The 72089-nt window shown below is 38.1% G+C and overlaps 1 protein-coding gene and 2 long non-coding RNA genes across 3 annotated transcripts; 2 read left to right on the top strand and 1 right to left on the bottom strand.

Annotated features, from left to right (window-relative positions):
* Positions 1-23695: 23695 nt before the first annotated feature.
* On the top strand, positions 23696-26313 carry LOC133816712 (uncharacterized). Its single transcript, XR_009885427.1, has 3 exons — positions 23696-24174; positions 24710-24809; positions 25963-26313. It is a non-coding gene; the product is annotated as an uncharacterized LOC133816712 (long non-coding RNA).
* Positions 26314-27041: 728 nt separating this feature from the next.
* On the top strand, positions 27042-54110 carry LOC133819502 (uncharacterized). The gene is made up of 4 exons (XR_009886364.1): positions 27042-27154; positions 28300-30714; positions 31230-31277; positions 54039-54110. It is a non-coding gene; the product is annotated as an uncharacterized LOC133819502 (long non-coding RNA).
* LOC133816825 (secreted RxLR effector protein 161-like) lies at positions 32796-36792 on the bottom strand. The gene is made up of 2 exons (XM_062249126.1): positions 36342-36792; positions 32796-32815 (listed from the first exon to the last, which is right to left on the bottom strand). Exons 1-2 carry the CDS (start codon positions 36790-36792, stop codon positions 32796-32798), a joined length of 471 nt encoding a protein of 156 aa, XP_062105110.1.
* Positions 54111-72089: the final 17979 nt, after the last annotated feature.

The following is a 72089-nucleotide window of genomic DNA, read 5'->3' as shown; positions in this document are numbered from 1 at the left end:
TCTCCTCCTTTGGTTTTCATACATTAGTAAAGCGTATGCACTAATATCTTTAATATGGGACTATATCATGTATTTGATCAAAACTTTGAGACAATATTTGCTTTCCCTTCTTATTAACAATTTTCCTAGAAAATATAATTAAGTTTGATATATGTCGTATAAATAAAAATCAATATTTTTAGTTATAATTGTATTTAAATTTTTAAGTTCGACAGGTTTTCCGTTACTTCCTTCTTAAATAAAAAAGAAAAAAAAAAGTGTATTTGTAGAATATGTATATAAATATACATTGATTCTTTAAGTATGTGCATGGCACATTCTTTCTGAACTAGTTCACTTGACTATCTTTTCCTTGTGTTACTAATGGAACTCCAACAACAATAATAATTCAATAGTATAAGTCACCATAAAGTGCCCAATATCTCTATACACGAGAGTGGAAATTTTTTGTGTAGTTCTTGAATTTAAAGTAAGATCTCGTTTACTACAAAAATAGCATTTAACTTCGGCTTTTAGGCTAATAGACTTCGGTTCTCACTGAAATAGGAACCGAAGCCTATCTATGCGAAGTTAAAAACCTTACAAAAACCAAAGTTAAAAATTAAGAATAGGACTTTAGTTATTACATAAAAACCGAAGTTTATTCATACCCTTTAACTTCTGTTTTTATGTAATAACCGAAGTAAAATAGTTTCAACATGAATATTTAAACCTGTAAAATATGGTGAATGAATTGTATATTTATTCAATAGAATAGTATGTATTTATTTACAAAATTAGAGTGACTAAATAGGAAACTAACTAAATACAATTAACTCTAATTTCTACAATAATATACAGCTAATATATTCTAACACTCCCCCTCAAGCTGGAGCATAAATGTTAATCATGCCCAGCTTGTTACAAAGATAATCAACCTGCACCCCATTCAAAGCCTTTGTAAAAATATCTCCTAATTGCTCTCCAGTCTTCACATATCCTGTGGAGATAAGGCCTTGCTGAATTTTCTCACAAACAAAATGACAATCAATCTCAATGTGCTTAGTTCGCTCGTGGAACACAGGATTTGAGGCAATATGAAGAGCAGCTTGATTATCACACCACAATTTTGCCGGAATTGAAGTCTTAAACCCGAATTCAGTCAAAAGTTGATAAATCCATACTATCTCACACACAGACTGTGTCATAGCCCTATATTCTAATTCTGCACTGGATCTAAACACAACATTTTTCTTCTTACTCTTCCAAGAGATTAGATTTCCCCCAACAAAGACACAATAACCTGAAGTGGATCGTCTATCTACCTTGGAGCCTGCCCAATCTGCATTAGAGAAACACTCAATCTGGGTGTGTCCATGATCCTTGTAAACAATACCTCGTCCTGGTGCTCCTTTCAAGTAACACAAAATTTGCTCTAATGCTGCCCAATGATGAATTGTTGGAGAAGACATAAAATGACTAACAACACTAACGGAGAATCCAATATCTAGACGAGTCACAGTTAGATAATTCTACTTTCCAACCAATCTGCGATATTTCTCAGGATCTTCAAATGGTTCCCCATCACGTGTAAGATGCACAATTGGATTCATTCGAGTACTACAAGGTTTTGCTCCCAATTTTCCTGTCTCCACTAACAAATCAAGTACATACTTTCTTTGAGACAGAAAAATACCTTGTTTACTCCGAGTAACTTCAACTCCTAAGAAATACTTGAGCACCCCTAAATCCTTTGTGTGAAACTGGGTATGAATGACAGATTTAAGGGATGAGATGCCTCCAGTATCATTTCCAGTAATAACGATGTCATCCACATACACAACTAACAAAATGATACCAGCAGTTGATCTTTTATAGAACACAGAATGATCTGACTTACTTTTCAACAAACCAAATTTCTCAATAGCCTGACTAAATTTACCAAACCAAGTACGAGGACTTTGTTTCAACCCATATAAATATTTGCGAAGACGACAAACTCACCCTAACTTCCCCTAAGCAACAAACCCAGGAGGTTGCTCCATATACACTTCTTCCTCAAGATCCCCATGAAGAAAAGCATTTTTAATATCAAGTTGATGCAAAGGCCAATGATGACTAGCTGCTGTAATGACCCGAATTTGCTAATCGGGCTTAGGGCCTTGATTAGTGTGCCTGGAGGGCAACAAATGATTTAATATGCTTATATGTGGATTTATGTGAATATATGATAATGATTCATGTTTAGTTGAGTTAAATGTGCATGTGGGTCCCGTTTGGGTATTAGGGGCATAAACGTGATAAATGCGATACATATGTCATATGTCTGTGCAGCACGATCCGAGACAACCCTGGAGAGCAATTAATCAAAAAGTCACAACGGGGTTGAGATTCGGACTCGGGGCAAGTCGAGGGTAATTTGGGTACTAGGTGTTATGGGATTCTCGGGACATGAAAATAAATATTTGGAGATATATTTGAGGATAGAATGTCTAGGCGGGAATATTGGGGAAACTTACTATTTTACCCTCGGGGTGGTACCCCGAGCCTTGAGGTAACCACATAGAATTAAGCTGAATAAAACAAAAAGGAAGAATTAATTAGAAGCTTTGGGAACCGACTTACACCTTTCTTCTGAACTAAGGATAGCTTCTCAACATTCCTATCTCTCTCTCCTTCATTCTCTAAGAAACAACTCAAGGAAATTTTGGTGTAAGCTAGCTTAAGCAAGGAATTGGGCTGAGAAAACTTAGGAGCTTGAAGCTTGGGGATTGAGGATCAACTTCAATGATTGAATTCATCAAGGGGTAAGCTTTAATTAAAAGATTGTGCTCAGATTTGCTGCTGGTTTGTAAGAATTTTCATGTTGGTTAAGTTTGCTCTGTCTTAAGTGTTTTAATTGAGCCTTGGAGAAGGATTCAATGGAGTTTTGATGTGGATATTGGGTTGGAATGTGTGTGGTAATTATCTGGGTTTGTTAGATAAGTTTTGAGTGGGTTAGCTTGAGGAAAATGCAAGGGAAGTGATGGAAATTCTAGGTTCGGTGGTGAAGGCCGCGGCCCTAGGAGGGGCACACCGCGGGCCGTGTACGCGCACGGCCGAGTGTGGTCGAAGAGTTCATGCGCGCCGCGACACTTGGTGCATGCGCTGCGGCCCGTGTGTGTTGCAGGGATGTGCTAGCCTCTATTTTGAGGCTAGCCGCGACTCTTGAGGGTGGGGTCGCGACTCTTAGTTCCAGTTTGTGTTTTTAAGGGTGTTTAGGCTTGGGAATTCAATAGTTAAGGCTCGGGATGGATTTTATCACCCAGATTGATAGAATTCAAGGTCCCGAGGTTAGGGTTATGGCTCGAAGTTATTTATTGGATTAGAATTTGATGGATGGATATTGTTAATAAGGTGTGACTAGGGTTTCAGAGAGGCTCAAGTTAAAGGACTGTGCTAAGGGACATCAGTGCTCGGAGAGCTCGGGACTCAGGTAAGAAAACCCTTGTTCCCATAGAGCTTGTATGCAAGGCTGAGCCCAATGTGTCTGAATAGAACTGGTATGCAGGGCTGAGCCCAAGGTGTTTAAGTTGCAGGGCGTAGCCCTTTGAATGAATTAGCTAGAATTCTGTATTTGCTTGTTATGCTATGAATGTTGTTGTGTGAATGATCGGCAAGAGCCGAGAACGGTGTAGGCCGAGGACGGCAGAGGCCGGGAATGGCGAGGGGCACGCTGAGTGTAAGGCCAAGAACGACAAGGGGTCGGGAGCAGTGTTGAGCACGTGGAGTGCGAGTTGCCAGGGCGAGTCCCTAAAAGGATACCTATGATATCCTCATGACGTGGTCCGCGAACCCAGGGCTTAGTAAACGCCTGGGACGGTTAGGCTATATGTGTTTAGCCCATTGGTGGCCTGCTTATATGTTTGATATATGTGTTGCATATGTTATCTGTTTGTGGGTTTTCTTGCTGGGCTTCGGCTCACAGATGCTCTGTGGTGCAGGTAAGGGTAAAGAGAAGGCCAACCAACCATGACTGTAGCAGGCGTGAGGCAGGGTGTACATGTTTGGCTAGCTTGGCTGTCATAGCTAGGGAATTTTGGGAGATGCTTGTAAATAAACTTAGATTTTGTCGTTTAGTCGAGTTGGTTCAATTTTTATGCTGTAAATATTTCCAAACTGTATTTTGGGATCCCAGGTGTCAAACTTTTATGATTTTCAATGCTATGGTGTTATTTCTAAAGTTTTTCCTTTCTTTATGGCTTAATTACACTATTTGATCTAAAACCTCGATTAGCGAGTCGAAAGCACGTTTTTTTTTTAAACTCACTTAATAACGGCTCTAAGGAGGTAGGGCGTTACAACTTGGTATCAGAGCGAGCGAAGGTTATTGGTTTTGGAGATTGACCGAACAAGTACACACATTGTTAGTGTCAGGCTCAACTCAGGGTTGGTTGGTAAGATTGGCTAATATGTCTGAAAATGTGTTTGAATGCCTGTTTGCCTACTTATCTTGTATAGAGCATGATGAATGAGTTAACATATGCATGATGATAGGGAATGGCCCGTTGTGTGTTGTATGCTAAATGAGATATTATTGTGGATGACTGATGTGTTTGGGAGGTGGTTTTTGGATATTGTTATCATGCCTAATGAGCGGCGCCGTTGGTTGCATGCATATTTGTTGAGATGTGTAGTGCACCAAATTTTATTTTTTTTTATTATTAAAATTTTTGTGATTTATTTTATTTAAATGTTAAGTGTGATGAATTGTTTTATTTAAGTGTTGTTATTTTTATTTGGATAATTATTTGTTTTATTTGATTGTTTATTATTTTATTTAATTGTTAGAATTGTTTGGTTAATTAATTTAATAAGTGAATAATTGTGTAATATGTTTATTTTACTATAAGTGTTACATTTTATTTAAGTGTGACAATTGAGGTAATTATGTGAGCTATGGTGGAATGCACTAAGGTGCATGATAGATAGTAATGCACCCTAGTGATTTAGTGTGTGCTAGTGCATGGTAGCAGGTGCACATGTGTAGATTTTTCTACACATTTTATACTCCCTTATTTTAGATTTTAATTGGGTTAATTTATTTATAAAAAAAAAAAGAAAAGAAAAGGAAAGAAGAGTGTTGGGCGTGTGACCTAGTGGGAAAGGAAGGATTTCCTTAAAATGATAAAAATAAAAAATTGAAGACCATAATTATTTTGGGGATAGGCATGATCATTTTGTTCCTTTATATCTTTTTAAAATAAAGAGGAATTAAGAGAAAATAAATGGGAAATGGAAACTTACCTTATTGTGTTAGGGGAGACTTTATGGGAGGATTTTTGATAAAAGGGTTATGAAAGGAGAGAAGATCCATTGCTCTTGTGTGTGGCTGCCGTGACCTAGAGAGAGAGAGAGAGAGAGAGAGAGAGTGGCGTGTAGAGAGAGAGAGAGAGAGAGGAAGAAAGAAAGAAAGGAAGAAGGAAGGAGAAGGTGAGGAGGAGCCCCTCCTAGAGTATGTCTTCTTGTTTTCTCTTTTGCATAATCTCTTTATTTGATAATATGATATTGATTTGTGTTATTTTTTTTTGTGTGTGTTTGGGTTCTTCCTTCTCCTCATGGTGGTTTTCCAATAAAAAACCCTAGGCTTGAACAAGGGTGTGGAGTTTGGATATTGATCTTTTGTGTTCTTGATTTTACAATCAAGAGAGGTAATGGTCTTTTCTTAGCCCTTATATTGGTTTTGGTGGGTTGTCTATGAGGTTTTGTTAATAATGCTAATGGTTAATTTTGGTAGGATTGATGTATAGGTTTTGGATATTGTGAGAGTATGATTTGTGTTAAAGGGTTGTGATGTTTGTTTTGCTATGCATAAAAAAATTGTGATAATCTATGAGTGCATGTTTGGTGATTTCGGCCTAGGTACACCCAAGGGTGTTCATGATATGTTGTGTGATTTACAATATATTAAATCCATGTTTTAGGACCTATGTTATATGTGTAAGAGAATGAGTGGCAATCGTGATATCTTGATCATGAAATTTTGTTAGATGCATGTTATATTTTGAATGATTAAATTATAAGATGCATGAAATAATGATAGAAACATGTTAGGTTAATATAAGGCATATGTGAATATGGTGCTTATAATTACTATATGTTATTTTATTGATAGTGTTTTGTTGGTTTTCATGGAATTGCAACAAATGGTTTTTAAAAGGATTCATGTGAATATGTTAGTGATATTAGAATCATGCATATTATAAGAGTATAATGAGATTTTAAGCATGTATGATTTTATGTAATTTTTGAGACAAAAGTTGAGTTTTATAAAGAATTAAGCTTGCTGTTTTTTTTGTAAATAATTGGGTAAAAGTTGATAAAAAGATGAGTTGCATGCATAAATAATGTTCTTGATGAATATGTTAATTTTTATAAAATTAAAAGAGGATTTTAAGTCTCATGTTATGATATTTTACTCAATTAATTTCCTACAGAATTTTTATTGAGTTTTGGGAAAATATGGGTTTATAAACTTGAATATGGTGATTTTTAATGATAATAATAGTTGCTGGAATTTTGTAATAAAATATGAAGTAAGTTTCACTAAAAATGAATTTGATTAATTTTTTGGAATAAATTATTTTTCCTAAGTTATGGTAATATTGAAAAATGATATTTTTAATGGTATGAATGCATATTTTGATAAGTAATGATTTTTCATTTATTTTGATTAAGAAAAATATTTAGACTCTATTTATTTGTGATTTTTGAATAAAATAATTGGTGGCTGAAAGTTGTTTTAAAAATGTTAACAATTGTTATTAAATTGTCACATATGGATTTGTGCTACTTAAAAACTAAGTCTTAAGTAATTTAAATCAAAATGTATTATTCCACACTTAAAATATATTTTTCACATCATTTTTGTAACACAATGATAAAATATATTTTTCTAAAGAAACATATTAAAATAGGTATTTTAATTAAATCCAAGCTTGTTGGGTAATTCTTGGTAAATTAGTATTTATTTAATGAAAATGTCACATATTTTATTTTGAGCTAAAATAAAATAAATTTATAAAAATAAAATAAAATAAAGTTTTTGAGAAATTTAATCAACTTAGAAGTTTTAAGAAAATAAAGCGTGTAATATGTCTATGAATTTTAAAATAATAAAAGAAATGTAGAATTATCGTTTTTGAAAACGTCTTTATTACGCAATGTTCCCACGTATGCATGTTACATGCAAATCAACTTTTACGTCCAAAATCATGATTATTATTCAACTATGAGATTTTTATAAAACAATCATGTTAGTAAAATGGGTAGAACGAGCATTATTCTTTTTGGCGATAATTGCATGTTTAGTGTAACTGTTATCATGAGTGCATGGCCCATGCACACATGAGTTGTATGGAAGGGCAAAATAGTAATTTTATGAACCTAAGAAACGTTATTTTGATTATGATATAGGCTCGTTGAAAGATTGTGAAATTCTTAGCTTGGACCTGAGGTAAGGAAGTTAGATAGATTCTATGATTTTATGCTATGAATGGTAAGACTGTTGTATGAATAAATTGTTATGAATTATGAATGTCATAACGTGATGATATGTTGAATGTGATATGTGTATGGTTGTTAGATACATCAAACCAGTTACGATGTCAGATACATCAAACAGATTACGATGTTAGATACATCAAACAGATTTCGATGTCAGATACATCGAACGAGTTACTAAGGACATTGAGACGTGACTCCTAGGGCGGACGCGCCGAGGTTATTCAAGGACCAGTGATCTCCTGTTTACCTCATAGGGTGACATGGACAACTAGCGTTCCATGCTCATCATGTATGCTGTATGTTTGTGATATGATGATATGTCACATTTATGTTATGATATGATGATATGTTACGTTATGATATGATGATATGTACGATTATGTTATAATATGATGATATGTTACTATTACGTTATGATGTACCATGATGTCTTAGATGAATGTTAGTGTTTTGTTTTTTGTTGTTTTTCTTACTTGCTTATTTGTTTGTACTTCCTTGCTGGGCTTTTAGCTCACCCCCTTACTTTCCTTCCAGGTAGCAAATAGGATTTCTCTATGGCACGCGTGGTGACGTGAGGAGTTCTTTCATCATGGGGTGTATGGCGTGGGGAAATCCTATGGACGATAAAACGATCAACGTAGAACGCCATTTAAATTATGTTTTGTTTTTAAGAGACTTTCCTAAATTATCAGCGGGACTCTGTTATTTAAATTATTTGGTTTTCTTTGAACTTTGCATAAAAACCAATGTTTTATTTTAAACTCATGGCGCCAAATTGCATGATTTTAAATAAGTCCCCCTAAGACTTTAATAATGGATGGTATTCTTTTATAAATTATGTTATGCGAATGTTTTGTAAGTATTAGTCTAGGGCGTTCTTTACAAGATGCCTCGACAATCAGCTAGACTTCGAGGCAGTAGGGCCGAGGATGACAACCAGGGTCAGGACCCTCCACTTGCCCCACAGAATTGGCAAGAGATGTTTGCTGAAATGGAAGCAAGACTACAACGAACAGAGGAAGAGTTGCGGCAGTTGAGGCAGTAGGCCCCGCCTCAGGTTACTGGGCTGCCAGTGCAGCAGGTTGCAGCGCTAGTGCCAGTGCATCCTGCCATGGAGAATAAGTGGGAACCTTTGTATGAGAGGTTCAGGAAGCAGCATCCTCCCACCTTCGAGGGTGGATCAGACCTACTGCGGGTAGAGCAGTGGATGAATATGATTGCCTCAATTTTGGATTTTATGAGAGTTCAAGGGAATGAGAGGGTAGCTTGTGCTAGCAACATGTTTAGAGAGGATGCCCGCATTTGGTGGGATGTGGTGGTTCAGAGAAGGGATGTATCAGTTATGACCTGGGAAGAATTAAAAAATTTGTTTAATGAAAAGTACTACAGTGTGGCAGTGCGGTTGCAAAGGTTGGTGAGTTTATCAACGTGACTCAGAATCGATCCACAGTGACAGAGTATAAGATAAAGTTTGATAGATTGGCAAAGTTTGCACCAGATCTAGTGCCGACTGATGCGGCAAGGAGGGATAGGTTTCTGCAGGGGTTGAATGTCATGATCGCCCGCGACGTGAACATTACCTTGGATCCAGAGACTACTACTTATGGCCAAGCTGTGGATAAGGCCCTTACTGCTGAGAGGGCTGAGGATCAGATCTGGAAGGATAGCCCTCTTAGGCGCGATGCGAGGAGGACAGTGCCTCCCTTTGTTGGGTTCAGTCGTGGTGGTGGCTTTAGTGAGCAGAAGAGGAAGGCCCTAGATTCCTTTGTTCCTCCCAGTTCAGATAGGAGAATGCGGGGTGCTTCCACTTCCCGTCAGGGTGGCAGTGATAACTAGAGGAGTTTTTCTATGTGTCCACGGTGCAGGCGTCGACACCAGGGTGAGTGCAGGATCAGGGCCTGCTTTGTTTGTGGGAGTGCCAGCCATCTGAAGAGGGACTGCCCTCAAGTTAAGAAGGAGGAGCTGAAGCAGAGTGGCAGTTTTTCTCTTGCTATGGTATTCACTTTGACACAGACTGAGGCGGAGGCTATCCCCACAGTGATGACAGGTTAGATCTCTAGTGCTGGTTCTTTGTATACTGCATTGTTTGAATCAGGGGCTACTCATTCATTTGTATCTGCTAGGGTGATAGATCAGCTGTGTAAACCTAGTGGTGTGTATGCTAGGAGATTTCAGACTTTGTTGTCAACAGGGGAATTGGTAGTCTCTAGGAAGTGGATTAGAGCATTGCAAGTAGAGGTAGATGGTAGGGAGCTATTTGTTGATTTGATTGAGTTAGAGATGGATGACTTCGATATGATTCTGGGGATGGATTGGCTATCCAAGTATGGGGCAACGATTAACTGCAAGCGCAGAATGGTGACTTTTGAACCAGAAAAGGAGGTACCCTTTGTGTTTGTGGGGTCAGTTAGTGGACCACGTGTACCAATGATTTCAGCCTTAAGGGCTAGGGACCTAATGCAGGAAGGTTGCATAGGATTCCTAGTAAGCGTTGTGGATACTTCTAGGGTGGTGTCAGTTGGAACGGGTTAGACCAGATTGGTATGTGAGTTTCCGGATTTGTTTCCAGTGGATTTGCCGGGGTTGCTGCTGCAGCGGGAGATTGACTTTGTTATAGAGTTGGTACCAGGAGCGGAGCCAGTATCTAGGACACCTTATAGAATGGCTCCAGCAGAGTTAAAGGAGTTGAAGATTCAATTGCAGGAGTTACTTGATTTGGGATTTATTAGGCCGAGTTTCTCGCCATGGGGGGCTCAAGTGTTGTTCGTTGAGAAGAAGGATGGGTCCCTTAGGATGTGTATTGATTACAGGGAGTTGAACAAGTTAACCATTAAGAACAAGTATCCACTGCCTATGATCGATGATTTGTTTGATCAGCTACAGGGAAGGACAGTGTTCTCCAAGAAAGTTCTTCGGTCAGGTTACCATCAGTTAAGGATTAAAGAGGAGGACATACCAAAGACTGCTTTCCAAATGAGGTATGGACATTATGAATTCCTAGTCATGTCCATTGGATTAACCAATGCCCCAGCAGCCTTCATGGACATGATGAATAGGGTTTTCAAGGATTATCTGGACTAGTTTGTGATAGTATTCATCGACGACATTCTAGTGTACTCCCAGTCAGAGGCAGAGCACGAGCAGCATCTGCGGTTGGTTTTACAGCGGTTGAGGGAGGATAAGTTATATGCTAAGTTCAGTAAGTGTGAGTTTTGGTTGCCACAAGTTACATTTCTGGGCCATATTGTCAGTAAGGAGGGGATTCTGGTTGACCCAAGTAAGATTGAGGCGGTCAGAGATTGGCCTAGACCGAGCAGTGTTCCTGAAGTGAGAAGCTTTCTGGGTTTAGCAGGGTATTATCAGCGGTTTGTTGAGGGGTTCTCCATAATAGCTACGCCATTGACAGAACTGACAAAGAAGAAGACAAGGTATGTCTAGACGGATAGGTGTGAGAATAGTTTTAAGGAACTGAAGCGGCGATTGATTACTGCGCCAGTGCTTAGCTTGCCGACGGAGAATGAAAATTTTGTGGTTTACTGTGATGCATCCAGATAGGGTTTGGGGTGCGTGTTGATGCAAGCTGGTAAAGTGATAGCCTATGCATCGAGACAGTTAAAGGAATATGAGCAGAGATATCCTACGAATGATCTGGAGTTAGGAGCGGTGGTGTTTGCACTTAAGATTTGGAGGCATTATTTGTATGGTGAGAAGTGCGAGATACACACCGACCATAAGAGCCTAAAGTATTTCTTTACACAGAAGGACCTGAATATACGCCAGAGGCGGTGGCTAGAGTTGGTTAAGGATTATGATTGTGATATCCTATACTATCCTAGGAAGGCTAATGTAGTGGCTAAGGCATTGAGTCGGAAGGGCCCAGGACAGTTTTTTAGCTTGAGGCAGATATCTGATAAGTTAGCTGAGGAGATGACCAGAGCAGGTATAGAGTTGGTGGTTGGCTAGTTGGCCAACATCACTCTTCAGTCTACACTCCTTGAGAGGATCAAGGAAGCGCAAGGGAAAGATTCCCAACTACGAGGTCATAGGGAGAGTGCCTTAGTCGGAGCGACAAAGGACTTCTCCATCTCAGAGATGGGGTTATTGAAGTACAAGGGTCGGATCTGTGTTCCGATGGCTTCTGATATTCGATGGGAGATCTTAGATGAATCGCATACCACTCCCTATTCTTTGCACCAGGGTACAACGAAGATGTACCAGGACTTGAGAGCTCTATATTGGTGGCCGGGCATGAAGAGGGATGTGGTGGATTATGTGGCTAAGTGCTTAACTTGCCAACAGGTTAAGGCTGAGCACCAGAGGCTAGCAAGATTGTTGCAGCCTCTGGGGATCCCAAAATGGAAGTGGGAAGATGTTATTATGGACTTTGTGGTTGGCTTACCGAGAACTGTGGGACAGCATGACTCAGTGTGGGTGATTGTGGATAGGTATACCAAGTTCGCCTACTTTTTGCCTGTTAGGACAACTTATACTATGGAGCAGTACGCTGAGTTGTATGTGAAGGAGATTATTCGACATCATGGGGCTCCGAGGTCGATAGTATTCGGCAGAGACCCCACCTTCACTTCCAAGTTTTGGGAGAGTCTGCAGAAGGCTATGGGCACGTAGTTACGATTTAGTACCGCTTATCATCCTCTGACGGATGGGCAGTCTGAGAGGACGATTCAGATATTGGAGGATCTGCTGCGAGCCTGTGTGCATGATTTTGGGGGGATCGTGGAGTAAGTATCTCCCTTTGATCGAGTTCTCGTACAACAACAGTTATCAGGCCACCATTGGTGTGGCTCCGTACGAGATGCTTTATGGAAGGAAGTGTAGATCACCTATGCATTGGGATAAGACATGTGAGAGGAGGTATTTGGGTCCAGAGATGGTTCAGAGGACCAATGAGGTGATTGAGAAGATTAGAGCGTGTATGCTCACCTCCCAGAGTCGACAGAAAAGTTATTCAGACCTGAAACGCAGGAGCGTGGAATTTCGGGTTGGTGATCATGTGTTCCTTAGGGTTTCACCCATGAGGGGTGTGAAACGGTTTGGTGCTCGGGGCAAGTTGAGCCCTAGGTTTGTTGGCCCCTTCGAGATTCTGGAACGAGTTGGAGAGGTAGCTTACAGACTAGCGATGCCTCCATCTTTATTGAGAGTTCATGATGTTTTCCATGTATCCATGCTCCAGAAGTATATGTCGCATTCAACGCATGTTCTAAGTTTTGAGAATCTGGAGCTTGATCAGGATTTGTCCTATGAGGAGAAGTTGGTTCAGATTCTTGACCGAAAAGATAAAGTCTTGAGGAACAAGACCTTCGCCTTGGTGAAAGTGCTGTGGAGAAACAGCAAGGTTGAGGAGGCGACGTGGCAACTTGAGTCAGAGAAGAGGGTGCGGTACCCCGAGTTGTTCAGGTAATTTCGAGGATGAAATTTCTATAAGGAGGGGATAGTTGTAACGATCCGAATTTGCTAATCGGGCTTAGGGCCTTGATTAGTGTATCTGGAAGGCAATAAATGATTTAATATGCTTATATGTGGATTTATGTGAATATATGATAATGATGCATGTTTAGTTGAGTTAAAAGTGCATGTGGGCCCCGTCTGGGTATTAGGGGCATAAACGTGATAAATGCGATACATATGTGATATGTCTGTGCAGCACCATCCGAGACAGTCCTGAGGAGCAGTTAATCGGAAAGTAACAACGGTGTTGAGATTCGAACTCAGGGCGAGTCGAGGGGTAATTTGGGTACTAGGTGTTATGGGATTATCGGGACATGAAAATAAATATTTGGAAGTATATTTGAGGATAGAATGTCTAGGTGGGAATATTGGGGAAATTTACCATTTTTCCCTCGGAGACGTTTTGGTACCCCGAGCCTTGAGGTAACCACAGAGACTTAAGTTGAATAAAACAAAAAGGAAGAATTAATTAGAAGCTTTGTGAACCGACTTACACCTTTCTTCTGAACTAAGGATAGCTTCTCACCATTCCTATCTCTCTCTCATTCATTCTCTAAGAAACAACTCAAGGAAATTTTGGTGTAAGCTAGCTTAAGCAAGGAATTGGGCTAAGAAAACTTAGGAGCTTGAAGCTTGGGGATTGAGGATCAACTTCAAGGATTGAATTCAGCAAGGGGTAAGCTTTAATTATAAGATTGTGCTCAGATTTGCGGCTGGTTTGTAAGAATTTGCATGTTGATTAAGATTGCTCTGTCTTAAGTGTTTTAGTTGAGCTTTGGAGAAGGATTCAATGGAGTTTTGATGTGGATATTGCGTTGGAATGTTTTTGGTAATTATCTGGGTTTGTTAGATAAGTTTTGAGTGGGTTAGCTTGAGGAAAATGCAAGGGAAGTAATGGAAATTCTGGGTTTGGTGGTGAGGGCCGCGGCCCTAGGAGGGGTACGCCTCGGCCCGTGTGCCCGCACGGCCGTGTGTGGCCGAAGAGTTCATGCGCGTCGCGACGCATGGTGCGCGCGCTGCGGCCCGTGTGTGTTGCAGGGATGTGCTAGCCTCTGTTTTGAGGCTAGCTGCGACTCTTGAGGGTGGGGTCGCGGCTCTTAGTTCCAGTTTGTGTTTTTAAGGTTGTTTAGGCTTGGGAATTCAATAGTTAAGGCTCAGGATGGATTTTATCACCCGGATTGATAGAATTCAAGGTCTCGAAGTTATTTATTGGATTAGAATTTGATGGATTGATATTGTTAATATGTTGTGACTAAGGTTTCGGAGAGGCTCAAGTTAGAGGACTGTGCTCGGGACATCGGTGCTCGGAGCGCTCGGGACTCAGGTAAGAAAACCCTTGTTCCCATAGAGCTTGTATGCAAGGCTGAGCCCAATGTGTCTGAATAGAACTGGTATGCAGGGCTGAGCCCAAGGTGTTTAAGTTGCAGGGCGTAGCCCTTTGATTGAATTAGCTAGAATTCTGTATTTGCTTGTTATGCTATGAATGTTGTTGTGTGAATGATCGGCAAGAGTCGGGAACGGTGTAGGCCTAGGACGGTAGAGGCCGGGAATGGCGAGGGGCACGCTGAGTGTAAGGCCAAGAACGACAAGGGGCCGGGAGCAGTGTTCCGCAACGTGGTCCGTGAACCCAGGGCTTGGTAAACACCTGGGACGGCTAGGCTATATGTGTTTAGCCCATTGGTGGCCTGCTTATATGTTTGATATATGTGTTGCATATGTTATCTGTTTATGGGTTTTCTTGCTGGGCTTCGGCTCACAGATACTCTGTGGTGCAGGTAAGGGTAAAGAGAAGGCCAACCAACCATGAGTGTTGCAGGCGTGATTCGACGTGTACATGTTTGTCCAGCTTGGCTGTGACAGCCAGGGAATTTTGGGAGATCCTTGTAAATAAACTTAGATTTTGTCGTTTAGTCGAGTTGGTTCAATTTTTATGTTGTAAATATTTCTAAACTGTATTTTGGGATCCCAGGTGTCAAACTTTTATGATTTTCAATGCTATGGTGTTATTTCTAAAGTTTGTCCTCGGTTTATGGCTTAATTACACTATTTGATCTAAAACCTCGATTAGCGAGTCGAAAGCACGTTTTTTTTAAACTCACTTAGTAACGGCTCTAAGGAGGTAGGGCGTTACTGCTGCCATGGAAATGAATAGTCGAACAGATGTGAGTTTAGCAACAGGAGAAAAAGTATCACAATAGTCCATTCCATGGGTTTGAGCATACCCCTTGGCAACAAGACGGGCCTTTAAGCGAGCAATTGTTCCATCTGGATTGACTTTAACCGTAAATACCCATTTGCACCCTATGCCCGTTTGCCAGAAGGTAAATTAACAAATCCCAAGTACCATTCGCAACTAAAGCATTCATCTCTTCTATCATTGCAGCAAGCCAACCAGGATGAGACATGGCTTCACGAATAATTTTAGGAATAGTGATAGAATCAAGAGAAGCAATAAAAGAGCAAGAAGAACGGGACAGATGGTTATAAGAAACAAAAGAAGAAATAGGATATGTACATTGACGTTTACCTTTACGTAGTGCAATGGGAAGATCGTCGTTGAGTTCCGAATCTGATGACGAAGATGCAGGTGCAGGACATGAAACGGGAGGTGGACGAGGTGGACGCCTGGAGTACTCTATAATAGGAGGCTTAGGAGGTGGTGGAGGTGTAGGAATTGCAGGAGCTATGACCGAGGCAGGTGAAGGAACAAGAGACTCCTCAGAACATGTATCAGGCGCAGAGGATGTGACAGAATATACCAACAAATCATCATCCTCCCCCTGATGAGTAGGAGTAGGTGAAGATGAAAAATAAGGTGTATTTTCCACAAAAGTAACATCTATAGACACAAGATATTTGTTAAGATTAGGACAATAACACCTATACCCTTTCTGAAGACGAGAATAACCAAGAAATACACACTTTAATGACTTAGGATCTAATTTGGTGACATGTGGACGGACATCTCGAGCAAAACAAACACTGCCAAATACCCGAGGAGCAACTGGAAACAATGACTTACTAGGAAAAGGAATTTTAAATGGGATCTCACCATTAAGTACTGAGGATGGCATGCGATTAATAAGAAAGCAATCTGTGGAAACTGCATCGGGCCAAAAAGGTTTAGGAACTTTCATTTGAAACAAGAGGGCACGTGCAGTTTCAAGAAGATGTCTGTTTTTACGTTCTGCTACACCATTTTGGGGTGCAGTATCAACGCATGAAGTTTCATGAAGCATCCCATTAGAGATCATATAAGATTGAAATTGAGCAGGTGTGTATTCCTTGGCATTATCACTTCGCAAAGTACGAACAGGCACATTAAATTGATTTTGAATTTCAGCACAAAAAGCACAAAATATAGAAAACAACTCAGAACGATTTTTCATTAAATATAACCAAGTTACACGAGAATAATCATCCACAAAAGTAACAAAATACCTGAATCCAAGTTTAGAAAAAATAGGAGAAGGACCCCAAACATCAGAATGAACTAATTCTAAAGGAACACTAGCACGTTTATTGACTCTAGGACTCAAACTAACACGAGGATGTTTGGCAAACTGACATGACTCACAATTTAACGAAGACACCTTACTATATTGGGGACAAAGCTTCTTGAGCAAAGGAAGGGATGGATGGCCCAAACGACAATGAGCCTCAAAAGCAGAAGCGACACTCGGACAAGCAATAGGAGTTGAGGACAGTGGATCAAGAACATACAGGCCGCTAGATTCATGTCCTTTACCAATAATCTTCTTCGTCATAAGATCCTAAAATAAATAATGATCGGGAAAGAAAGAGATGCAACAATTCAAATTACGAGTGAGTTGACTAACAGAAAGAAAATTAAAGGATAAATTAGGTAAATGTAAGACTGATGACAAAGTAAGCAAAGGTGTAGGAGTAACAGTGCCAGATCCAAGAACAGAAGATGGTGATCCATTAGCTAAGTTAACAGAAGAAGTGGAACTATAAGACTGAAGAGTGGAAAAGAGACTGGAATTACCTGTCATGTGATCTATGGCACCAGAATCAATGACCCATTTCAAGGATGTGGAAAGAAGGCATGCATTAGATTTACCTGAATCAGCAATTGCAGTGATAGAAGGAGATGAAGAATGGAGTGATTCTTGGTACCTTGAGAACTTGGAAAATTCATCTGCATAAATAATGACCGATTTGTCAGGTGTATCACTAGTGCTTGCAACATTAGCATAGTGTTTTTGCTGATTTTTAAACTGTAGCTTTTTACACTCGAACTTGGTATGGCCTGGTTTCTTACAATAGTTGCACATAATGCTCCCGGATTCCGGTGTTCGATTGTCAGGCCTTTGGGAATTGCCTCCTTTGGAACCACTTGGAGTGGAGTTTCTCCATGGTGCATGATTATTATGACCAACCAAAGCACTATTAAGAGACACAGATGGAGTAGTTTCTGTACGAAGAACACAGCTAAAGACATCTTGTAAAGAGGAGACATCAGACCCAGAAATAACCTGTGACTTTGCAGAGTCATAGTCAGATGAGAGTCCTGCTAGAAAGATCATGATAGCCATCTGCTCTCGCTGGCGCTGTTGAACCTTCACATCAGGACTAAATGGCAACAACACATTAAGCTCTTCGTATGTCCTCTTAAATGTCATAAAGTAGTTCATAAGAGACTGATCTTGTTTCTCCGTGCGATAAAAGGCTTTGCAAACATCATACATATGCGATAGATTGCCTTTTCCAGAATACAAAAACTCCAAGTAATCCATTAGTTTTTTAACCAATTCACAATGACTAATTAAACTTATTACCTCATTATCAATAGAATTTCGAATTTGAAGAAACAAGCAAGCATCCTCACATAGCCATACTTTTCTTGAATCGTCTTTTTCTTTGGGAGGATCATCAGTCAAGTGATCATCTTTGTCAATACTCCTTAGATAAAGTCGAATCGTCTTACTCCATTCCAAATAATTTGAACCAATCAATTTATGGTCTGTGATTTTAGACATTACAGGAACCACATCAGAAATAACTAGTACTTTTGGATCTGATTTCATCTCTGCCATAACCTCAAAAAAAAATATCGGAAGAGACAAGACAAAATCGAACAACGAAGAACAAGTAAAGAACACCCAGATACGAAGAAGTGAGAAATACTAAACTACAACCTGAGACAGATGCGAGTAGGCTGAAGAGTAGCCAAGAAATGAATCGGAGATGATTCGCCGTCGAAATCCCCATCACCCGCGCCTCCAGGCGCCAGCACGTGGGGTAGTTGGCAGAAGGAACAAGCGGCGGGTGAGCCACACGCGCGAGGAATCCGGCGACCGAACTTTGGGGTTTGGCAGATCGGCGGCTGGGCAATCTTTCTGAGTAGGCGGTGAGAATAAATGATCACTCTAAAGATGGTTTCCGAAAAAGAACCCTAATTGAAAAACCCAAATTTATGATGAACCCTAATTGAAAATCCCTAATTTGTAATGAACCCTAATTTCCAATTTTGAATTCCCAATCCCAAAATCAGCTCTGATACCATGTAAAATATAGTGAATGAATTGCATATTTATTCAATAGAGTAGTATGTATTTATATACAAAATTAGAGAGACTAAATAGGAAACTAACTAAATACAATTAACTCTAGTTTCTACAACTAATATACAGCTAATATAACTAATATATTCTAACAAAACCCTTTAACTTTGGTTATTACATAAAAACTGAAGTTAAAAGGGTAACCTTAGACTTCAGTTTTTATGTAATAACCGAATTTAAAGAATTATTTAAAATAATTATTTATTTTGTTTTGTAATAAGTGAATTATATATATATATTTGTTTTGTAATAACTGAATTATATATATATATTTGTTTTATATTATATCACCGAATTTTTACCAGGAGCACTCCCACTACGTTGCCTGACATGAAAATACGTACAGCATGCCCTGATAGTACCAGGAGCATGTTCCCCATAAAGTGATTACCTTACTGTAGTGGGCCCCGCAAATCTTGCTTGGGCCGTGATCTTTATTCCATGCGTCCCAATGCATTGAAAGTATTAATCCCTCGTTTACAGGAAGAATTTGTATTAATGACTTATGATTAACATTAATGGTCCCAACCTCTATAAATAGGGTTGGGAATCTCATTGTCAAGGGTTAAGATTTTTTGTTGAGAAAAATACTTGTACTCACAGCAATCTAAACGCTGCATGAGAAGATATTATAGAAGTTTACAACTACAAGCTTACAACCTCCCTAATATAGAAAGACTCATGGACTAGGGTTCTTTTATAACCTGAACCACGTAAAAACCTGTGTTCATATAGCTATTTCTTCAACCATTTTTATAATCGTTGATAGCGAAAAAGGCAATCAACATTTTGGTGCTTTCATTGAGAGCTTGAAGAAAGCATTTGAAACGCCCACAATCATGGTGACTACGCGAAGGAACATTACAAATGAAGTGCCCCCTTCCACCGAAGTTGACGAGGGAGAATCACGTAGGCAACCACTGCAAGATATACCTGAGATGGCGGAAGAGTACGATGAGTATGCTGAGTTTGACGACGAGGGTAATGACATTGACCAGGAGTATTATGAGGATGAATCCTCAACCCATGAAGGCAGAAAAGATGCCAGAAGTGGTGATGCTCCGTGAGCAGGTGGCTAATCGCTGTTCTTCAGGAGATGGTACTCGCCATGAAGGTCACTCTTAAAGCCCAAGGGTTACGAGTAGACCCCCATGGCAACGCACCAGCTAGGCACCCAAAAGGTGTGACACTTGTGCACCCTGTTGGAGTGTCGCTTGTCGACACAGCTGAGGTGCCTCCTGAGCACCCCGCTGCTGGGGCGTAGGATCCACCAGCTGGGGTGCCTGACGGGCGCCCAACAAGAGTTGGAGTCTCAGTGAAACCGCATTACTGTGCTAAAGGGAGGGCCAGTGACGATCTTGCTTCGAAGCATTAGAGGGCTGGTCAAGAGCGCGAGAGCCACCCGGCAGTGCAGAAGACTAATAAGGGTAATGAGACATGGGCCTGAGGACACCGCCAAGCAGACAGCACCCGTGGAGGTCGGGGCCCTATGCCTAGACGCGCCCACATGGAACGTGTGAGGCCCAGAGCTAGTATCCCTTTGGGACCTAACCAACCCAACATAAATAATCACCCGAGAAATGCTCCACATAATTGAAAATGGGGCATTAGCATTTCGGTAAACGAAAACGAGTTCGACGGAGAAACAGAGGTGGTCGCCTAGAAGATAACGACGCACTCCGAGGAGAAGCTGATCTACGAGAGAACCTCCATGCTCGGAGGTGTAGTACAGTCGGAGTACATGAGCCTGCTGGTAGAGCCCTGTCAAATTTCTGAGATAACTCAATGTTTGGAGACGGGATTTCCAGTCTCAGAGCATCAATAGGGATCACGACCCTCTCTGAGTCGAATTAGAGAGTCTGAAGCGTATAATGATTTGAATGGCTAGGAAACAAGGCCATGAGTCTGACTTGGAAGATGAGGAAGTGGAGCCATGTGCCCCTCACCTCATCGAGGCCCCACTACCTCTGGGATTCAAGATGCCATCCATACCATCTTATGATGGTGGTTGGGATCCGATAGACCATTTGTCCAAATTAAATAGGCTAATGTCAGTACATCGTGTCTCCGATGATGCAAAATGCCACGTGTTACCCCTCACCCTGACAGGACCAACAGATGAATAGTTTAAGAAACTCCAACCTGGGTCCATTCAGATGTGGCAACAGTTGTCATCCGCCATCCGAAGACAGTTTATAGGAGTTTGAAAGGTGTGCTTTGAGGTCAACGCCCTAGCCAATATCAAGCAAGGGCCGTTCGAAACCCTCAAGGCATACATCAAACACTTCAAAGAAGAAGCGACAAGAACTAAGAGGATTGATGATGGCCAACAACTGATGGCGTTGCAGGCTGGCATCCATGTGGGATCCCCACTCTTGGATGATCTCCAGCGAATGGGATGATGGCATTTCGACGACTTCATTCGTCGGGTTCAAGAGTACATCAATTGGGAAGACGCCCAGATCGGTATGTTCAGAGCGCCCGCCCTTTTCATGGCCTCGGCCGCTCCTGGTCCCATGGCCTCGGGGGTCCAATACTCCCCCTGTGTTCTCAATCGCTCCTGGATTTGGTATGTCTTCGGAAAGGTTTGGGGTAGCGCCCATTGGAAACAGTGCTTTTCAGCCTGCATTCAGTGCTGGAGTTGTCACCTCATCCCATCTAGCTGAATCTAGTCGAGCTCCAAGTGGCACAAGGCACAGAGGGAAAGGTAAGGGTCGGAAACCCAGGGGCAGTTGGATCACACAACCCGAGAAAGGAGTCGTGTCAGGTGAGAAGTACGTCTCGTAGTATTCCAAATATACTAACCTGTCAGACTCTCAAGAGAACATCTTCGTGGCCACGACGTAGCACGTACATTACCGGAAAATACAACCCATTAGAAGAGACAGGATAGACGGGACCCTGGCAAATTTTGTCATTTCCACAATGACATAGGGCATCATACTAACGAATGTCGCCAGCACAAGGATGAGATTGAAAACCTCATCAAGTCGGGACACCTACATGAGTATGCTATCACATCAAACACAGCCACCTGTGGTTGGATAGGTGGCCCCATCGGCTACCCCTCAGGTCTTGACAACAACTCCCATAGGTCCTCAACATGCAACATCCTAGGGGCCTCCTCCAGTAAATGGGCAGGTTGGGACCATATCAGGCGGACCTCAATTGGGGGGCACCTCACGAAGCTCGCAAAACAAGTATGTGCGAGCTTTGAACCATGATGATGAGGTAATGGCTTTGACCCAGTTACCTGCTCAAATGTCGCGAATGACTGACCAAGTCATAACATTTTCTGAAGACGATGCTCGGAGAGTGCATTTCCCACATCACGATTTGTTGGTAATTGAGAACCAAATCTCTAACAAAATGGTGGCTCAGATTCTGGTAGACAACAGGATTTCGGTGAATATTCTATTTAAATCAGCCTTCGAGGATATATGGCTGACTATGGCTGACAAATCCCTGTGCGCCTTGACACTTTATGGGTTCTCGGGAGAAGCCCTCATCCCAATGAGGCCGGTAAAACTCTCAGTAATGCTCGAAGAGGTACCTCACTAGGCTTTTAAGTACTGCACCTTCGTGGTGGTGGAGTGTCTCTTGGCATACAATTCCATTTTGGGACGACCAACACTAGTAGAGTTCAGGGCAGTCACTTCCATCCGTTAACTGTGCATTAAATTCCCTATGGATACAGGAATCGGTACTATCTGCGAGGACCAGAAAGAGGCGAGACAATGCTACTATGTCTCCCTCAAGGCTCCCGTAATGGTAGTGACGGAGGAGGTCCCCGAAAGCATCGAGACCTCAGAGGAACGAACTGTGCAGAACTTGGGGCGACGAGTTAGATCCTAGGGTTCAAGAGGAGAGGTCCATCAAACCAGTGGAAGAGATGGAGGAGGTAATTGTGGATACCTCCACCCCCGAAAAAAAGGTGATTGTTAGGGGGGTAGCTTGAAAACAAAAGTCTGAGAAGCGTTAGTGGTCTTCCTTAGAGAAAACCAAGATGTGTTTGCATGGACTCATTCCGACATGACCGGCCTTGATCCAAATGTCATATGCCATGTTGCTCTTTAACGAGTTGACAAGCTCCTCTCTAATGGGTTTATCCAAGAAGCCCAATATCCCAAGTGGCTATCCAATGTTGCCCTTGTGCCTAAGCCAAATGGCACTTGGAGGACTTGCATCGATTTTTCGGACCTTAACAAGGCCTGTTTGAATGACTGTTTTCCACTCCCCAGGATAGATTAGATGGTCGATGCCACCTCTGGTTACGAGTTTCTGTCATTTATGGACGCGTACTCAGGATATAACCAAATATCCATGCATGTCGCCGACAAGGGTCTCTATTGTAACATCATGATGTCTTTCTGGTTAAAGAACGCCAGTGCCACATACCAAAGGCTAGTTAATAGAATGTTCAAGAACCAGTTAGGGCGGAACATGGAGGTTTATGTGGATGATATGTTGGTTAAGTCTTGGACCACCCCAAATCATGTAGGTGACCTGGCTGAGGTATTCGGGGTGCTCCGCCGGTTTGGGATGAAGCTCAACCCCCAGAAATGCACATTTGGAGTAGCCTCTTGCAAGTTTTTAGGCTTCATCGTGAGCGCTCAAGGGATTGAGGCAAACCATGAAAAGATAAAGGTCTTAATTGAAATGCCTTCTCCCCGGAAACATAAAGATGTTTAGAGCCTGACAAGGAGGATCGCAGACTTGAGCCATTTTGTCTCAAAGGAAACGAATAAGTGCGTCCCTTTCTTCAATATTCTCTGGGGGAATCAGAGATTTGCATGGACGGAAGAGTGTGAGAGAACAATCCAACAACTCAAGGCACACATGGCGAACCCTCTGATATTGTCCAAGCTAGAAGATAGAGAACCCCTCCTACTCTACATGGTTGTATCGGAGGATGCCGTTAGCACTGCACTGGTTAGGGACGAAAGCCACACTACACCAAACACCCATTACCATAACACATGATTATAATAGAATTTAAAAAGAGTTATTGTAAGTGAAAAGAATTTCAGGCGGCAATTTAAAATAAGGTACCGCCAAATGACTTAACTTTTTTTGACTTAACATTTTTCAACCTGTGTACCCATTTCCCCTATACCCATTTCCTCAATCATTCTTCGGTCTTCCCCTTCCGGGTCTCTCGGACCCTTCAATCTTCAATCATTCTTCGTCTTTCCGTTCGTGGTCCGTTCGTGGTCTATCTCTCTCGGTTTCCCGTAGACCTATCCCTCTCGGTCGGGAAATGAGAAAATAAGCAGAAATTTTTAATATTTCACTAACTCTCTATTCCCCAATTTCTATTTCTACCATTTACCACACAAAGACAACCCTAATCATTCTCTCTTCTGTCTTTTCCCCATGGATGGCTTGTTCTATCCTCTGTATCGTTTCCCACTGATGGTACACAGATAGTCATAGCCATTCTTCTTTTCTTTCACTAAATTTTTTTTGCTCCAGTGCCTCCTCTTAGCCATGGCTAGGGCTACCATAAAGGTTTATTTCTTCATAATGGAGAGGGGTTAGTCCTCTTCAAAATCTCCGTTCCAGAAGTTTCTTCATCGCCAGCAAAGATTTTAAGGTCACTATATCATCTTCCTCTTCTCTAATTTTTATGTCTATTAGTATTATTATTATTATTATTATTATTATTTGTGGCTTCCAAATGGAAATTTCCACGATTATCCTTGAGGTTCGTAAATCTGGGATTGCAAACCAGAAATTGGACATTAATAGCCTTCTCTTTAATATATAAAAAAATCATTTTGGGTCCTTTGAAGGACTAAATGGGATTAGAATTTTTTGTGTGCCTATCACTACTAGGTATCCATTTGTTCCTGTACTTTCTTTTAAATCTATTATGTATATATATATACATATATAAGCAACAATTAATAATTAGCAAGTGTTCTATGTATATGTCTATCTTTATGATGGAATATCTTAAGTGCTTAGATTGATAGTGTTAAATGGCTTTACGTTATTCTGCTGGTAATTATAAGGGGTCTAGAGCCTAGACCACTTGCATCCATAAAAAAAATTATTAAAAAAATTGCTGAGTCAATATATCAATGATGAAATTTTGTTTTTAATGTAAAAATTATTTCTATTTCTAGGGTGGTGATTTATGGCTTGTTTGGATATTCAGATGGATGTAAAGAATCAATATCATGCAACTATATGGGTGCTCAAGATATGCATTTTCGAGAAAATGAGGTTTGTTTTCTAAATATCTAATTTCTCTCTTAGAGAATTATTTTGCTATAGGACCTAATTGTTTTGGGCATATAAAATAATATCAATAATGCTATTTTCCCCTAATATATAAATGTATATATGTATAAATATATATATTTATATATAAAAGAAAGTTTAATTGAGTTCAACTATATCAATGAGAATTTTGTTGCTGTCGATGGGAATGTTTGAAAAAATGTGGCTTGCAAATGATAGCAATTATGGAGAGTTTAGACGGTTTACAACTTGGAAACAAAGGGACCAAATTGTTGACTTTTAATTGCCGTATGAGATTTTTAGGGCTATGCAACAAAAGTGAGTACTATTCTGTTATGCCTTCATTCAATTTCTAGATGCGTAAATACAAACTTAATCCAATATGTTGAAGAAGTAATTTCTTTGGCTCTTACTATAAAATTTGACTGTGAGATTGGATTTTTAGCTGACTATTGCTCATTTTAGATTGAAACTTTTTGAAGTTAAAGATTAAGTTTTATGTAACAATGCTCATGGATTAAGAAAATAAAAAAAACTGCACTCCATATGTTTGGTAAAATGCCTTAGAAACATAATATAGTGTATAGATGTTTTATATAGACTATTCCATAGAGAATATAATATAGCTATGCTTGATCATAGATAAATCAATATAGTCATAGCTTAAGATTTCCTTGGTAATATTAATGTTACACTTTAATTAAAAAGTTCAAACTTTTTTTCATTCTTTCTATTATGTATACTTTATATAGTTTTCTTCATGACTGTACAATTTGGAATTCATTTATATACTGTCATGGTTTTCTATCATATTGAGTTGTTAAGAAACTGAACCGAGTACTTATTAAGCTCAATTTTGTCAGTTTACAGCATTGTGAATATCTTGGTTTTTTTTGTATACCTACAGTGTGTGAACATGCTTATTCTTTGGCTCAAAATATAGATCCTGACAGTGAAGGAAGAGGAGTTCTACAATTTAAAACTGGATTGATGTCTTTCATTACGGTGTGTGCTTAGTTTGAAATGGATAAACTTGACTTCCAGATTTTTAGTCTGTTTTTTTTGCATTCTATACACTTCGACACAAAAATTGTATTTGCCATATATTTACTTTTTCTTGTTTAAAATTTTTTAGCAAAAACTTGCAAAAAAAGGAGGGAGGAGTTATAGATAGAAGCCAAGACATTGCTCTTTTGCAAGATTTCTACAAACTCTATCGAGAGCAGAATGACGTGGAAATGTTACGAGAAGAAGAGTTGAATTTAAGGGAGACTGGGGCTTTCAGTGGAGACTTGGGTGAGTAAGTATTTCACCCATTTGAACTCAAATAGATGGCACTTTTATTTATTTGCTTTTGTTCTGTTTATGCTAATACTGTAGTTTTATTTTCTAATCTACCTATAAGGAGAAAAACATAATTATGTGAATGTGACTTTCAATTTTCTCCTTTTGTTTATTTTTGTCCCTTGGTTTATTATTAATTTTAAAACCTTCCTTTAACTATTAGGAAAAGTTTGATTTGTATATTCCTCTGTTTTTTTGGCCAGCCCTTTATCTTTGGTGTTAAAGGTATTTTCTCAGTTTTTCTTTCATGGCCATTATATTGATCTATTTATTGATTACTTTTTCCAGGTTGGAGAGAAAGACAGTTAAGAGGAAAAGAGTTTTTGCTACTTTAAAAGTTCTAGGCACAGTCCTTCGCTGACTGAGGAAATTCCTGATGAGGTTGGTTGTATGACTTTGTGATCAGTCGTAATGATTTACTATAACTATTTTTTAACATCCAAAATCTTGTGAAGCATTTATGTTGAGCCCCTAAAAAAAATTCATGTGAAGAATTAGTGACTAAATATTTGGAAAAAAATTGCATGATATGTATCTACAAAGGAGGGATATGTTCCTGCTTGAGCTTCTTCATTGAAAGTTGAAACTAACATAAATGGGACACATTCTATTTAATCTTGCATCTCTCAATTGGTTTGTTTTATGCAGCTGAGACGTGTGATGGAAACTGATGCAGCTATGACGGATGACTTAATTGCTTATAATATTATTCCACTTGATGCTCCTAGCCCAACAAATCGTATTGGGTTTTTCCCCAAGGTAATTATTTTAACAGTTTATGTTTCAAGTCCAAAATTTTGTTGTTTGTACCACCTTTTGGAATAAAAAATTTATGAATAGAACAAGAAATTTATGAACAGGTTCAAGCAATAATCTCAGTGTTAAAGTATAGGGGACTGCCAAAATTGCCAGAGGATTTTCCCATCCCTGCTACAAGAAAAGCTGATGTTCTTGATTTTCTGCACTACATTTTTGGATTTCAGGTTTGTACGTCTAGATCAAGCGGTATATTGGATTTGGATTTAGTGTATTTTCTTTTATTTGTGCTATAAGTTGCATGTGGTTGCTATGAGTTTTAGGCAAGTAGTTCAGACACTGTTATATTTTTTCCTCTGAAAAATTTATTGTTCAGTTGTTCTTGCTTTATTTATATGGCGAGGAAATGTCCGAATCCTTCTATATGTTTTTCACATTGATGAACCTTGATATATGCAATCATACTCGTTCTGATATATATGCTTAAACATTCTGATTGTGTTATTTTTCTTCATAAGAACCTCATCATTTGTTAAAAATATTGTACTTTAGGGGAAATGAGTTGATTCTTATTTCTCTTTTGAAACAAAAATTGCTTGTATTAATATGATCAATGAATGCAAGGGGTGTGGAATAGTCCATCATTATCACAGAGTTTATTCTTGTTTTGCCTTTGTTTCTTCCAATGATTGTCCATTTTAAGATTCTCATGAAGTGAGTAGGTGGGAAAAATTGCTTGGCTCATAAATTTTGGATTATGGTATTTGTCTTTATATCATAATACATGACTAAATGTTTTGTTGTTTACGAACTCTAAAATCAAACTCATTTTATGCATTTCATTTTATGGTTTGTTTCTTAAATTTAATATTCTTAAATTTTGTGCTTGAGTTGGGCTAGTGGCCCATGATAATTTGGGCCAAGTGTCCACAGTGTGCTATTCTCAGCGAGCTCGCTGTGTACTATGTTATGAAGAGTTGAACCAAGATCTTTAAACAACACTAACCATGACTATAAAAAATAAACATTTTTTAAGTAAGCACATTAATATTTTGGATGGCTTTTGTATTTCTTTAATGCTATTCTGGTTCCTCTTACTTTTTCGATTAAGTTGATTTGTATTGTCTAAAGTTATTGCTTCATTTATTGAATTAGTCTTAGATGTGTACACTTAAATATAGAGCTCACCACAAGATTAAGTAGATCTTATTTGAATGTATGACCTTATGAAATATTTTTGAGATTTAATGGTTAATTGGCCTTGTTAAAGCTCTGTTATATGCTGTTGCATGTTGGTGGGTAATTAACTTATATGGGTTTAGAAGCTATTTGCACTACATATTGGAGCTTACTGAATTTATTTTGCTCACAGAGATGACTCTCTAGTCACTGAAGTGGAGCCTTATATTCCTTTTAATATCAACCCAGCAGGAATGCAGCCTGTTCTTACCACTAATTATCTGTTGGCCGTCCCCAGCATTCTTGCTTTACAGATGACGTTATAGTCACTGGGGTCTTAACTGCAAGGTGGTCGCCTGACTTAAAAGATGTTCGCTGCGACCTTGATCCTGTGTTGATTGCTAATCATGTGAGGTAAATGTAACAGCTCTGTTTGAAAGAAGAAACATTTTTCGTTGTTGAGATGGTTGTTGTTCCATTGGAGTCATACATGGTACTAAAGAGAGGTAGTTCTTTTAATTTCATAAACTCTGCTTAGCCTTGGTGAACCTTGATCCCATCTTTCTTATGATGCATGGGATTTCACTTATGCAGCTAGTTGATGTTTCGAAGGGATAGAAAATGATTTGGTGGTAACTCTTTTAAGGGATGCTAAAGTAGTATAAGATAGATTGAAATAACTACCGATACTGAAAAGAGGCTCAAAACTTGTTACAAACTTACAAATATATTTCTATATTAAAATAATGCGAATAGGTTTTTGGAAAAAACCATAAAGTAGAAAACAATTTTGTATTTCAACTTATCTAAGTATCAAAATTGGTTAGAAATTTTTCTCTTTCTTTCTTTCTTTTTTTTGGAGTGAAGCTTTGGTCACTATATGCACTTGACATACTTTTTATACACATATTTAGGAGAACAAATGAGCAGAAATCGGATATTACTATTCCTCATGATGTCATTATGAAATTCAATCAATTTTAGAACGAGTTTAAGGATACCCCTTTGAAAGGTAAGGCATCGTTGATTAATATATATCATTTTATAAATGAGTGTTCTTCTATCAATTCTTCAGCATCAATCAATTAGAGATCTTCATTAAAAAAAAAAGTATTGGAAACTAGGCCCCCTTATATGTAAGACTGTTATGACTTCAATTTTTTTTAATGAAAATTATTCAGGGAGAAATGCAATATTACAAGGTGTTTGTCCACAAATTTCATGATTTTTTTATCTTAAGTTAAAGATTTTGAATGACCGTTAAACATTCACTACCAGCACCTTCTCTTTTTTCAACTTAGTTGCATTAACACTTATTGGAGGTGTGCAACATGTTGATGCTTCTGGAACCAAGGTACGAGGAGAGTCTCATTTACTTTTGGTTGGAGACCCAGGTACCTTTTCGATTTTCATTGCATACTTATAGGGTTCATTACTTAAATAAAATTCTATCAATTCAAGACTACTGCATTTATGCTATGCTTCAGTTGAAGAAGCTTTCTTTTCTTCAAAATTCTGATAGGAAATTAACAATCACTTAAATCTAGAAAAATAAGAACACCATTGTATTTTGTCTAACTGATTCATGATATTTTATGAGTGTCTAAAGCCTGTAACCTATATGAATTTTCTTGTACAATACAATTAGGGTTATTACAAACAAGTTATCCATAGTATTGTATCGAGTGGTCCTTTAATGCAAATAATAGGTAGGGTAACTAATGTAAATAGTCTAAGGGTGGGAAAATATAAATTTTAGAGAGAAATTTTGAGAGCAAGAAAGTATAGAAGAAAGCTCCAGGACTGGACTTAAATAGTTCAAAACTTCAGGGTTTTATTTTCTCAATAGAAGACATTTCTTTGCAGGTTGGATCCATGGACAAATGCAATATTTGCCAAACCATGTTAGATATTGGTATTGATGCTTTTGATATGTTCTAGTGCTCTTGATGTGTGTTGTTGGGTGTTATTCTAAAGGTTATTAGTATAAGAGGTATTTTCTCCCTTATAACAATTGAGATATGGATTGCACGCCATTTTATAACCTGTCTTTTCGGGTAACACATGCATTAGCTACATTAATTATAACTACAGAAAATTAGAATTATTGAAATTTTCCTTGAAAAATAGAAAACTGCCCAACCATTATTAATTTTTCCAATAAAAATAGTTTTTCAAAGCTGAAAATTCTTCTCTAGTCCTTGTTAATTTATTCTTGTTTGGCTTGAGTAATGCAGCTCAGTTTAATTGTTTGTTGCTTTACCCTTCCCTTGGGGTTTCTGGACCTTTTATTTTGCTCATTATATAGGTGGGAGTTATCTTATTATTTCAATATACCCAAATATATGTATTTATATTACTATCATTGGTGAACAACTACTAATGAGTTCAGATTCTTTTTTTGAATCTTTATGTAATCATTAAAGCATTATAGGGAAAAAGTTACATGTATATGTATATATGTAGTAAATTTTTTTAAGGCTTTTCTCAGGTACCGAGAAATCTCAGTTCTTGAAATTTGCTGCAAAGTTAAGTAGCAGCTCTGTTGTCACTACTCGCTTAGGAAGCACTAGTGCTGGACTCACTGTCACTGCAGTCAAGGATGGAGGTATGTTTCTCATTTCTCCATCCTAAACTTGTATCCATGGAGTAAGGAATCTGACAGAAGTTGTGATTAGTTTGCGTTAACTTTTTGCATGGTTTGCCACCACCTTGCACATCCTAGTCCTGTTCCCCATCTCATTGTCTCTGCTCTTACTTTTCTCTCTGTATCTCCCTTTTTGCTCACACTTCAAGTTAGTAACTCTCTCAATGACTGAGAACATCTTTGTTATGATAACCAAATCTTTCATCATAAAACTCCAATTCTTGCTTCCATGGGGCTAAATAATCTGATCAGATGGTTTTTATATGAAAGTAGTGATTTTCTATCTTCATCTTTAAACCCATCCACTGAACAGTTAAGCCTTATTCTGATTGGTCATATTCCAACTTTTATTTTTGGTTGTTTGAGCTTGCTTGCCATGTTGTTTAGTTTGTTAGTTTATCATACATGCTTGTTTAATATCTATTGACAAATTTTAATTTTTTATTAATCTTTTAAGTATTGATTATATTCTTTAGGTTGGGGATCGAATTGGCAAGGAGCATTGCAAAGGTAATTTGCAAGAGGTAAGGAATTTGTTCTTTCAACTCTTATTATTAATATCTTTAAAATGTTAAAGGAGTTTGAATATCTTAAATATTCATCCATAGACACTACTACAAAAAAGGCTTTTCACTGCGGTTTTTTTACTCAATACACTGCGGTTTTCGAGAGTATTGAAAAGCGCAGTGTATTCGACCGCAGAGAAAAGTGGTATGCCAACCGCGGAGAAAATAGTCTTTTCTTTGGATAGATCTCGAAAAAATATCAAAGTTAAAAAAAAAAAACAATCAAAATGGACAACCGAGCACAAAGTTATGCTTGGTAAAAGTTTTGAAAAATTACACTACTTTTCTCTGCGGTTTTTTCAATAAAACCGCGGAGAAAAGTCTTTATTTCTCTGCGGTTTTCTTAAGAAAACCGCGGAGAAAAGTAGTGCAACTTTTCTCTGCGTTTTTCTCCCACTTTTCCTACTTTACATTGCGTTTTTAAAAAAAACCGCAGTAACAAAGTTCCTAAGTGTCCTTCAATCCTTTTCTCTGCGCTTTTTATTTTAGATTGAAAGAAAAGCGCAGAGAAACCCTATATTTGTAGTAGTGAGAGAAGTAGGTTTTGAGATTAAAATTGTGTGCTGCAGTGATAACGGAAGGTTGAAAACTTGTGTGTATTAGAGAAGTAGGTTCTGGAAAATTTGTTTGTGTACTGCGGTGATATAAGGAAGAAAACTTATTGTGTGTTGTTTGAATTTTTTGACTTGGTATTGATAGATGGTCAGGTAAGCTTTTATATGTATAGATTAGATTTTTCATTATATGTATGGATTAAATTTTTCATTTAGTCATATTGTTTTCATTATTTCCATATGTATAGATTAGATTTAATTGCCACAACCCAAGCTAAAATCTTGTCTTTGATCCAAACCCAATTAGTTAGTGGCTACCATTTTAGAATCTGATTTTTAAATTAAAAAAAACACTAGAATCTCTTGAACTAGCCTTTTATGCACACTTAACAGAAGTAAGTTAAGAAAACAGAAGTAACAAGACCTTTTATTTGGTAACTGATTTCAACAAGCTTCCTTCGAAGTGTTCAATTCTAATGATCTTGCATAAATAGTTCCACTCTTAGAGTCTCAGTATACATAAAGCTTGTCAAAACAAAGTGAGCCATATTAACCATAATAAACCATACACATTAACACCATTTTGCAAAAGAAAAAAATTCGGCTGAGTTCAATTTATAATTTATCATGTGTAATTATTTTAATTAAGAATTCTGTTACTCCTTCTACAACTAATACATCAATGACTCATAGCTGGTAAATTATCTCTATTAATTTTTTAAAGCTTAACACTAAATCCATTAAACCAGATTACTTATTTCAGTTATTTTAGGTTAATTTATAAAGTACAAACTCTTAGATTATAGAATGCTTAAAATCACTTCTTTCATGTTGTGGAAATTATGTGTGTAAATACATAAGAATTTACAAAAAATACTCTCATTGATACAAATAATGTAGGCTTATAATTTCGCAAACATACTTAGATATACATAATACAGTCTGTCAAAACAAAGTGAGCAATGAATAAGAATATCAACCATAACAAACCATAGATAGTAAAAAAACATTATAATTCTGTTAAGAGGTGATAATTATCTGATTGAGATAATATTTCTCAAATTAAAAGACAAACTATACATATACCAAAACCCTTTTCCTTAAAAAAGTAAAATGTCTACATGTGCTGAAGCTTTAATGAAAAAATCACACCTACTTTTGAAAATATAGGCACTCTAAATAAATTTTCTCTTAAATAAAACAGTGAGTTACTAAAATATTACCCCTTTAATATCTAATTAATCTTAATAATCATTTGGTGTGCTAAAGTAAATTTTACCATTACCAATATAAATTTGTAGCTTTCTTAGTTAAATACTTAGAAAAGTCCTCATATGTTTCTCTAAGTATAAACTTTATAAGTCCTAAGTTATAAGTGGATTAGTTTGAAAATTATAATTGGAAAACTACATCTCCAAAAATTCTCAAACTTCACAGAAATAACCTTGGCTATATCAAGAAGTTTCTTGTAAAATTTTACACAAAAATAATTATTTTTACTTAGTGACATTTATTTTCAAAAATCTTACTTTAAGGCTGTCTAGGAATAGGTCAATCTTTTTAACAAATTTTGAGACTTTATAAAATCTATTTGGTTTATTAACTTGGTCCAAAAAAATTTAGGACCATAATAGGCTGTGTAAAAAACACTCACACCAAAAATAAAATCATTTTAGGCATTTTTACTTGGTAAAACTGATACTCAAAGTTGGCTATCCAGAAACTATGGTAAATTCTCATTAATTTTTTTTCAAATTTTGAAAATTCATAACTCACAGCTCTTTTAAAATTCTCCTTTGAAATTTGGCCATTTGATTCTTAAATATTAAAATAATGTATTCTCCAAAAATCATCCAAAAATGCAATGATTTTTCCACCGAAATAATTGTCCAAAATCAGCCATTTACCTCATTTTTTAAATGCTTATCCCAGACTACACAAAAATTTTGCAAAGGCTATCGCTTGGTCAATTCAAAACCTTCTTGCACGTTTTTACACATTATGGACATCTATACATCCTAAAATGCAAGATAAAATACAAGAAAATTCATAATTAGTTTGACCCATAACTCGTTTAACCCACTAGAAGTCAGCTCCAAACCATTTTCTTAAAAATCAAGATTTTTACATAAGGAATGTTGGATTCCATTATTAACAATCATGTAAATTCTTATGCATGTACAATCAGCCATTAATTTAACATCAACACAGTTTCAATGATCAATTAAAGCACAACTAATAATTAAAACATGGCAGCTTGAACTAGAATGCAATTAGCATATTAATCTTCAATCTTGCTATTGAAGAGTTATCCCTTCCAATTTGGGTGGCTAGACGTTGAACTTATGATCCTATTGTTGGAAAAACTTATACAGGATCTTTATTTATTTTCATGTATATCTGATATTAAACAAATTAATACGAGATAGCCTAAAACATGTTTCTAAATTGAATTCAAAGAGAAACAAACAATATAATACTTACAGTATACGCAGCGGAATTAAGAGTCATTCCTTTAGTTTCTCTAACTCTTGTATCCTTTCTGTCGCAGAGTATTATCAAGAAACTGAACCGATCTTCTATTTTCTTCACGATCTTCCAATGTATCCTTAGAACCACCTAGACTAGTGTGGGCAATTCTCAACACATGAGATAGATATAGAGAGAAGAAGAGAAAATACAAAGAGGCTTAGAAAAAGACTTGTGTTTAGAGAAAATATAAAACTATCAGAAAATCTGACTTATCAAAAACCCTTTTTTTTTACTTCTCTATAAGCACTCCTTTTATAGACTCAATTAAGCCATTTAATTTAATTAAAAAATCAATAAAATAACAGCCATTTTGAAGCCCTAGGTCGAAATTATCATGGGTTATAGGCCCGTGAAATTTCCCATTTGATTATAAGCCCATTGGACTTAAAATCAAGGCCTGTATTATTTTCTATTGATTTAATTAATTAAATAATTATTTAAATCCTTTATCAAATTAATTATTTATAATTTGAACCTTGATTTAAATTTATTTATTAATTTAGATACCAATTTATCTTAATTAATAAATCTGCCATAATTTCTCTTTTCTTCTCAAAATTACACAACTCTGTGAAACTATCCAAAATTGACATGGTCAACTTTGATAATTCTAATTGATGATTAAATCAATTAATTGAGACTATCTAGATGATTTTATCCAAGGTACAATGGAGACCATGGGCCTATGAAATCAAGCTCCAATAAGTTATCATAAATCTAACAAATAAATTTACTAACTTATTAATTCCTCGTGACTCCACACTAGACTTGGAATTGCACTCTTGAATTCATAGAACGCTCTATAACAAATATAGATACGCTATTAATTATCCATTGTTACAACCATAATTGTCACTCAATCCTCTATCGACGGTCTACAAGGAGATATGACTAAAATACCGTTTTACCCCTCATTGTATTTTATCCTTAAAACACTTAGTTCCTTGTAAATGATATTTCAGTAAACTAATTTAATTACTGAAATGAGATCTCTATCATTTAACACCTTGGACCAAACTAAAAGGAAACCATCGTTTCACTTCTTCATCAGAAGCTATAGATGTTCATATCTATGATTAACACTCCCACTCAATTATACTACCGAGTTCCCAAGATGTAAGTATGGGCTAGTCCGTAGGGTAAGCTGGTAACGAACAAGTCAAAGAACTCAAATAATACAATCAGTTTGAATACTAACCACTCAGAATTGAGATTGAATTGACCTATGGTCAACTATATGATATGACTAGAATAGATAATAACGGTATGTTTACTTATCTTATCAACTGTCAATATCGGTCCTGTCCGATGTAACAAATACATCCGATCTTATCTACTTTGCTAATGTTCTGGAAAGAACATAACACTGTAATGTGTAAGTAGATCATATCGTAGATTGGCAAGTCAGTGTAAATCCGGTGCACTGACTAATCTTAGGACTAACTTATTTTTGAACATATAATCATATTTATATTCCACTGTGATTACGTCACTATAAATAAGATTAGCTATATGCTCGGGATTTAATAGAAGTTTATATTAAATAAATAATCATGAAAATAAAACATGTGAGAAAAGTGATTGACCAAGTCAAAAAATGATTTATATTCTATTATTGATAATAAAATGAGATTACAAAGAATTTTGGTTTTTAATTAGGGCATAAAACCCCAACAAACTCCCACTTGCACTAATTGAAACTAATGCCTTAATTCTACTAATCCCATCTCCTTGATATGCTTATCAAATGTAGCTTCTGGTAGTGTCTTTGTAAACGGATCCGCAAGATTGTCTTCAGTTGCAATCTTCATAACCTTCACATCTCCCCTAGCCACATATTCTCGAATAATGTGACACTTCCTTTCTATATGCTTACTCCTCTTGTGACATCGAGGTTCTTTTGAGTTGGCTATCGCTCCTGTATTGTCACAAAACAACACAAGCGGTTTATCCATTTCTGGAATAACACCAAGATCCGAATAGAACTTCTTTAGCCAGACTATTTCCTTAGCTGCTTCTGACGCGGCTATGTACTCAGCCTCCATGGTGGAATCTGAGATTGCAGACTGCTTTACGCTTCTCCAAATCACAGCTCCGCCCCCAAGAGTAAACACCATTCCAGAAGTAGACTTCCTGTCATCGACATCAGTCTGAAAATCTGAATCGGTGTAGCCTACAGGGTTCAGAACACCACCCTTATAGACTAACATATAATCCCTAGTCCGTCTCAAATACTTCAGGATATGCTTAACTGCTATCCAATGTTCCGGTCCTGGGTTTGACTGATACCTGCTCACTACTCCCACTGCATAGCAGATATCTGGTCTAGTACACAACATGGCATACATCAGACTTCCAACTGCAGATGCGTATGGAACTTTTCTCATTGCATCTTCCTCTTCAGGAGTCTGGGGAGACTGCTTCTTTGAAAGATGAATTCCATGGCGGGATGGTAGACGCCCTTTCTTGGAATTTGTCATTGAGAAACGTTCAAGCACTTTATCTATGTAAGCTGCTTGAGATAGAGCTAAGAGTCTGTTCTTTCTATCCCTGATGATCTGGATACCTAGAACATAACTTGCTTCACCCAAATCCTTCATCTGGAATTGAGTGCTTAGCCAATTCTTCACATCTGATAATTTCTTAACATTGTTTCCAATGAGTAAGATATCATCTACATAAAGAACCAAGAATACCACTATTTGATTTGCATTCAGTTGGTAAACACAGGTCTCATCAATATTTTGTTCAAAGCCATAGGTTTTGATTATTTCATCAAACCTAAGATTCCAGGAACGAGAAGCTTGCTTAAGTCCATAGATGGACCTATTTAACTTACAAACTTTTCCTTCTTGTCCAGATACTTTAAATCCTTCCGGCTGATCCATATAAATGACCTCATCAAGCTTTCCATTAAGAAAAGCTGTTTTGACGTCCATTTGCCAAATCTCATAGTCGAGAGCGGCTGCTATGGATAGGAGGATGCGAATGGATTTGAGCATGGCTACCGGACTAAAAGTTTCCTCATAGTCCACGCCTTCTCTTTGGGTATAACCCTTTGCCACTAATCGAGCTTTATAAGTCTCGATATTTCCATCAACACCTCGTTTCTTCTTGTAGATCCACTTGCACCCAATGGCCCTAAAGTCACTAGGTGCTTCCACAAGATCCCAGACGGAATTTGAGTACATAGGCTCCATTTCATGTTTCATGGCTTCAAGCCATAGTTCCTTTTCAGGGCTAGCCATTGCCTGTTTGAAAGACAATGGATCATCATCACTAGTGTCACCAACAACCATATTGGTTTCACCATCCAAACCATAGCGAACTGGGTTTCTAGAAACCCTCTCACTACGACGAGGCTCCGTGACTGTTTGCTCAGGAACAATGGTACTTTCTTCATTTAAATCGACTTGCGTCGGTTGTACATGAAGAGTGGGAATTTCATCATCAACACGCGTTGATGACGATGGAACATTGGTTGGAGTCAATTCTTTAACCATCTCCTCTAAAACTACTTTGCTGCGAGGTTTAAAGTTATGGACATAGTCATTTTCCAGAAGCATTTGTAGAAGTAAACACTTTCTTTTCTGAATGACTGTAGAAAAGTCCACCCCGAGTACCTTTAGGATTCTGTTATATTTTTATGCTGCGATAAGAGCACCCGCTTTCGAAAAAGTGATCGCAGACCAGTCTCTGATCACTTGGGGGGCATGGGTTGAGGGTTGCACTGCACCTCGCAAGGGACGACCTAGTAATCTAAACTTATATCTATCCAATAGGAGTAAGCCTAGTGTTGCCATCCCAAAAATAGAAAGTCTCAGGAAACTAACCAAGTTTAGCCTATAAGGCAGCTTGTTCCAGGAAGAACTAAGCTTAGCACCTAAGAGCTAGATAACCCAAGTAGCACGAGCATATACTAGTCATCTTCCGCACAAACTGAGCCTTAGGATCTCTGGCCATGTCTATTGATCTCGAGATGCGAATGGAAGGTCGAGTTCCTTATACTTGGCCTCAAGAATTCCGTGATATAGGGAGCTTGGCTAGTCGATGAGCAAAGCACCCTTAATATCACTATATCCCATATTTGAAAAGCCAAAGGTAACATAGTTAAGAATTTAGCTTACCTCCTAAGGACAACGCGCTCCCAGAGAGTAATAACCAAATCTTAATCTGTGCAACGCGAATGAACTCCCAGGCAGCCTATGCCTAGGTGTCTCGTTAGCATCACCTCTCGAAAAGGTACCCCAGAAAATAGGCATGCTCTCAGGGAGCAGCATCGAAATCCCTAAGCTCTCGAGTATTGCATGCTTAGGGCAGGTGTTTCCACGTGCCAGACCCCCCTTGAAAGCTCGAATCTTTGTGTTGTAGGGGCATGAGGAAACGAGTAAAGACCTACGGTAAACTTCATGTCAAAGTCACTTCTAGGACTGTGGGCCTACAAGAGACCAAATGCAAAAACCAGGTATTTGAAATAGCTATGAGTTCTTGTTCACATAGCATTCGTGTTATGGTGAATTTATAGAACCAAAACTGAGTTCTTGTTCACATAACATTCGTGTTACGTTGAATTTATAGAACCAAAACTGAGTTCTTGTTCACATAGCATTCATGTTATGTTGAATTTATAGAACGAAAACTGAGTTCTTGTTCACAGAGCATTCGTGTTATGTTGAATTTGTAGAACCAAAATTGAGTTCTTATTCTCGTGACATTCGTGTTTCGTTGGAATTTATAGAACCATGTTTAAAATAATTTGAGTTCTTGTTCTCGTGAAATTCGTGTTACATTTGAATTTATAGAACCATGTTTAAAATAACTTAAGTTCTTGTTCTCGTGACATTCGTGTTACGTTTGAATTTATAGAACCATGTTTAAAATGTTTTGAGTTCTTATTCTCATGACATTCATGTTACGTTGAATTTGTGGAACAATGTGTTTAAACCGATTTGAGTGCTTGGTCGCGTGCCAGATTAGGTTATGCTGAATTCTAAGAACCAAGATCAAGTTGAAAAAAAAAAGATACGTGGTTAAATAGAAAAGATACAAGAGTGCTTGGGGGCTCAATCATTAACGTGTATGTTTGTACCCCTATGGAGTTGTGGCACACAGGCTTGATCGTACTCAGGTTACCGGGGGCCTTCACCTAATGGCACCTTAGTTGTCAACTCGACCACAGGGTTGTCTTTGGTAATGCCAAGGCCTCTGTCTCTTGAGCCTCGTGGGCAGTGTCCGCCTCTAGATGCGATTCAAGTTTTGTCCTCATATCGGGATCCTCCGTGAAGGACAGGTCCATGTCTTTGTTGTTTTGCCAAGCGATATTGAGCATGTGCTCAGCCATTACATCGAGGTCCTCGGACAGGTTTTCGTTGAATCTTTCCAACTTGCCAATGCGGGATTCAAGTGTCATCCGACTTATATGAAACTCCTCATGGATTCGGGCCAGCTCCTCTTCGTCACTCCGTGCTCGGGACGCGACATCTTCTAACAGTTTGGCAGATGACTCCTCCAAAACAGACATTTTTGACCTCTCCATGACCAACTGATCCTCCACCTTGCGAAAGTAGCCCCTCGTGTCCTCCACCTCTTTCTAGAGCCGTGAATGTTCCTCCAGAGGGACTGCTGTCTCTTTGGTTTGAGAAAGTTTCGCCTGGACGCGAGCCAACTCCTCCCGAGTCTTCTTCAACACAAAAGACTACGTCAGCACCAGGTCCTCAAGTCACTAGTTTAAGGCGGCAACCTATGAATTCAAAGTAATGGATTAGCGAAAGTAATAAAAAACAAGACATTCATCGAGATCAAAAAGAAACCAAAGACTTACCCTAGTGGCGGCGTGTCGACTAGTTGCCACAAGAGCCACCTCTTTGTCACCACCGCAACGGGCAAAGCTGCCTGTAGTCATTTCACACAGGGACATTGCTAATCCCTGCAGGAGCTCTATGCCGAGTGGCATGGCTCTTTCTCCTATTTTCCCCGCGATGAGAGGTTCAAGTTCTTCACGACGGGGACTGGAGATGGGTTTCTTTGGCCAGTCCTCGTGCAAATACTCAGTTCGTAGTCGAATTCTTTCATTGCCCTCACTAATGCGAGCATTGTAATATTCATTGACCACTTTGTGCAGACCACATCCATCGTCATCATAGTACTCTGGGAAGATAACTAGGCGAGGATCTTTGGCTGGAGGGGAAATGGGAGGAGTCTCTTTTCATTTCCTCAAGAACCCCTCATCTCAGGGGGAGGAGCCCTCTAGTTATATGACCTCTCCGCCGACTACTGCGCCTGAGGCAGGGGCTGGCGGAGCAGTGATGGAGGGTGCCGGAGCAGACGAAGGAGGTGGTGGCATCGTTGTCAGAGCAATCTGGAGATCGATCTTAAAGGTCCCTATAACGCCCTACTACCCAGGGACCGTTACGTAGTGCATTTTAAACAGTGCTTAACTCGTTAACCGATTCATTTGGCCATAATCGTGCAACTAAATGTGATTAATAGTTTACGGTTAAAATTTTTGGTTAAAGATACAATGTTTACTGTATACATTAGATCCCAAAATATATTTTTAAGGTTAATTACAATAAAATATTTACAACCAGCCGACCTAAGTGGAAAAATAGGGTTTAACCCTAGTTCCTCTTTAAACCCTCGACCATGGTGGTCGAGCAGCCGCATATGTACACATCGTCACCTAAGCTCTCAAACTCAAGGATGGCATAGCTTTCTTTAGCCTTTACCTGCACCACATAGCACCTGTGAGCCGAGGCTCAGCAAGAAAACTCAATATGCTCATGAACACATAATGAGATGTCACTGAATCATAATAGCATGCCTAGCAATAATAGCCCTATTCATGCATGCAAGTAAGTTCAAGTAATTGATTGTGGGCCCTGCCCTCGTGTATGGATGACTATCAAGTCAATCCTAAGTGAATATAACTAATGATTCAGGTACCCATTTAGGTAAGTGACAAAGGAGTCTGGAACTTGAACCAGATAAGTGACTATGGAGTTACGAACATGAACCAGATAAGTGACTATGGAGTCATGAACTTGAACCAGATAAGTGACTATGGAGTCACGAACTTGAACAAGATAAGTGACTATGGAGTCACGAACTTAAACTAGATAAGTGACAATGGAGTCACGAACTTAAACCAGATAAGTGACTATGGAGTCACTAGATAAGTGACTATGGAGTCACAAACTTACACCATATAAGTGACTATGGAGTCACGAAATTGGGCTCCGCACCCTAAGCCATGTCACGTTATAGTCACTTGAGCCATTTGGCCCTGGCTCTAAGTAACTAGCCTTTAGACTAGACAAGCACTTTTGTTTTCATCGAACTTAAGGTCAGTCAAGCATTTAATACTTATGTTGATAATGCTTGTGTCGATTTGATCTAATCGTATCAGTTTGCGTTAAACACGCTAATACCATTCTTGACTCAAAGGTCAATGCACCTAGGCATGTATTATATGTCAAATACCCAAATAGAAGGCATTCAACATGCTTACTCAACATTTGCTAGCATAATTATGATCATGCACATTTACGGAGACTCAAGCTCTGATCAATCTCATATTCAACATTCATGCCATGCCCTAATCACATGTATCTTATGCATCACATAATGGGTACAGTTTTCTTACCTTTGCTCCAAGCATAGGTTGCCAATAAATGAGCCATAAGCACGATCCTGTTTCCAAGCCGCTAGTGATAACCTAGTGACAACCATAATATAAAACCTCAGAAATATGAGTAAATAAATACTTCCAAACCCAGCCCAAGCCTCCGAGATGTCGAATCCTACTGAACTGGGTAGTAGAATCGATCCTAGGACCTCAGAGTTAACTTTCCATGATTAAAAACCAAATCTAGGCAAAAATGCCCAAGCCGGCCACGATTTGGCCTAGAGAGTCGAGATTTGCCCCAAGTCTGGGCACTCGGGCGGGCCGTGACTTGACCTGTCTTGGGTGGCAGTGCGCCCCCCAGGCTTCCTCCTCATAACATCTAGCTTCTGGCTTAATCCAAGTTGCGACTTGCTCGAACAAGGTCACAACTTGACCACGAAACCAGCCATATCCTTCGATTTTCCCCACTTAAATCCTTCCAAAAACCTAACCAAACATATCCAAATTAAAAAAATAAAAGTTCCTTGACATTCTAATTATCCAATACCAATAAAACCCAAGCTTCAATTCATCCAAAAATTCATCAAAACATAAAATCCAATCAAAGCTTAAAATCTTTAAAAGCTTAGAACTTAAAACATGGATTACCTCTGATTAATTTATTTTCCAACTAAATCCTCCGGCTAATAAACTTCTAATCTTCCCTAGAATCGCTATGCCTCGATCCTTGCTTGAATCCGAGTTCTAAAACTCAAGTTTCCTTGGAAAATGTTATAGGGTGTCGAAAAGGGAACGAGCGGGACAAAAAACATTATTTTATTATTTTAACAAGTTACTTCGAGCTTAAGTAACCTAAAGAAAATACTAACGCTCGGGGTCACGAAAATGCCCATAGGGGTAAAATAGTCAAAATTTCCATAATTTCCTCCTGATCTCACTATCTCCCAATTTATCATCGATTATTTATTCCCATTACCTAATACCCCTTGACTTACTCTGAGTCAAGTATGGGTCCCATTGTGACTTTCCCACTAGCTTGCATCCTAGGATCGTCTTGTAATGAGTAACCTTAGCATAACCAAATAATAATGAGGCACCATGCACATACCACGTATATGCCAAATATACCTAAAACAGGCCAAATTATGAAAATGACTCAATTAAACAAAAATGGGTCCACATAATCACATAACGATACACATAAATATCACCTAATCATATAATTCCAAAATTTTCCATCCTAGCCCCCTAATGAAGGCCCTAAGTTTTATTAGGAAATTTGGGTCATTATAACTATCCCCTCCTTACAGAAATTTCGTTCTCGAAATTTTATGTGAGTAGCCTGGAATATCAATCCCGCATATCTGATTCTAATTTCTAGGTCGCTCCCTCGACCCTACTGTTTCCTTACAATACCTTAACCCAAGGTATAACTTTGTCTCTCAGAACCTTGTTCTTTCTGTCTCCTATCTGAGCTGGCTACCCTTTACATGATAACTGAACCTCTAATAGCAAATTCTCATAACTCAACACATGCATCTCATCAAACACGGGTTTCCTCAACATGAAAATACGAAATACACTTTATACTGCTAACAGTGCTAAAGATAAGGCCAATCCAAATGCGACTTGACTGATCCTATCCAGGATTTCAAATGGTCCTACTAATCTAGGGCTCAACCTGCCCTTATTTCCTCACCCCTTTCCATGGTGATAATCTAAGGAAGATACAGTCTTCCACTTGGATGTCCATGTTCCTGCATTTCAAATTAACATAACATTTCCAATTACTCTGAGAAGCAAGCATCTGAGCTCTAACCTTTTCAATAGCCTCAATGATTCTTTGAACTAGCTCAGAATCCAGTTATAACATCTCACCCATCTTATTCCAATGAATGGGCGATATACATTCCCTACCATACAACATTTCATAAAGTGCCCTTCCAATAACTGGATAACTCTTTCTCTGATTTACCATCAGTCTGAGGATAATGAACTATACTAAACTCCAACTATATACTCATCGCCTTCTACAATCTTCAAAAAGACTTGGAAGTAATAACAATGTCCTCATCTGATAAGGTAGACCTCGAATTCCATGAAGGCGTACTACCTCTCTCACGCATAGAGACCTACATACCGATCAATTGTGTTACTTGTCCTTACTAGTAGGAGTAAGCTCATTTTAAATACTGGTCCATAATGACCCAAAACAAATCATGCTGACCCACTATCTTGGGCAGCCCCACCGCGAAACCTATCACGATGTTTCCTTACTTCCACTATGAAATACATAAATGCTGCAAGGGCCCTACTGGTTCTTAATACTCTATCTTGACCTTCTAACAGGTTAAGAACTTTGTCATATATTCCGTTACGTCCCTCTCCTTCCCAGGCCATCAATATAAAGCTTTCAAATCCTGGTACATCTTTCGTGATGCCTAAATGAAGAAAATAAGAGGTAGAATGAGATTCATCCAGAATCCCTTGTTTAATTCCCAATGTCCGTCGGACCCCGAGTCCAATTCCTATACCACAATAAACTCATACGTGACACTGCATAGTCCTTACCACAATAAACTCATACGTGACACTAAGACTTTCCCCTCAATTTTCCCATCTGTGGTTCACTTACTATTTTCCTTTATTCCTCTCTGAAATAGTAACTTAAGTGTAATGTTGGCCACCTGGCCCACCAGTAACTCTACTCTAGTTCTGGTCACACCCTTCAACTAACATGTTGCTTGCGCAATCACCCTTTTCTGTTAATGAGGTGTCATAATAACCTACAAACTGGTTCTGATCTGTAAGAAGACTCATAACTTTTTCCCAAAACACATGTAATATCCTGGTCGTCCAAGGAAACTCTTGCCCTCTGAGGCGTTCCTTGACCTCGGCAAATCTCCAACTGAGAGTATACCACAATACCATCGATCAAGACGATCACAAATCCAATTCAGATAATCTTTAAATACTTGGTTCCTCTTATTCATTAAGACAACTCGGCATTAATCAAATCCACAAGACAGAACTCAGTACTCCTAGTGCCCTTATCTGATATCAAAGCAGTCTTCTGCATATTCTTCTCCTTGATCTTCAGTTGATAATAACTAGATCAAATATCCACCTTGGAGAATAACATCTTACTCAATAACTGAGCCTTTAGTTTTCGCTATTCTGCTGAAGCCATTCAATACAGTACCCTAGACCTGATTCCTTCCCTTGTACAAACCTAATCACCATTCTATCTCTTTATGTAAATAATATCCTAACAAGTCCCTTGGAAACACATCCAAAAAATCACAGACTAATCCAATCTGTCCTGATCCTTCTGGCACAACCTAAGTGGTATTCACCACACTAGCTAAAAGTCCTAAGCATCCTCCTGCAATAGGTCTCTAGCTCTAAATACAGATGTCATAAGCACAGTGCAAACTACTACAAAAGCTTCTCACTCTCAAGCCCAAGATCATACTGAAGTCAATCATAACCAACATTATCCCATACTTGTCTAACCAATCCATATTCAGGATCATACTGAAGTCAGTCATAACCAACCCTATCAAATCAACTAATGAGTCCCTTTTCACAATAATCTAACTCATCTCTTAAAATTACCAATAGAGTCTCACATTCTCATCACCACATAATCATGCAATCTGCATAACAAGTCTATGACTCTCTAGATGCAATAAGCAAAGAACAATATGGCACCAAAACTAGTCAGCACAATAAAAAAAATCAGATTTAGAAAGCTGACCTACCACCACTGAGGAACCAGTCTCAGTCTCAATCTTTGACTCAGACTGCATCAGAGCGATGCTAAAAACATGCCCATGACATTCATTCATCAATTCATAACCCCTTCTCTTCCAACATACACACCATGCCTCCAACTCCAACATGCAAATGACACATTTATATATTCACTGAGCATGTAATCATATAATCATTTCAATAATCAAGAGCTAGGCTCTATCATAATCTCATGCTCCCTAATACAATATGTAGGTAAAGAATTTAATTATGTTTAAGAAGTTAAGCATATAACTATAGAAATAGTTACCATACCTTGAGTGAAGCTGTCTTTAGTGACGAGTGTACATGCCCAACTTGTCTACAGGAACCCTTAACCTTGGCTCGCTCTGATACCAAGTTGTAATGCCCTACTACCCAGGGACCGTTACGTTGTGCATTTTAAATAGTACTTAACTCGCTAACCGAGTCATTTGGCCATAATCGTGTAACGAAATTTTATTAATGGTTTAGGGTTAAATTTTTTGGTTAAAGAAACAACGTTTCACTAAAACGTTTACTGTATACATTGGGATCCCAAATTATATTTCAAAGGTTAATTACAATAAAATATTTACAACCAACTGACCTAAGTGGCAAAATAGGGTTTAACCCTAGTTCCTCTGTAAACCCCTTGGCCGCGGTGGTCGAGCAGCCGCATATGTACACAATGTCACCTAAGCTCTCCAACTCAAGGATGGTCCAGCTTTCTTTTGCCTTTACCTGCACCACCTAGCACCCACGAGCCGAGGCTCAATAACAAAACTCAATACGCTCATGAACAGGTAATAACATGTCACTGAATCATAATAGCATGCCTAACAATAATAACCCTATTCATGCAAGCAAGTAAGTTCATGTAAATGATTGTGGGCCCTGCCATCCTATATGGATGACTATCAAGTCAATCCTAAGGGAATATCACTAATGATTATGATAATCATACTAGGGCTTGCATTCCATTTAGATAAGTGACTAAGGAGTCACGAACATGAACCAGATAAGTGACTATGGAGTCACAAATTTGAACCAGATAAGTCACTATCCATTGATGAACTTGAACCAGATAAGTGACTATGGAGTCACGAACTTGAACAAGATAAGTGACTATATGGAGTTACGAACTTAAACAAGATAAGTGACTATGGACTCATGAACTTAAACCAAATAAGAGACCATGGAGTCACGAACTTAAACCAGATAAGTGAATATGGAGTCAAGAACTTAAACTAGATAAGTGACTATGGAGTCAAGAACTTAAACGAGATAAGTGACTATGGAGTCATGAACTTAAACCAGATAAGTGAATATGGAGTCACGAACTTAAACAAGAGAAGTGACTATGGAGTCATGAACTTGGGCTCTGCACCCTAAGCCATGTGATGTTACAGTCACCTGAGCCTTTTGGCCATGGCTCTAAGTAACTAGCCTTTAGACTAGACAAGCGCTTTTGTTTTCATCAAACTTAAGGTTGGTCAAGCATTTCATACTTATGTTGATAATGCTTATGTCGATTAGATCTAATCTTTTTTGGCTTGCATTAAACATGCTAATACCATTCTTGACTCATAGGTAAATTCCATACGACTCGTGTTGTTTCTGATAAGTTAGTACCACTCACAAGTAAACAATACACCCAGGCATATACCATATGTAAAATATCTAAATATAAGGCATTCAACATGCTTAGTCAACATTCGCTAGCATAATTATGATCATGTACATTATAGAGACTCAAGCTTTGATCAATCTCATATTCAACATTCATGCCATGCCCTAATCACATGTATCTTATGCATCACGTGCATCACATAATGGGTACAGTTTTCTTACCTTTGCTCCAAGCACAGGTTACAAATAAATGAGCCATAAGCACGATCCAGTTTCGAAGCCCCTAGTGATAACCTGGTCACAAGCATAATATAAAACCACATAAAAAATGTGTAAATAAATACTTCCAGACCCAACCCAAGCCTCCAAGATGTTGAATCCTACTCAACTGGGTAGTAGGATCGATCCTAGGTCGTTGGAGTTAAATTCCCATGATTAAAAGACAAATCTAGGCAAAAATGCCCAAGCCGGGCGCGACTTGGCCTAGAGAGTCGAGATTTTTGCCAAGTCTAGGCACTAGGGCGGGCTGCGACTTGACCACTCTTGGGTCGCGGTTCGCCCCACAGGCTTCCTCCTCCTAGCTTCTAGCTTAATCCAAGTCGCGACTTGCTCGAACAAGGTCGCGACTAGACCACGAAACCAGCCATATCCTTCGATTTTCCAGCTTAAATCCTTCCAAAAACCTAACCAAACATATCCAAATTAAAAAATCAAAGTTCCCAGACATTCTAATGATCCAATTCCAATAAAACCCAAGCTTCAATTCATCCAAAACTCATCAAAACATAAAATCCAATCAAAGCTTAAAAGCTTTAAAAACTTAGAAATTAAAACTTGGATTACCTCTGATTAAGTGATTTTCCAACTAAATCCTCCGCCTAATAAGCTTCTAATCTTCCCTAGAATCGCTATGCCTTGATCCTTGCTTGAATCTGAGTCCTAAAACTCAAGTTTCCTTTGATAATGTGATTGGGTGTCGAAAAGGGAACGGGAGGGAGAGAGAACGTTCTGAACGTTATTTTATTATTTTAATAACCTCAAGAAAATCCTAATGCTCGGGGTCCCGAAAACGCCTCTGGGGGTAAAATAGTCAAAATTCCAAGAATTTTCCCCTGATCTCACTAACTCCCAATTTATCATCAAATATTTATTCCCTTTACCCAATTTCACGGTAATGTGCTAAATACCCCTTGACTCACTTTTAGTCAAGTATGGATCCCGTTCTGACTTGACCATTAGCTTACCTCCTAGGATTGTCTCGTCCTGAGTAACCTTAGCATAACCAAATAACAATGAGGCACCACGCACATACCACATATATGCCAAATATACCCAAAATGGGCCAAATTATGAAAATGACCCAATTAAACAAAAATGGGTCCAAATGCATATTTAATACCCATAAACATGTATATCAAGTCATATTATCATGTTACTCATATAATCACATAACGATACACATAAATATCACATATTCATATAATTCCAAAATTTTCCATCTTGGCTCCCTAATGAAGGCCCTAAGCTTTATTAGGAAATTTGGGTCGTTTGAGGCCCGACACCCTTTGTCGCTTCGAGTGCACCAAGTTAGAAAGGCCCATACTATCTGCAAAAGAAACACCTTGGTCAGTCAAGATAAATAAATGGAAAACCATAATAGGTTAATACATACATAAAAGAAAGCTAAAAACTCCTCAGGATTCCCATCGCAGTCAAACTCGTCAGAGGGAAGTGGCAAAATCATGTATGAGACGACCCATCTCTTGCGTCAAGTTGGTCTCGTACTGACAGAACCAAGACGCATGCATGGCCATTGATTCGTCGGGAGGTATGAAGCCGGAGCAGTGTACTCTCCTCTACGGGTTATGAAGGAATACGCCGATAAGATCTTGGTAATCTTGGTACTCCTCCGCAGACCAGCGATGCTCCGAGACTTGGCCGCACTCGAGAAGGGAGGGAGAGACTAAGATATGGTTGGGACTAGTTCCCTCCCCTACGTGCCTAGCATAGCGGAGAAGGATCGAAGATCTAACTTGGTGGGTAGAGGATGATTTGATCCCCACTTTCAGCTCCGCCTTAAGCTCCGCATCCTCTCATACCTCCTCAACAACTTAGATGGAATGAATGCTCTCTTTACGCTCCTCTTGATGGCGTTGTTGGTACCGCTGGAGTGCTTTGGGTGCCATGAAGCCTGTGTGCAACTTTGCCTCTATTCGAGACCTCTTTGAGTCTAAAAAATGGGTGATGACCACAGGATTCACACTCTTCCCCGCTTGCAGCAACCCACATTGTCGAAGGCAGGCGTCACTGAAAAGATGGGGAAGCTTTAACTCCTCGTCGAAAAGAGAGCCCATCGCTCGAAGCCTCCGGTTGAAAGATTCCACGAATGTAGTACAACGATATGGACCTGATCGAGAAAATCAAGACGGATGTCATCCAAAGGCTAAGGGCTCGAATTAAATAAGGAAGATTCAGTACTTATCGATGATGGTGAAGTCCAAGAGTAGGGTGGGATTAGTCCTTTTTAGAAAGCCGTCCACCCAAAAGAATTGATCATTGTATGCCCGAGCATGATTTTCATTACCGAATGGAGCTTTATACCCCTTTTTCCTGGAGCTGGTGTATTTCATCAGGGTGTAATACCCTCTCTTCTCCCCTCTCTTCGAGCATTGCAGAAAGCTGTAGATATACAATATTTCAGCAGAAGAAGGAGTACGTCAGCCCTTGCTTTTGTAGAGGACGTAGAGTCTGGCCAACACCCGTTAGCCATTCGACGAGAGCTGGAACAGGGCTATGCCGACGTACTTGAGGAAGTCAACATAGTACTGGTGGAGAGGTAGTGCTGCTCCCGCCTTGAGATGTGAGGTGCTCCAAGGACAGAGTCCATGGATGCTTTCATGTACCCTCTCATCCTCCTGAGCCGGGCGCACCAGTATATCGCTGTCGTCCACCCCGTAGTTAGAAATTTTTTTATTCAGGGATCCCTGATGCTGAAGTTTGCTCAGAATATCAGCGGCCTCGAACCCTATGTTGGGATAAAGGGCATCTGACAACATCGGACTGATGTTGGCCTCTTCATCCAAGAGACCAGCTCCGCGAGGCCTCTCGGCCACCGGCTCCATATAGACCCGAACGTTGAAGACCCAGCTACTATCAGCAACATTTTTCTCCTTCTCGGGACATTGTCCCTCCTCCCGAGACATCTAAAGGATTTCGTTGTCAAATGCGTAGAACCCTTGTTGGTGGAGCTGGTGAAGCTCCTCAGACATCTGAAAACAAACAACAAACAGTTAGCGCCTTATCCCGAAGGAGGTGGGTCAAAATGAGAACCCCTAGGACAACTGCTTGGGGAAGGAGAAAAGGAAAGAGAAAATGTAGTCTAATGGTTCTAGGATGTCCTTGGAGCCAAGTACTTGGTACTAGAGGCACCACCGGAAAAGATGAATACCATCGGAGATGATGAACCACCGGAATCTGGGAATTTTCCAAGTTTCGGCCAAGGTCGCAGAGTAAAGAAAGACGTCCCAAAATACTACAGATTGATTAAATGGCACAGTTAGGCCATTTGTGGTAATATATAAGGCAAAGACGGCCTCAGAAAGGTGTAAAAATAGTTTCTAAGCATGCATCCTAAACTATAATACACATGAAAACAAGAACTCAAATACACATGAAAACAGTAATTCATAGTTTGAGGGTACTTACTCGAAATAAAACCTTAGATTGTGATGAAGCGAGTGCGAACTTTGAAGAAAAATCAGCCATCCACCTGAAAGTATGAAGCCTCATGCTAATCGTCTAGAATGGTAGAAGAAACTAAAAAAAAAGAGTCACGTCGGAAAGGGGTTTTTAACAGTTTGAAGGGTTTGGAGGCACAAAAATTTGAAATGAGATAAAGTAACGTTGGGGAATCTGACCCTCGACCTTTTATAGATTCAGTGCTTAGGGATGAAGTAAAGTCACCCCAACCATTGGATCACCTAGGAGTTGGATACTCAAGGACGATCCAAGGTCTTAAGATTGGAATAGTGTGGATCGTGACCATTAACATTGGAAAAGAAAGCTCTTGAGTGTAATTTGAAAGGGAGCCTAGGTTATAGAAAAGACGTTTCGGGTTGTTGAATTGACATGGCATTAGTTGCACGGATTGATGGGCCCAACAATAGGGTTAGGGAACATGGCAGAAAACCTTGTGGTCACATCAGGGAAAGTACAAGCGTTACCTCTTGAGAAACTTTTTAAGTCCATCAGTTTTAAGTTTCCACTATTTGAGGACAAGTACAGACTTGGGGGGAAAAAGTTTTCTGTGTTTTCACCTAGGGACACGTGTCTCTTCTTTGTGAGATGACACAAAGAATACACCCAGGCATATATCATATGTCAAATATCCAAATATAAGGCATTCAACATGCTTACTCAACATTCGCTAGCATAATTATGATCATGTACATTATAGAGACTCAAGCTCTGATCAATCTCATATTCAACATTCATGCCATGCCCTAATCACATGTATCTTATGCATCACGTGCATCACATAATGGGTACAGTTTTCTTACCTTTGCTCCAAGCACAGGTTACAAATAAATGAGCCATAAGAACGATCCAGTTTCCAAGCCCCTAGTGATAACCTACTCACAACCATAATATTTTTTGTGTTTTCACCTAGGGACACGTGTCTCTTCTTTGTGAGATGACACGCAAGAGTAAATGTCCTCGGGAGATCGATCCAATGGTTGGAGGTCATCCTCCTTGGGCAGTAAGGAGGCATCGACCTCTTTCCTAGGTCAGGTCCCGAGAGACATGACTACCTTCGAAAGGTTACCTCCCAAGGATGCTTTATAGCCTACATCTTTTCCTTTCACCCAACTATGTTCCAAGCTGAGGACCTAGTCCTCAAAATCTTAGAAATAAGCCAGGTGGCAGTCAATGCAGACTTGCTGCCTCAAAGGAAGACCTAACAACCTTTTTGGGTGATTTGTCTGCAGCGTTACTGGTGGTACGACTCCACAACTCACACTCCCACTACGCCTCTTGACAGGTGTAGAGTCCAAGAACTTTACTTAGCTAATTGTTTAGTAGTATTATAGTATGTTTAGTATTATCTTTGTTACTGTGGATTTTTGGTTCAGACCGGGAATTATTTGGACACTCATAGTATTACTTATAGATTTTATAAGTTTAACCTATAGTTTAAGAATATTAAGTATAACCTAAGGTTTGATTATATGACTGATAATTAAGGATTATATTTATTATATTATAAGGTTTAGACATCAACCAATAGGATTTTAAGCACATGTTATGAATGGTGATTAAGGATTAAGTATTTTTGCGGATTAAATTTAATATGGAGTAAAGTTTGAATGTTATGGGGTCAGTCAACAGCTTTGAATACGTTGAGGGCTTAGTCAAGGCTGTTTACTCCATTCAAACTTAGCTAAAAATGTGTAATTTCGTGTTTAATTATTCAGCGTGTGCCGATATATCGCAGCTATAGGGGGCGATATATCGCAGCACGTAGATACGGAAAACACGAGACGATGCACGGTCGCCTCGGGCATACTAGCCCAGGCGATATATCGCCTACAGGGGGCGATATATCGCCTCCTCCAGCATGAATTCAAACTCTTTTGAATTCTTTTCCTTTCAGCCATTCAAACTTCTTCAAAAGTCCAGCATCTTTTGAACGAGTCTTCAGCCTCTGCTGAACGATTATTCAAATGATTTTCACCTAAAAAGCCATTATTTTTATTCAAGTAAAATCAAGATACTTTCATTCCCAAACTCTATAAATAGGACCTAGTACCCAGCCATTATTCACCTTTTGCTCTAAGTTCAGAAGCTGCTAGTGTTAAGAGAGTGTGAGAGTGTAAACACCTGGTTTGGGAAAATCATAAGCTTATCAAACACTTTGGGAAGTGAGGTTCTATAGTATTTCGGTTGAGGAGTAGATTGGTCTTTCAAGTCTTTGAGGTAACCAAAACTCTAGTTCATTTCTGTATTATGTTATTTTCTTTCTCATAGTCTTCTACTCAATCTCTAACCTTAATCTTCATTGTGGTTAGGGAATCTAAGTTTTTGAGCACGTAAGTTTCGGTAAGCATGTTTCACAAATGGTTTAGTCTATCCATCCCTTTCATTTCATCTCCTTTCTTCTTTAGACTCACTCTTTCTTATGGTTTTAGGAGTGTTCCAAAAAGTCCCAACTCAGTCCACATATCCTGGTAACTTTGGTAAGGAAAATAGGCTAGAATCTATATGTTTATGTTTATGTTATTTTATGTGTTATGATATGAAACATGCTATGAATTATGTTATGAATGTGTATGTTTGTAGGCTTGGGCTTATGCCCTATTTGACTAACAAGACCCCAAAAAGGTTATGGGCATATGCCCACTTAGCTAGTGGGACCCCACTAATCTCATGGGCATAAGCTTGTTTAGTCTATGGGACCCCAAGTAATAATGGCCATTATAATAAGTGTATGTATTATGTGTTATGATATGTCTTTACGTTTATTATGAAGTTTATGTTCATGACTATGTGTTAGATTTTCCTTGCTGGGCATTAGGCTCATTCCTTTCTGTTTATGTGCAGGAAAATAAGCTTTAGAGGCGGTAAGATTCGTGACGCTTAGAGTATGTGTATCGATGTTGAATGGAGTCAAGGGGACGAGCGTTATTCGATTCGAGGATGTAGTCTTGTTTATGTTTTTTATGGTTTTAAATGTATTTTCCGCATTTTCTATGTAACTCTTTTTACTTTAAGTTATTTTTTTGTTTTAAAGACAATGGGTACCCATATCCTACTTATTATTTATGAAAGTAACCTTTTTTTCTACAAGTTTATAATAAATTATGGTATTTTCGCAAATGTATGTGTTTAGTAAGAATATGCATGTATAGTTCGATAATGGTCCAAGAGTCTAGATTAGTGGGGCATTACAACATGAAAATATGTGTAGCATGCCCTGATAGTACCAGGAGCATGTTTCCCATAAAGTGATTGCCTTACTGCAGTGGGCCCCGGAAATCTTGCTTGGGTCGTGATATCTATTCAATGCGACCTAGTGCATTGAAATGTATTAATCCTCCGTTTATGTGAAGAATATGTATTAATGACTAATGATTAACATTAATGGCCCCAACCTCTATAAATAGGGTTGGGAATCTCATTGTCTATGGTTCAGATTTTTTGTTGAGAAAAATAATTGTACTCAGAGCAATCTAAACGCTGCCTGAGAAGATATTGTAGAAGCTTACAACTACAAGCTTTCAACCTCCCTAATACAAAAAGACTCGTGGACTAGGGTTCTTTTATAACCCGAACCACCTAAAAACTCATGTTCATATAGCTATTTCTTCAACCTCTTTTATAACTGTTGATAGCGAAAAAGGCAATCAACACATAGTATTCATACAAATTGACCTAATTATAAGTTGCTATAAAGCTAAATTCACCTAATAATAATTCAAAGATTTCAATCTTTCTAACAATTCATGTTGTATTGGGAGGAGGTCGTCAACCACTAAGAAACTCAATATCAAAAAACATAAAATAGACGCGTGTATTTTCGTAAAGGCTCTCCCAAATGCATCTTTAAAAATTTCTCAAGGATTAAATATTATTTAAAAGTTTTGGCAGAGTTTCCCCTATAAAAAGGACTACCCAAATTTGTTAACATTCAATTTATATCTAAAATATTCCACAGTTCATAGAGGAGATAATCATGATCATGTCAAGTTTATCTTAAGTTAAAGATTAAGTTGAAGTTGAAGGGATACATCATGCCAAAAGGCATGGTTGAGCCTCCAATATTATCGAAAGTTGCTTCTCGCTTTGCATCTTCTGAAGTGATGAAGATGGACTCACGACTCATAAATGATTGGTTAATGAGAATTACTACGACTGTTATTATTCCTTTAATCGAACAGTATTCCTCATACGTCAAAGCTAAGTTTGCACAAAAAAAGTGTTCCTCAAACTCTTGAGATAGCTGATGTTGCTAAATACCAAAGTTAAAGGGTTATGTAATATTTTTCGCAAAAATGTCCCGCCGCTTATTACCCTTTCACTTCATTTTACGTATATAACCAAAGTAATAGCTTAATTTCTATTAGCGCAAACCAAAAAGCGAAGTTAAAAGTCCTTTTAAAAGCTTTAACTTCACTTTTATGTATTTCCCAATATCCTTATGTGTAAAAACCAAAGTTAAAGCCAATTTTTCTAGTAGTGTAAAACCAAAATTAATTATTATTAGATACTCATAATTAATATTCAACATGGATGTGGACTAGTTTCTACAAATCTTAACAAACTGTCGATTCAGTTTCAGTTGCTCTAACTTTCATGACAACTGAAACCTCTTGCTCGATTTACCATGTTGTTAGAGCCTATTTATAGAGGCTTCATTTTTCTCCATTTGTAACGTAATAACATTCAGATGAAGAGAGAGAGAGAGAGAGATAAAGAAAGTGAGGGGATCAAGAAATGAGCTGGGTGTGGGATTTGTATGTAGCAATACAACTGTTTAGAGAGAGAAACATAAGAGAGTTTGATAGATTCATCAAAATCTTGACTATATTGTGTCCCATGTTTCTTTATTGAATAAAGAGCAAAGAGATAGAGTTCTCAAACTAGAATAGGCCAAGGAAACTTGGCTGAACCAGTATACATCTGGTGTCTATTGCTTCTTACATTTATACTTTTGATTGTTGATAGTTATTGTTTAATATATATGTTGAAACAACTATTTCATTGTTCTTGTTTTAACATTTGATTTAGTGCTCAATCTAAGATCTTGAGCAGGTAAACAAAGAGGTGTACCTACAAAATTAGAGCCAGGTTAATCGATCAAGAGCTCAAGATCCGAAGACCATTTCAGCAAGAAAGCTCAAGAACACCTTCAGGCAAGAATGTCTACTATGACAAAGTTCAAATTAGAGAAATTTGATTGATGGTACTAGTGATTTTTCATTGTGGAGAGAAATCCTTAAGTGCATTCTAGTGCCCAGAAAGTTTCGAAGGTCCTTGGGAACAAGGAGTTGCTGAAGGAAAAGAAGGCTGAAGAGATAGATGAAATGGAAGAGACAGCTTATTACACAATCATCATGTATTATTAAATTCAGTGAGGAGAAAATTAACATCTGAGAAGATAGCCAAGGAACCATGGGACAAACTTGAACAACTTTACTTGAAGCCTTCTATATTAAGCAAAATCAATCTTTTTGAAAGATTGTATGGTTTTAGAATGAATTCTTCGCTATCTCTAGATGAAAACATTGAAAAGTTTAATGAAATTATTGTAGGTCTTTCCAACATCAAACATGAAGTAGATGAAGAAAGTCAAGTAATAATACTCCTTAGATTGCTGCCTATAACATATCAAGAAGTTAAAGCAGCCATCAAATATGGAAGAGATGTGATTTCTCTAGAATATGTTTTGGGAGCATTGAAATCCAAAGAATTCTAATTGCAGATAGAAAAATAAGTCAGAAAAGATGAGGTCTACATTGCTCGAGAAAGATCATCAAAGAGAAGCTTAGAAAGCAACTATTAATCTTATAACTCTTGTTCAAAGTGAAGAGGGAAGGAATCTAGCATTGTGGAAAGATTGTGCCCATTAAAATATTTTGCAATTTTATAAAGAATCAACAAGGATTAAAGTCGAATCATGACAATTTGAAGTCAAATCGTGACTCAAGAAACAACTATAGTCTTTTGCCTCAACATGAAAACCAAGCTTCTCAAGGATGCAAGAAATTGCATGATCATAGAAATCAAAGAAGTGACTCAACAACTATAGCAGAAAACAAATATGATAACTCATCAAAAGGAAAACTTTTTCTATATCAACAAGAGCAAACTCTTTAGAATGGTACCTTGATTCAGGATGCACTTATCATATGTGTCATAATATTGAGTCTTTCTTTGAATATAATGAAACAAATGGTGATAGTGTATTAATGGGAAATGATTTCTCTTGCAGGGTAATCGGCATTGGGAAAGTTGCAATCAAACAGTAAAATGGTGAAATCAAAGTGCTAACTAATGTAAGACACATATACTCAAGTTGAGAAGAAACTTTATATCACTACACTACTACAAAGAAAGCTTTTTAGGACCCGCCCCCTGTGAGCTCTCTATTTGAAAGCCTTAAGAAGTGAAGTTTATAGGGCGCGCATTGCGAGCCCTAAAATAATGTTTTTAGGGGTTGCATTGGGTGTCCTAAAAGATCTCGTTGAGTGCCTTTAAATAAAGTTTTTAGGGCTCTCTTCGCTTGCCCTAAAAGAATTTTTTTAGGACGCACCATGCATGCCCTTAAAAGTTATATTTTTAATTTTAAAAAATTAATTTATATATTTTTTTAAATTAAAATTATGATTTAAATGAAACATATATATACAAATCTGAAAACTTATAGATTAAAATAGCAAAACTTATACATTCAATGACATAGTTACAAATCTAAAAAAAATTATTTGGAACAAATATAAATAATCAATCTTATCACATTATAAAACAAACCTAGTAAATCTAATAATAATAAGTTGAGTTAAAGATGGAACCCCATAATATCCATCATTGCTTGACTTGATGACTGATTCTTCAAGCAACTTCTTCCTCGCTTTGCAAATTTTTGACTGTCTAGAGGTTCTATGTGGAACCTAAAAATTTAACAATAAGAAGTTGGGAAGTTTATAGAGTATAAGAAAATTACATAAATAAATAAGAAGGTTGTCGAAATAAGCATAGATTCCTTTACACATAATAAATAAACTAGACCCAAAATTTCTTTTTCTAGGCATAACAACTAACCTTTACAATTGGAAAGAAAAAGGGCAGCTGCAACTTTTAATGAGGGATAAGTATATCATAAAACTAGAAGATATCATGTATTACAAAAACTACAACAAGAGTGCCATATTATTCTTTGAGGCATTCAGACAAACACATAATGTGCAAACCAGGAAAGATATGTGTAACACAAGAATAAGACCACAAAAACAAATCAATAACTAACAAGACAAATGACCAAAAGTAAGAGAGATAAATGGCTAGTTGATTTAGAATATCATCCCTATATATCAATTTTGTATGAAAATCAGTAGCAACTTTTAAAGGAGCTTACTCAAGCAACAAAAACAACCAACAAGAAATTAAAAGTCAGTACAACAAGTTTCCTTTACATATATACTTATTAATAATTACCTTATTATCCAAAAACTCATCCTCATTAAAATATCACCACGAACATTTTAGTTTCTGCCCATGGTTTGCAAAACTATATCTCCATCATTATCCCAATAATCATCAAGTTTCAGCCATTATTAAAATTTTTAGCAATACTTAACTTAATAAGATGCACACTACAGTTCAACAACTAATAAGGGAGTTCAAAACAGAAGAAAAAATTGCAAACAAGAAATGGAACTATAATTCCTCCATTAAATACTCAAGAATAAAATCAAGTCAAAGAACTTATATTCTGATGGAAAAAAAAACTACATAGAACTTAAAGTCCGGACTAAAACACAAGTCATAACATATACTATATATACATGATTCTAGCAAAAAAAAAAAAAGTATATATATTCGATATACTAATAAACCAAACAATTACTTGACTTGATGACGGATGACAAGTTCTTCAAGCAACCAAACAATTGCTGGATCATTTAACCTATCTTTCATGGGTATTTCAAAACTATATTTATGTCCTTAGCCAAAAAAAAAAAAATAAGAGAACACCATCAACAAAACAAGTCATTAATGAGAGACATAAATTGGGAAATTGATGATAATCTACAACTATATTTAAGTTAAGAACATGTTTTTAAGCACACTAAAGATTCGTGCAACTTCGTTTCAGTGATATATATGATAATCCACAACTAAAAAGTGAAGAGCATATTTATAAGACAAAATATTCATGTAGTTTCCATAATATGATACTATATAGATGCAATAACAAAACTACTATAATCATCCATTTTCTTAAAATGAAAAATTATTTCTTTAGAGCTCAAAGTGATAAGAAAAATATTAGTCTTTTAAGTTAATAATGCTTTCATGCTCATTCTTTATGCCACTCAAAGAAATGGATAATCACATTAAGCAAATAAATAAAAATTGGAACTCACATATGGTTAACCACTATACATGAGATTAACTTGCATTCATTACCTTTTTCTTTTGTTTTGTGTACCTAAGAAAAAAAATGTACTTGTTTTAAAACTATCAAAGATTTAAGGATAGATATACAATATATTGAAGAAAAAAAACAATAAGGGTTTACCAAAGAAATTAGGTGGACACACTACTTAACTGAAAGGAAGCCTACATACAAGAAGACCCTATTCCAGTAAAAAGAAAAAATATTCAGAATTACCAAACAATATGACATTCACTACTACAAAAGCAGTCTTTTAGGAAACTTTTTTAGGGCACTCACCTAGATTCGAGCCTTAAAAAGAGCTCTTGGACTTTTTATAACACTCATTGAGACTCCTTAAAAAAATTCTTTTAGGGCTCGCAAAAGTTTGAATTTTTTTTCATAACAAATGTTCCTGGACTTTTTAGGACACTCATTGAGAGTCCTTCAAAAAAAAAATTTAGGACTCGCAATGAGTGTCCTAAAAATATATGTGGGTACTAAAAAACCTGAATAGAAAATTTAAGATTCTAATATGAGTGGTGACTTTTAAGGGCTCACTTTGGGTATCCTAAAAGAGTATTAAGGGCTCCAAAAGTTTTTCCTAAATACTTTCAAGTAAAAAAGGACAAAAATTTCTATCATTATCGAATTGGGCTATATTAAGGCATCACTTCTCACCATCACACAAAGGAAGAAGAAAACAAGGACACACCTCTTTCCCTTTCTCTTCTGCCTGCGTCAATATAAGGCGTCAACCGTCACCTTGTCCCCGTCCACCATCGACACGCGCTGCACCGTTGGACGTAGAAGTTCACCGATCTTCAACCCCTACGAGCCCAGCCCCACACGAGCCACCCTCCGCCGCCTAGAGTCCTTCGAAGTCGCGGTGGTGCTGTAATGCCCTGACTAATTCTAGATCTTGGACCATTAAAAACTACTAAACATAACTACTATTTTGGAATAATTACATACATAAACTATTAGAACTGTATTAAATATCCAAAATACGGTACGAAATGCAAAATAAGGTATGTGTACCCATTATTTAGTACATAAAACATAAAAACATAAATTTTAATCAATCATTTAAATACTAAGTGCGAAAATACATAAAACATAAATTAAAAGACTTTAAACAACGCCATCCTCTATCTTCCCGCAGTCTAATCAATCCATCCATCCCCAATACACAGGCCAAGCTACCACAAATTTGTCCCGCCTTCTAAGTTCATTTTCCTGCACCATCTAAAACAAAAGGAATGAGCCCAATGCCCAGCAAGGAAAATTTACAAAAAACATATATCATAAATCATAAAACATATACTATAAACATATGACGTAAAATCGTATATCATATAGGACTACAATATTAATGGCCATTAACTCATTACCGTGGTATGTGATAAAACTATCTAGGTCCTCAGTCTACTAATCAAGGTAGGTTAGATCACAAAATAGTATATGATAACCCATCTTGGTCCTCTATCTACTAATCAAGGTAGAGTAAATCATAACTCTAATCCACGATAATGATAAAAATCTTGGGGTTTGCTATCTAAGCAACTATAAGCCGAAAGAGACAACAAAACATATTTATGCATATATACATAGCACATATCATAGCATATAAACATATCATAACACATCATATAAACACATATAATCTAACCTATTTTCCATACCAAAAAATAGGATATTGGAGACAAGAACGGAATTGGAACACTCCTAAAACCAACAACAAAAACCATGAGTTTCTAAAGAAAAGGAGATGAAAAAGAGAACTAAACCATCAAAGTAGAAATTTACCGAAGAACCTTAAGTTTCAAGAAAATAAATACCTTACCAAGAAGTCATAATTTCAAGTTAGGATTTGAAAGAAAAATGGAAGAAAATAAAAGAACTATGATGGATTAAACCCGATGATAAGAATACCTTGGATGATCTAGAACTCCGATCTACACCTCGATACCGAAAAATCACTATATCTTACTTCCCAAGTGTTTAGAAAAGCTTAGATTGGAAAATATTTTAACCCAAAACCCAAGTGTTTTCTCTCTAGAGTAATCTTAGCAACTTGGAGGCTCTGAAGAATGCTTGAATGATGAGTGAAATGGCTGAGTACTAGGTCCTATTTATATAGTTCAAGGAGTGAAACTACCCCCTTTTAAATTGAATAAATAAATGAATATAAATTGAAAAGATTTGAATTTTCATTTCAACAGACGCCCAAAACTCGGTCAAAAACATTCAAGAGCAATTCCAAGTGGTTGAGGGTTGTTTCTAATTTAAATACACAAAAATTCAAAAATGGCTCCAAGAGCTGATATATCGCCTACCCTAGGCGATATATCGCCCCTACCTATGTCCTGTGCTATCGTGTTTCGTTCAACCAAAGTCGACGTGTTTTCTGTATCTCCTTTAGGTGATGTATCGGCCCCTATAGCTGCGATATATCATCATACGTTGATATATCAAACACTTTTTTGCACTCTTTCAACATATATTGAATTTGTTTAAATAACTTTGACTGAGTAAATCGTGATGCTAACAGCTCCTGGAAGGTTCTAGAGCTTCTAGATTCGTCTATTATTAATTTATTCATCTAAAATGATTAAATCCTTAATAAACATGCTTGTGACAAGTGTTACGTTCTTATTAATTCTATCTAAACCATAGGTTATAATAAATAATATTTCTAGGACTAGCTATATTAGTCAAACCTTATGTTATATTTAATATTTTTAAACTATAGGTTAAACATATAAAATCTATAACTGTTTCTATGAGTTTGCAACTAAATCTCGACTTGAACAAATAACCACGAAAACTTAAATACTACAAGAAATTACTATACTACTACTACTACTACTACTACTACTATCTAGCTTAAGTGAAATTCTGAGACACTACAATTCTCCCCTACTTAAAACAATTTCATCCCCGAAATTTACTTACCAAACAATGTCAGATACCGTGCTAAGATGTCTTCCTCCAACTCCCACGTTGCCTTCTGTTCTGAACTATTACTCCATAGGACCCTGACTATTGGAATAGTCTTAGACCGTAATTCCTTCATTCCATTCTCTAGGATGCTAACCGGTCATTCCTCGTAACTTAAGTCTTTTTGGAGTGCTATCGTATTGTACTTGAGGACGTTAGATGGGTCTGATACATATCTACGCAACATCGAGATGTGAAACACATTGTGGCTATCTGCTAGAGCTGGCGGTAAGGCTAATCTATATGCAACTATTCCCACCTTTTCCAATATCTTAGAAGGACCTATAAACCGGGGACTAAGTTTGCCATTCTTCCCAAACCGCTTCACTCCCTTCATAGGACATATCTTTAAGAAGACTTGATCTCCGACTTTGAATTCCACATCTCGCCGCTTGGCATCCACATAACTTTTTTGTCGGCTGTGAGCAGCAAGCATATGCTTTCTAATCAGCGCCACTACATCTTGAGCCTCTCAAAGAAGTTGTCTTTCTCCTACCTCGTCCCAATTTAATAGCGATCGACACTTCCTACCATAAGGTAACTCATAGGGTGCCATACCAATCGTTGACTGGTAGATATTGTTGTAGGAGAACACTATAAGTGGAAAATACTTACTCCACAATCTTTTGAAGTCTAGTACATAAACGCACAACACATCTTCTAAAATTTGTATGGTATGCTGGGACTGACCATCAGTCTGAGGATGAAATGCCATACTAAGGCTTAATTTGGTACCCATGGCTTGCTGCAAGCTTCCCCAAAATCTCGATGTAAACACTGATCCTCTATCTGATACTATGGACCTAGGGATTCCATCCAATCGTACAATTTCTCGAACATAAATGTCTGCGTACTGGTCTGTAATGTACATAGTCTTGACAGGCAGAAAGTGAGCTGGCTTGGTTAGTCTATCTACCACTACCCAAGATGAGTCGTGCTGCTTATTTGTTCGTGGTAATCCTGTCACGAAGTCCATGGCTATGTCCTCCCACTTCCATTCTGGAATAATAAGTGGTTGCAATAAGCTTGCGAGTCACTGATGTTCTACTTTTACTTGCTGGCATATAACACATTTGGACACATATTCTCCTGCGTCTTTCTTCATTTTGGGCCACCAATATAGTGCCTTAAGGTCATGAGTCATCTTGGTCGACCCCAGGTGAACTGAGTATGGGGTAGTGTGTGCCTCTTCTAAAATCTTCATCTTAATTCCATGGTCATTCAGCACGCATACTCGACCTTTATATCTCAGGAATTTATGTCCTGATATAGAGAAATTTGTGGCCTTGCCTTCTTTGACTGTAGCCATATGTGTTACTAATGTAACATTACGCCCTTTCCTAATCCGTATATCTTCTAATAGATTTGACTAGATGGACAAGTTAGCCAGTTGACCAATGACTCCTTCTATTCCCGCATTGATTAGCTCTTGCTGTAGCGGCTTTTCTTATCTGGATAATGCTGCTAGATTTCCGTAACTCTTCTGACTTAGCGCATCTGCAACTACGTTCGCCTTTCCTGGGAAGTATAGGATTTCGCAGTCATAATCCTTTACTAGTTTTAACCACCTGTGCTGCCTCAAATTGAGATCCTTCTGTGTGAAGAAATACTTTAAGCTCTTGTGGTCCGTATAAATCTCACACTGTTCTCCATAAAGATAGTGGCACCAGATTTTCAATGTGAAGACCACCGTTGCCAACTCCATATCGTGTGTTGGATAGCGTTTCTCGTATTCCTTCAGCTGTCTTGAGGCGTAGGTTATCACTTTTTCATTTTGCATCAGAACACAAACCAAACCTTGCTTCGACGCATCACAGTATACTACAAACTTGTTGTTGGGTGTCGGTACACAAAGTACTGGTGCTGAGCATAGCTTATCCTTGAGCAACTGGAAGTATTCTTCACATCTATTCGTCCAGTTGAACTTTTGATGTTTTCGAGTTAGGTTGGTAAGTGGAGTGGCTATCTTAGAAAAGCCTTCTACAAATCTCCGATAATAGCCTGCTAGCCTGAGAAAACTTCTAACTTCTGACGCATTCTCAAGTCTTAGCCAATCCTTCACAGCCTCTACCTTAATTGGGTCTACAGCAACTCCATCCTTGGATACTATATGGCCGAGGAATGCTACTTGCGAAAGCCAAAATTCGCACTTCTTGAACTTGGCGTAAAGTTGATGCTCCTTCAATCCCAACATTGTCAATCTTAAATGTCCCCGTGCTTGACTTCGTCCTTGGAGTACACCAAAATATCTTCAATGAACACTATGACGAATTTGTCCAAGTAATCCTTGACGACTCGATTTATCGAGTCAATAAATGTGGCTGGAGCATTGGTAAGACCAAAAATTATAACTAGAAACTTGTAATGTCCATATCGAGTTCTAAAAGTTGTCTTTGGTATATCCACTTCCCGTACCTTGAACTGGTGATAACCGGACTATAGATCAATCTTAGAAAACAATGTCGCTCCTCGGAGTTGATCAAATAAGTCATCGTTCCGTGGTAGCGGGTACTTGTTCTTCATCGTCACCTTGTTCAGCTCACAGTAATCTATACACATCCGCATGCTTCCATCCTTCTTCTTCACAAATAGAAGCGGTTAGATAAACCCTAAGTCTAAGAGTTCTTGCAACTGCGTCTTTAACTCCTTGAGTTCCGTTGGTGCCATCCGGTATGGTGCCTTTGAGATAGGCTCTATTCCTTGTACTAGTTTGATTGTCAAGTCAATTTTCTTAGTCGGCGGAAACCCTGGTAAGTTGTCAGGAAATGTTTCTAGAAATTCCTTTATGATGCGGATGTCTCCAACCTTTAGTGGTGTTTCCTTTGCCACATCCGTGATGCTTCTAAGAATGCGTGACATGCTTTCTCTATCATCCTTTGAGCTTTGAGAGATGAGATAAGTGGTGTCCATAGTCCTGAAAAATTTCCTATAAAACATAGTTTTTGACCATCAGGAGTTTTGAACGTCACTTGCTTACGCCTACAATCGATGGTTGCGCCATTCCTTGCTAGCCAATCAATGCCCAGTATTACGTCGAAGTCTTTAATTTCTAGATCTATCAGGTCTCCTTCTAGTTCTGCGCCCGCGATTTTGATCGGTACACCTCGTACTATTCATGATGATAGGACTACTTTGCCCGAAGGAAATTCTGTCACAAACCTAGTTCTCAATCTTTCACAAGGTTTGTCTAATTTCTCTATCATTCCTAACGGGATATATGAGTGTGTTTCTCCAGAATCAAACAATACTGAACATATATTATTGAGGATAGGAATCTCACCTACGACCACTTTGTTACTAACTTTGGCTTCTCCCTGGGTCAAGGCAAAGACTCGGGCTGGAACCATCTTGTTGTCCCTCTTTTCTTCTTATTTGAGTTGTGGACATTCCTTCTTCCGATGACCTTCCTGGCCATAATTGTAACAACCTTTGGTGTTCGCACGACACTCCCTAGGATGTCTTTTCTGGCATTTGGAGCATTGCGGGTATTCTACATTACTCCGTGCTCTTTTGTCACCATCGGCCTGCTTACTATCAAGATGCTTCCTTTTCTGGCCATTATTGTTCTGCTGGTGGTTATTGTTGTGGTTTCGACCATTCTGTGACTGATTCTGCTGCTTAGGTTCATACTTACTGGCCTCCTCCTTACTAACATTTTCCTGAAGCCTTTCCACTTCTACAACCATTTCTAAAGTATCGGCATAAGAAGTGGTTTCAGGATTCGCTAGCTTGACTCCTAGCTCAATCTTTGGTCTGAGTCTCCTGGTGAACTTGGTGACCCTCAAGAAATTAGTTGGGACCAACTCTAGCGCAAACTTGGCTAGTTGATCGAACTGTCGAGCGTACTTGACTACTATCAAATTGCCCTGCTCCAGACTGGCAAACTCTTCCACTCTTGTAGCGATAACAGCCGAGTTGTAGTATTTCTTGTGAAAGAGCTCCATAAATCTAGTCCATGTCATGGTGGCGAAGTCGTGAGTTTGTTGTACTAAATCCCCCCAGATTCTGGCATCCTTCTTCAGAAGAGACGAAACGCAAGATATGTGATCCACGTTGCCGAGGTTCATGTGTGCAAGTATCAGATCTACATTTCTGAGCCATTCTTCTGCCTCGAAGGGGTCAGTTTTCTGTTCAAAGTTTGGAGTGTGTTGCTTACGGAAACTATCATAGACTGGCTCTATGTACCGAGCTAAATAAGGCACATAGTTTGCCATCGACCATCCCCCATATGGACCTACTTGCTGGGGTGCTTGAGCTGCTAGTTGAGGTTGCGGCTGAGGCTGGGACTGAGTCTGAGGCCGCGGCTGAGTCTTTTGTCGTTGTTGCTGCAGCAATTCTTCCACTTGTTTACATAGCCTGACAATCTCAGCGGTGTTGTCAACCGGAGGCAGTGCATTTCTATTTGTAGCAGCATTGGTAGCACGCGTTCCCCTTCTTCAAACTAGAGGGGCTTAGTTAGTCTCGTTGGCACTGGAGGCATTGTCAGCTGTGCATGAAGACCTTCTGAGCGACATCTTCAACAAATTTCTAACAGTCAAGAAAAACATGTTAAAACTTACCCTAATAGGTTCTAAGATAAAACATAGTATAAGTAAACATAACTCGGACCTATCAGTTATCGGACCTATCAATTATGATTTCTTATGAAAAATTATGTAAGCCTTCTTTATATATTAGGGTGTGTTTCTATACTTAGAAAAATAAGCCATCTTTATTATTTTCTATGTCTGTTTCTAACCATCCTATATGACTTAATTCTCAGGCTCGAAACTCGTCGATGTCCAAAGTTAACCATATTGAGGGAGGGCTGGGATCAGTAAAATCATTCATACTACTATGGCCCCCTAAACTCTCAATACAAAACCCGGTCCATTGATTTGTATCCATCCTCACTAAACTTAGTCATTATTTATTGAATTTATTATTTATTATGATTGTAAAAAGAAATCAAACTCATACATGTCATTCAAAAATAAAAATTTATTCATTTGGAAAAAGGTTTTCACTAATTACAATCATAAATGCAAAAATAAATAAAGAAATAATAGAATAAGTAAACTAAACAAAAAAAATAACTAGGGTAAATCTAAAAATCTGGATCTTCTACATCTGACCCTTCATCTAGCATATCATCATCTATTTCTTCATAACCATCATTATCTTGAGCCTCAAAACTACCTCGGGGAATATTCATCAAGATATTATGCTTTTGTTCATTTGTGAAAGGTGAACCTTAGTATAAGAAAATAATATCTCATGGCTACCGATAAATCATCATCATCATATATAGTTTCCCATAATTCTTCTAATGTTTAAATTACAGAAGGAAAATCTTTAAAAAGCTTAATTACTAGGACATATTGTTCCATAGCTCTCATCATAATTTGCTTAGTAGTTTGAAGGTTAACTATCCCCTTGTGAAATAGGATCAATCTTTGAGTGATTCTTTCTAACACTCCTATTGTATTCCTTGACCCTCTAATCCTTTTTACTGCCTTAATGGCTCGGATATCATGATAGGTTAAGGCTCCATTCATTTTAACTGAAAACATAACGGCTAAAATGTTAGCTATTAACATAAACATAATAATCATAACATAAACACTTACATTGGTGGTTACATCCGGAGCTTGTGCGTGTGTATCAAGGAGAACTTCATGCATATGAACTGTGGCTCTGGTACCAACTATAATGCCCTGACTAATTCTAGACCTCGGACCATTAAAAACTACTAAACGTAACTACTATTTTTGAATACATACATACATACATAAACAATTAGAACTTTATTAAAAATCCAAAATACGGTACGAAATACAAAATAAGGTATAGGTACCCATTGTTTAGTACATATAACATAAAAACATAAACTTTAATCAATTGTTTAAATACTAAGTGCGGAAATACGTAAAGCATAAATTAAAAGACTATAAAACTGTCATCGTCGAGCTTCCCGTAGTCCAATCGATCCATCCATCCCCAATACACATGCCAAGCTGCCACAAATCTGTCCCGCCTTCCAAGTTCATTTTCCTGCACCTTCTAAAATGAAAGGAATGAGCCTAATGTCCAGCAACGAAAATCTACTAAAAACATATATCATAAATCATAAGACTATATCATAAAACATATACTATAAACATATGACTTTAAAATGTATATCATATAGGATCTACAATATTAGTGGCCATCAACTCATGATCGTGGTATGTGATAAAACCATCTAGGTCCTCAGTCTACTAATCGAGGTAGGTTAGATCACAAAATACTATATGATCACCCATCTAGGTCCTCTGTCTACTAATCGAGGTAGGGTAAACCATAACTCTAATCCACGATAATGATAAAAATCTTGGGGTTTGCTGTCTAAGCAACTATAAGCCCCAAGTGACTACAAAACATATCTATGCATATATACATAGCACATATCATAGCATATAAACATATCATAACACATCATATAAACACATATAATCTAACCTATTTTCCTTACCAAAATCGGGTTATTGGAGACAAGAACGAGATTTGAACACTCCTAAAACCAACAGTAAAAACCATGAGATTCTGAAGAAAAGGAGATGAAAAAGTGAACTAAACCATCAAAGTAGAAATTTACCAAAGAACCATAAGTTTCAAGAACTTAAATACCTAACCAAGAATTCATAAAATCAAGTTAGGATCTGAAAGAAAAATGGAAGATAATAAAAGAACTATGATGGATGAAACCTAAGGATAAGAATACCTTGGATGATCTAGAACTCCAATCTACACCTCGATACCGGAAAGTCACTCTATCTTACTTCCCAAGTGTTTAGAAAAGCTTAGATTGGAAATGTTTTTAACCCAAAAATCAAGTGTTTTCTATCTAGAGTAATCTTAGTAGCTTGGAGGCTCTGAAGAATGCTTGAATGATGAGTGAAATGGCTGAGTACTATGTCCTATTTATAGTGTTCAAGGAGTGAAACTAACCCCTATTCATAGAGTCCTATTTATAAATTGAAAAGATTTGAATTTCGTTTCAACAAACGCCCAGAACTCGGTCAAAAACGTTCAAGAGCATGTCCAAGTAGTTAAGGGATGTTTCTAATTTAAATCCACAAAAATTCAAAAATGGCTCCAGATGCCGATATATTGCCTACCCTAGGCGATATATCGCCCCTTCCTATGTCCCGAGCTATTGTGTTTTTGATCATGCGAAGTCGACGTGTTTTTCGTATCTCCTGTAGGTGATATATCGACATACGTTGATATATGAAACACGTTTTTGCAGTCTTTCAACATATTTTGAATTTTTTTAAACAGCTTTGACTGAGTAAAACGTGATCCTAACAGCTACTGGAAGGTTCTAGAGCATCTAGATTCATCTATTATTAATTTATTCATCTAAAATGCTTAAATATTTAATAAATATGCTTGTGACAAGTGTCACATTCTTATTAATTCTATCTAAACCATAGGTTATAATTAATAATATTGTGGATGTGACTGAGCTCCAATATAGATCTGCTTCGAAGAATTCCTCTCTGGAGGTAGGAATTGAAGCAGCTTGCGAGGTGGAAGGGCGACTTGAAGAATCTTCCATCAGCGAGAATGACAGGGCACCAGGTTTAAAGACAATGGTGACTTTGAGTTTAGAATTGAATGGGACAGGTCTGATCTTAGGATCCGGATCTGGGTAAATTGCAACTAAGAGTATTTTCCTCTTTCTATCCTCGACCTCGTCAATCTGGCATAATAAATGATCTCGGATGTCTTCTTGCTCGCACCTTTCTTGGTTCTCGCATATCAGGTGCTGGTTCCGAGTGAAGGGTGATTCCACATTGGGAGTTTACGGAGAATAAGGGATTGCGAGCTTTCACCCTCATTGATTCTTAGAGTTCTGCGACATCTAACAAGAAAGAAAAGGGTGACGGCCAAGCATGAAAGAAATCTTAGAAATTTAGTTTTGGTGATCCGAGCTCGAAAGTACGAGATCACGAATATACCTCAGTCGAGACTGAAGTCTCAAAAGAGTAGGATGAGTTCGAAGGTGAGCCCCGACCTATTTTAAAGTTTGGGCTTCGAGTGTGTACTCACATGAGAGAGTGGGGAAGTGGATGTCAGTCTTAAGGATCCCAGATTTTCAGGGATAAAGCTGACAATTACCCAAAAAGGTGATATTTTTGGGATTTGTGTAGTTAAAACCCTAAATCAAAATCCTTATTTCTTGGCTTACACGAAACACTACCCTTAATCTAAAAAAACTTTTTTTTTGCATTTTTTACACTAAATCTTGGTTTGAGAACCGTGATGTCAAAAAGTTTGTATCAAAAGTTTTATAATATCAGGTATTTGTAAAAGCTAGAAACTAGTAAACACATTCATACAGCAGAGAAGTATGTAAAAATGCATGAAAAACAAAGAGCAAGAAGTCAAGAACTCAAACTTACACACAGAAGCTTGCGGATATAGTAAAATCGTCGACTGAAGGATCGGTTGCAAGAAGGACTTCACAGAGTTGAAAGTGCTGAAATTATTTTGTTTCTTCGGTTTGGAGAACATGCAATAGAAGAGGTAGTGATTTTTGGTTTATTTTCTCCTCTCAGAAAATCAGAATGTAAAAGTTAGGAAGATGAAGATGAAGTGACTATATATATGTCCTGGAGGGAGGTCAAGGGTCAAACAAATCAGGGCCTTTGGTTTGATTCGGTACTCGATCTAACGGACAGGGTGCAAATATGACGATGGCGACAAAAAGCTTAGACACAAAAAGAAGTGGGCAGATGAAAAGAGTACTCAAGTACTCAGACTGAGCAATCCGTGGTTGACGCGTGTCCACACTCGAGTGTGGTGGGTGGCTCGATTTTCGAAGGTATCAGTTCAAAAGTTTCCTTCTCATAGGATTCGAACTGATACTTTTGAGGGGGCAAAATGTTATACCCATATTTCGAGAATGGGGATTTTTTATCTCGAAAGTTAGGCTCGTAAGGTGTAAGCTCAAAATAAGTAGATTCGTCATATAATCAACATTAATAATAATATGAGGGACAGTCTCGCTGAGTATTAAAATAACAACGTCAGAATTGATGAGCTCGGAGGTGTTCAAAGGTTACAAGTCAAGCTCGAAACTACAATGACATAGCTTCAACACTTGTATAAATCTCCTAGTTCATCTTTTACCGTCAGACAAGACAGTTTGAGCTCCGGCATTGTGAGCTTGGAGAGGATGGTCTCGACAAAGTTACTTGTTAAGATCGAGGCAAACCGAGCCAGCAAGCATGTGATGATTTATGATCTCGAAGGCATTCGAATATTCGAGGTTGATAGCCGAGTGTGAACATAGTTACTCTTTGAGAATCCCTATATCTAAGGGACTGGATATAATCTGTTATTAAATCCCAAATATCATGAGATTTACAATGCATATTACATAATTATATGAATTTATTTGTATTTAATTTGAAATTTGATTAATAACTCCATGAAATGTGAGGGGAGATACTCAGTAAACC

The sequence above is a fragment of the Humulus lupulus genome, chromosome 2, assembly GCF_963169125.1.
Source record: "Humulus lupulus chromosome 2, drHumLupu1.1, whole genome shotgun sequence".
NCBI classification, from domain to species: Eukaryota; Viridiplantae; Streptophyta; class Magnoliopsida; order Rosales; family Cannabaceae; genus Humulus; species Humulus lupulus.
This window is presented reverse-complemented; position numbering and strand designations above follow the sequence as displayed.

Excerpts from the sequence above, each read along its gene's own strand:
- LOC133816825 (XM_062249126.1), bottom strand. The coding sequence starts at position 36,792 with ATGAGAAAAGTTCCATACGCATCTGCAGTTGGAAGTCTGATGTATGCC. Across the intron at positions 32,816-36,341 it reads AATGGATAAACCGCTTGTGT|ACTGTATTATGTATATCTAA; the intron begins TGTTTTGTGACA and ends TTGTTTTGACAG.